Genomic DNA, 72,089 nt, shown 5'->3' with positions numbered 1-72,089 from the left:
GACCGTAATTAGGTATATCAGGAAGAATACGATACTGTGTTAGGGTTCAAGGCTTATAGTCAGCACGGGTTTATAAATTCTTAATTCATCTGTAAATTAACACCAGGAAGACTATTCAGTATCAGGTCATTTTCTAGGATGTGACCCTCAACCGTCGACAAACACCCGAACACCTATTTACTACTGTCATGAATTTGGGTCGAGGATATAGAAACACTCGCACCCAGGTACTTAATCCTAGGTGAACCGGAGCTGGGGCTCTAAGGTTTCTTGCCCATACATCTTCCCTGTGATTCTTATACACACTCTTGTTCGTTTCCCTGAGCACAAAGGAACTATACATGCTCTGCCAATCCTAGGCAACTTTTTATTTCATAAACATTTTGAACAAACTCACCAACCATTCCAGCACTGGATCTCCACCTGCTCTCAACATTCAGTCGTAATCCCAACCACACAGGATAGGTTTATATCATATTCCATCACACAGAATGAGGCCCTGTGTCATATTCCATCACACGGGATGAGATTCATGTCATACACCATCACACAGGATGGATGTCCTTTTATATTCCGTCACACGGGATGAGGTCTCTCATACTCCATCACACAGGATAGGTGCCATACATACGGTAATCAAATATGTTCGCTTTATCTGAGAGACTTAAGTAGGGAGGGCGATGAAGATATCAAGCGTCCGACTGTTCGTATATTCTAAGTTATTCTTTATATATATATATATATATATATATATATATATATATATATATATATATATATATATATATATATATATATATAAAACGTCGTGCCGAATAGGCAGAATTTGCGATCTTGGCTTAAATAGCAATACTCATCTTGCTATATAGGACAAGCGAAAATTTGTGTATGCAATAATTTCTCAAAAATCATTCTAAACCTAACGAAAAAAATATATTTCATTGTGTTTGCTTGGTATTAAATTGCTGTAAAAGTATTTAAAATATATTTAGTAGGATTAGGCTAAAATAAATTGCGCTTGTTATAATAAGGTTAGGTAAGTTTTCTAAGATTCTTTTGGTGCAAAATTAAAAATTTTTACATTAACATTAATGAAAAAATATATCTTTAATCGTATAAGAGAAAATTTCAGAAAGGACTTAATTTTAAATGAGTTCTTGCTAATTGACCGAATAGGTAAAACTTACCATTTTGGCTTAAATGGCAACGCTCTTCTTGCCGAATAAGGTAAGTGGAAAATTGTGTGTGCAGTAATTTCGTAAGCATCTCTGAAATTAACGAAAGAAATACATTTCATTGTGTTTGTATATTATTAAATTATTGTAAACTTATCTAAATTATATTGGATTAGGCTAAATTAAATTGCGCTTATTATAATAAGGTTAATTAAGTTTTCTAAGGTTCTTTTGGTACAAAATTATTAAGTTTTACATTAATGTAAAAATTAAGAATAGTGATAGTGTTGTAAAGTTCTGTGTTGTGGATCTGATGGTGAGTGAATGTAGATGACCTGTGGCTAGTGTTAGGGAACACTAATATTTATTGTCTACAGGTGGGCGTGGGAGAAGATGGGTGTGTGGGCTGAGTGGTGGTGGTGGTGTGCGAGGCCTGGTCGTCTGCCCCGAGCTGCACCTCTCTCTATTCTCCTGGCCACTGTCCTCGCCCTTATTTCCCTCCTCTTCCTCCTCAACGCTAAGGGTGAGTGGAAGAAGAAGAAGCAACAACTAAATGTTTAATCGTATAAACTCGGTTTAGGGAGATATCATAAGGCCCTGTTCCTCCCAAGCAGTGGTTCCCAAACTGGGGGTAAATTACCCCCTGGGGGTAATTTAACCATTTTTGGGGGGTAATGGAGGGGTGACAGAAAAAAAGTTATGAATTCTGAAAATCAAGAAAACAATGCGGTACCCGGTATGAGGATTATTGTTAACTTTGTCTTAGTATATAAAGTTGTAAAGTAAACCTATTATAAGTAAGTAATAAAGTTAAACCAAATAACAATAAACATCAAAAACTAATATACAGTATTAGAAAAGAAGAAATATATAGCTAAGTGTGTGGAAACCCAAAAGTATTTTGACAAGTATGCTTCAGGACAAAAGTCACCCAGTAGCCCAGATCGACCTGTCCAGTACGCGTCACTCACTTCCTGAGGCTGCCTCTATTTCACACTGTCAGTTTATCTGCGAGCATCAGCCGAGGTAGACATAAGCTGGTATGTATGTGTACTGCCCTGTGCAGTATATAGTTAGTATTTACCGACTGTTACTATGAATTTGTAGCTATTATTAATTTTATATATAATGTATGTGTGGTTCTTACATTTTCAATGGTTTTGCTAGGATTAGCAGAGTATGCGAGGCTGTATACGTTCACGTTTAGCCATATATATCAATAATAACAACATTTTGTGAAAGGGGTAACATGCTTTATGTGGCATGTTAAATTGGGTAACAAGCTGAAAAAGTTTGGGAACCACTGCTCCCAAGGATTCCATCCACAGCAGCCGACTAACATCTAGGTCAAGTTTTGCAGGGTTAGGGCCCAACTTTTACGTGTACATGGATTTCTGGTGTTGCAAGCATTCAATATGTATACTACTCTGTACCCTTCACGACCTTACACTTTGAGTTTTCGATTGTGGAAGACCTCTATCGTAGCCCTGTTGCAGTCGCACCAGTCACACTTACGGCTGTGGGAAAAGACACTAGGTACAGTTCAGAACATTTATTAGAGGAAACGTTTCGCCACGACTGAGGAAGCCACTCTTAGCGAAACGTTTCCTCCAATAAATGTCCTGAACTGTCCATAAGTATCTTTTTCCATAGCTTGTCAGTGTCACCATACCATTTTACACTTATGGTTACCTCATGGGGACGCCCAGCCTGCTCTGCTTTGTGAGGGATGAAGTCACATTTACTGTCCAGCATATTTTGAAAGGACCTGCTTTGTATGGGCCAGTAGGCCTTCTGCAGTGTTCCTCCATTCTTATGTTAGAAAGCTCTCTTTATTTGAGAAATCATACAAGTTTTAATTAGTAAATAAATGTTGTTCAGGAGTCTACAAACATTTTAGACAAAAATTGGTAAAATAATTCAGAGGACTCAGAGATGATTTAGGCGTACAACAACGTTATATTATGAAGATTTAACCAGTAGGGCATATTAGACATACCCCAAACGGGAAAACAGTAGTGGTTGTCGGATTTTTTCCTCTTAGGTTTTAGTTTATAACTTCAGAATGCTTGGTCCGATCGGCTTCTGTATCAGGGTATATGTTCATGTTGTTCCTCCAAGGTTACTGTGTAGTAACTTGAATAACTTTCAACTCTCAGCATTGGTGTATCTTAGAGGAAGGTTTGGATTTTTATTGAATTGTGTAGGTGAATTTTTTACAGGTTTACACATGATTCTTGGATCAGTCACCAACATCAAGGAGCTATCCTTCAGAGATAATAGAATGAGCAAATAAGCTGTTCTTGACATAAAATAATTTTTTTGTGAGATATTACCTATTGAGCTGGGGAAGCACTAAACCCGTAAGGGAACGGGAGTAAATCACGTTCTATCCAAGGAAGAGGACAGGTTCATTTCCCTAGATCAAGAGCCCCTCACTGGCACCAAACTTGGTCATCTGACCTGTCTCTCCCCAACTCCTATCGTATGCAGGTTAGGTTAGGTAAGGTTCGTCAGGAAACAGGACAAATGTTTCCTGACGCGGGTCTTAGTCAGATGATGACCCGCCTTTGGAGCTTTTGGTCATCTGACCGAGGCCTTCCGCTGCCTTACCGGTCCACCCCTTTAAAAATTATGGTCATGTAGAACCATTTTTGTTCTACTACCATGCTCTTATGCAGGTGGAAAGCGCACGATTATATAACAGACAGGCAGTGTTTGGTGCAGAAAAATGTCATATATCTAGCTAGACTCACGGCGTCATTGGTAGGCTATATAAAACATTTTGCACTATGTTATGACTCGAGTTAACACATGCGTATAATAATGTGAATTGATAAATTAGCTCTTAAGAAGATATGACTAAAATTCTTTTCAATTGTGTCCTAGGATGGTGGGTAGTAGCATTTGTTTTTTTTTATATTAAGCTCAGCGTGATTGATTTGTGGTATATTTGTAAGGTGTCAAACACTTTTCCATAACAGTTAATAAAGTATCAGCCAGTTTTCTGTAGTTAATGTACTGCGTTAGTAATAATTTGTATATTGTGCTGGTGCAGCGCTGAGCCGGCATGCCAGCCCACGGCAAGTATTGGAACTAGAGGACCACGACCTAGAAGGAGCGCCTCAGCATCACCCAGACCTGGTCACCTACATCAGACAGCTCCATCTTGTGCACCCCGCCACCGCTCCTTACAACCTCAACAATCCCAATACCACAGACTTCTCACAGAATGGCCAAAGTAAGGTGGTAGCCAAGATCCTCAGAGGCAAGGTGAGTAAGGTGGTCCAGGGGTGAGTATATGCTAAAATGCTGATTATATATATATATATATATATATATATATATATATATATATATATATATATATATATATATATATATGCAAAACAACCACTCTGAAAGAATAGAGAAATTCCAAGCGCTTTCGTGACTACTCACATTGATAATGTGAGTAGTCACGAAAGCGCTTGGAATTTCTCTATTCTTTCAGAGTGGTTGTTTTGCATATTCTGAAATCACCTGTTTACTGTGATCTTATTGCATATATATATATATATATATATATATATATATTTCCAACAAGTCGGCCGTCTCCCACCGAGGCAGGATGACCCAAAAAAAAAAAAGAAAGAAAATCCCCAAAAAGAAAATACTTTCATCATTCAACACTTTCACCACACTCACACATTATCACTGTTTTTGCAGAGGTGCTCAGAATACAACAGTTTAGAAGCATACACATATAAAGATACACAACATGTCCCTCCAAACTGCCAATATCCCAAACCCCTCCTTTAAAGTACAGGCATTGTACTTCCCATTTCCAGGACTCAAGTCCGACTATATGAAAACCGGTTTCCCTGAATCCCTTCACTAAATATTAACCTGCTCACACTCCAACAGATCGTCAGGTCCCAAGTACCATTCGTCTCCATTCACTCCTAACACGCTCACGCACGCTTGCTGGAAGTCCAAGCCCCTTGCCCACAAAACCTCCTTTACCCCCTCTCTCTCCAACCCTTTCGAGGACGACCCCTACCCCTCCTTCCTTCCCCTATAGATTTATATGCTTTCCATGTCATTCTACTTTGATCCATTCTCTCTAAATGACCAAACCACCTCAACAACCCCTCTTCTGCCCTCTGACTAATACTTTTATTAACTCCACACCTTTTCCTAATTTCCACAATCCGAATTTTCTGCATAATATTTACACCACACATTGCCCTTAAACAGGACATCTCCACTGCCTCCAACCGTCTCCTCGCTGCTGCATTTACCACCCAAGCTTCACACCCATATAAGAGTGTTGGTACTACTATCTTTGCCTCCATAGATAACGTTTTTTGACTCCACATATACCTCAACGCACCACTCACCTTTTTTCCCTCATCAATTCTATGATTAACCTCATCCTTCATAAATCCATCCGCCGACACGTCAACTCCCAAGTATCTGAAAACATTCACTTCTTCCATACTCCTCCACAATTTGATATCCAATTTTTCTTTATCTAAATCATTTGATACCCTCATCACCTTACTCTTTTCTATGTTCACTTTCAACTTTCTACCTTTACACACATTCCCAAACTCATCCACTAACCTTTGCAATTTTTCTTTAGAGTCTCCCATAAGCACAGTATCATCAGCAAAAAGTAACTGTGTCAATTCCCATTTTGAATTTGATTCCCCAAAATTTAATCCCACCCCTCTCCCGAACACCCTAGCATTTACTTCCTTTACAACCCCATCTATAAATATATTAAACAACCATGGTGACATTACACATCCCTGTCTAAGACCTACTTTTACCGGGAAGTAGTCTCCCTCTCTTCTACACACCCTAACCTGAGCCTCACTATCCTCATAAAAACTCTTTACAGAATTTAATAACTTACCACCTATTCCATATACTTGCTACATCTGCCACATTGCTCCTCTATCCACTCTATCATATGCCTTTTCTAAATCCATAAATGCAATAAAAACTTCCCTACCTTTATCTAAATACTGTTCACATATATGCTTCAATGTAAACACTTGATCTACACATCCCCTACCCACTCTGAAACCTCCTTGCTCATCCGCAATCCTACATTCTGTCTTACCTCTAATTCTTTCAATTATAACCCTACCGTACACTTTTCCTGGTATACTTAGTAAACTTATTTCTCTATAATTGTTACAATCTCTTTTGTCCCCCTTCCCTTTATATAAAGGGACTATACATGCTCTCCGCCAATCCCTAATTATCTTCCCCTCTTTCATACATTTATTAAACAAAAGTACCAACCACTCCAACTCTATATCCCCCCCTGCTTTTAACATTTCTGTCATGATCCCACCAGTTCCAGCTGCTTTACCCCCTTTCATTCTACGTAATGCCTCACGTACCTCCACCACACTTACATTCTGGTCTTCTTCACTCCTAAAAGATGGTATACCTCCCTGACCAGTGCATGAAATTACTGCCTGTATATATATATATATATATATATATATATATATATATATATATATATATATATATATATATATATATATATATACATATATATATATATATATATATATATATATATATATATATATATATATATATATATATGTCGTGCCGAATAGGCAGAATTTGCGATCTTGGCTTAAATAGCAATACTCATCTTGCTATATAGGACAAGCGGAAATTTGTGTATGCAATAATTTAGCAAAACCCATTCTAAACCTAACGAAAAAATACATTTCATTGTGTTTGTTAATTACTAAATTACTGTAAACTTATGTAAAATATATTTAGTTCGATTCGGCTAAATTAAATTGCGTTTGTTATAATAAGGTTAGGTAAGTTTTCTAATTTTTTATGGTACAAAATTATTAACTTGTAAATTAACATAAAGAAGGAACAATGTTCCTTGATAATGTGAGTAGTCACGAAAGCGCTTGGAATTTCTATTCTTTCACAGTGGTTGTTTTGCATATATATATATATATATATATATATATATATATATATATATATATATATATATATATATATATATAATTCTCCACAATCCCTTTCTGAACAAATTCAGTTTTTATGTCAAGAAATACGAAAGTGAAGTTTTGTGCATATGATAGCAGGGATAATAGCTTTTACACAGCTTCACTATTATCGAAGCTTTTGCAAGTTCATCATGTATATTTCAGGTAGTTAGTAGCACAAGTCGATACCCCAGTTCATACCACGTATTGACCAACATATCTCGTGTGAGTTTTCCAGTGTCATCATTTATTCTAACATGGGGTGTTATGTCAACCTCTGGTACAGTATCTGGAAAGCACTCCTTCACGGACCCCCCAAAATTAAAAGGTTTAGAGAGTGTTCCTCTCGTCTGCAACTGTTTCCAAACAAGTACTTTGTAAATTTATCAAACTTGAATACCCTTTACAATTGTGTTCCACATGTGTACTTTAATTATACCTCCCTTCATTCTATATCTCTTAAGCAGTACAGTTTCCGGGCTCTCATTTTATATTCGTATCAAATATTCCTCATTCAGACAGCAAATTTTGTCATATGTTAGATGATTAATTGCGCTTCAAGCTTTTCGACTGCTCAAAGGATCATTAAGACTCCAATGCTACCTGTTCCCCTCCAGTTGATAAAATAATATTTTATGTATTAAAGTAATCTTAGCATTTATATACATTGACAAACATACACTAGTCTGTGTATATCCTATGCCTCCTCGGTATTTTAATATCTAATGCATTCACTCCATCCTGTAGTATAGGGACCAGAACTGCGCCGCATAATCTGAATGAGGCTTTACTAATGATTTGTAGAATAACATTTTCACTCTCTTGTTTAGTCCTTGATATAAATCCAGGCGGGTTCTTGACCCAAAGATTTCGACCTACTGTCCCCTTCCTTGGATCAAACTTGATTTCCACCCACTTCCAAGCTCTATATGACCCTTACGGGTTCAACGCTTCTCCGTGAAAATGACAATTTTTTGCTCTACAACAAAAGATCAGCCAGTAGTTTTTCTCCCATGAATTGTTGAGCTGTTTCAAATCTCAGCAGAGTCAAGCCTTTTCTCCACAGTCATATAGCTGGGTATGGAAGAAATCGCTGTAAAACGCGTGACTGCAAATAAACAGGGAATCTGAGAAGCTTTCATGTGTTTACACACGTACGTATCTTCAAAGGAGCAGGAAGGATATGCAAGAGACGCATTTTTAATGTTACTAAGTAGCTGGGTATATTGAACCCAGAGTTGTATACGGTATTGTTCAAGGATACATGCACTGCAAGATGCAAGTCTGTCAGGGTACATATGCTTTGAGTTTGTTTTAGTCTGTACTCTAGGGATTGAAGTATTCTTGACTGGTAGCGAACAGGCAGTGAGCAGCATTAATTACCCTCGTGTGTCGATAGGCCCTAAGCCCACTTAACCAATCAACGGTATTATTACTGTTATATTCATGGGAAAACGCTAAATCCCTGGGTGTCTTACAGAGCCTAGGAAATGGGAATTAATTAGGCTTCATCCAATAAAGGATAGGATAACTCCAGAAGCCTTTCATCAGCATCAAGGCACAGCCTCCCATCCCATCCTTCCCTTGAAGGAAAACAGGTGCATATATGAGTGTATATACACTTGAAGGAGGTGTATATCTGTATATAAGCTAATAGGTGTGTGTATATCTTTATGCACATAGATATACACACCTAAAACTGTATATCTCGGTGTGTGTGTGTATATATACACTTTAGTGTTTACTTTTATCTCTATTTTAGGTATTTAAAGTATTTACGCTAATGTACAGGTAAATCACAGCCATAATGACCTACCTAACCAACTACCTGTTGTAGCGAGGCGGGTTCTTCGTGGAGGCTGGAGCCTACAACGGTGAGGAGCTCAGCAACACACTGTACCTGGAGCGTGAACTAGGCTGGAAAGGCTTGCTGGTCGAGCCTGACCCATGGAATTTCTGGGCCCTCCGCAAGAGGAGCAGGAAAGCACACTCGATCCATGCCTGCCTCTCACCCAACCCATTCCCTAGAGAAGTGTCTTTCAAGTAAGTAGTATTAGTAACAATAATAGCATTGGTGTATATAGTAGTGATAATAGCAGCAGTAGTAGTTGTGGCAGTAAAAGTAGTAGTTAATATATCAGTTAACTTGGTACATTTCTTATATCTACTTTTCGTGTTTCAACTTTAACAGCTTTTCTTTCATGACTTGTTTTTATGCAGGCATTTCTAAATAGTGTCATATATATTTTTAAACAAGATTCTTTCTTTTTCTCATCATGTTGTGAGTATGAGTGACTTAATGTGGTACCTTTCCTCAGGCAGAGCGACACCATGGGTCACATCGTGAGTAGATCTGAGGAAGGAGGGCGACAGGGCATCTACGCTAGAGTCAAGTGCTTCCCTCTCTACTCACTCCTGCTTGCCCTCAACTCTACACACGTAGATTTCTTGTCCCTGGATGTAGAAGGAGCCGAGCTACAGGTGGGTGGTGCCCAGAGAGCTGTTCTAAGACTGAATGGAGAAGTGTGTATTGCAGCATGCGTGGTAATCATATAGCGTTGATATATGGTGACCATGATAAAACAGGGTGGTGTTATAGACATGCATGGTGACCAGGAGTGTGTCTATAACCACGCAGGTTAATCCTCGTATCTACTTCAGGTATTGAAGACTGTACCTTGGGAGAGCGTGAGCATCGATGTTTTGTGTGTGGAGCATCGCCACGTACCTGAGGGAAGCCAGGCTCTTGCCACCTTCCTGCAGGAGAAAGGCTACAAACTTTTCTCCACCCTTGGTGATGACTTTATCTTTGTCAAGACGAGCCTCTTGGAGCGCCCCAGTGAAGACCTCTTGTAGGGTTTTCTTACCCCCCCCCAACCTCTCTCTCTTTATATATATATATATATATATATATATATATATATATATATATATATATATATATATATATATATATATATATATATATATATATATATATATATATATATATATATTATATATATATATATATATATATATATATATATTATATATATATATATATATATATATATATATATATATATATATATATATATATATATATATATATATAATACATACATTGCCTGCTATAATTCTTCAGCAAAAGTCAAGGTTTGCAGGATGTTCTTATTAATATTCACTTTGTTGTTCTGTTTGATTTAAACTTTTACCTTTACATGAATGTTTCTTTGATCTATAAATCAAATTTTATTTTGATCCCTAAATAAATTAATATGCCTATCAATGAAGTTTTGTTTAAAAGCTGATATTGAAGTGAAAATACCGTATCAGTTTTTATCGACTGCTACAGCTACACGAAGCAATAATTGCTTCACGAAGCACTGACTTACAACTACATGAAGCACTGCTACAACTAAATAAAACACTGGCTTCTACTGCTACATGAAGGACTTTCTTTTACAGCTACATGAAGCATTGAGTGTTACAATTACATGGAGGACTGATTTCTACAACTTCATGGACTCGCTGCTACTGCTGCATGGTTTAACTGCTAGAACTACATGAAGCGCTAGCTGTTGCAACTACATGAAACACTGACCACTATTGCTACGTGGTTTGACTGCTACAACTACATGAAGCGCTGACTGTTACAACTACATGAGGCACTGACCGCTACACGAAGCACTGACCGCTACATGAAGCACTGACTGCTACACGAAGCACTGACCGCTACACGAAGCACTGACCGCTACATGAGGCACTGACGGCTACACGAAGCACTGACTGCTACATGAAGCACTGACTGCTACATGAAGCACTGACTGCTACATGAAGCACTGACTGCTACATGAAGCACTGACTGCTACATGAAGCACTGACTGCTACATGAAGCACTGACTGCTACATAAAGCACTGACTGCTACATGAAGCACTGACTGCTACAGATACATAAAGCACTCACTGCTACATAAACACCGCTACATGAAGCACTGACTGCTACAGCTACGTGAAGCGCTACCTGTTGCAGCTACATGAAGCGCTGCCTGCCACAGCTACATGAAGCGCTACCTGTTGCAGCTACATGAAGCGCTGCCTGCCACAGCTACATGAAGCGCTACCTGTTGCAGCTACATGAAGCGCTACCTGTTGCAGCTACATGAAGCGCTGCCTGCCACAGCTACATGAAGCGCTACCTGTTGCAGCTACATGAAGCGCTGCCTGCCACAGCTACATGAAGCGCTACCTGTTGCAGCTACATGAAGCGCTGCCTGCCGCAGCTACATGAAGCGCTGCCTGCCACAGCTACATGAAGCGCTACCTGTTGCAGCTACATGAAGCGCTGCCTGCAGCAGCTACATGAAGCGCTGCCTGTTGCAGCTACATGAAGCGCTACCTGTTGCAGCTACATGAAGCACTGCCTGTTGCAGCTACATGAAGCGCTGCCTGCTGCAGCTACATGAAGCGCTGCCTGCTGCAGCTACATGAAGCGCTGCCTGTTGCAGCTGCATGAAGCGCTGCCTGTTGCAGCTACATGAAGCGCTGCCTGCTGCAGCTACATGAAGCGCTACCTGTTGCAGCTACATAAAGCACTACCTGCCGCAGCTACATGAAGCATTTTATGGGTTTAGCCCTTATAATACATGAAGCACTGACTGCTGCCGCTACAAGAAGCATTGCTACAGCTACATGATGCATTGTCTGCTGCAGCTACATGAAGCAGTGACGACTGCTACAACTTTAAGTATTTAGTAGGACTACTGCGCTATCAAAGTTAGAAGTATCAGATGTTGCGGAAAAAAATGGGTAGAAATGTCAGGCAACTCAGACGCTGTAAACAGAGGAATAAACACTTTACGTGAATGAATTCCCCTCAATATAGATTCCTTGATGCTGGTGAGGGACTCTTGATCTAGTGTGACTATGAATATTTGACTTGTATAGTTGCCCAGGCGGGTCTCCGCTTTCTGTCGCTGTTCAAGTTTCTATGGACTTCAGGTATTATAGGAATTATTGTCGTCATAGTATGTCATATTTTGCTTGTAAACGAGCCTTGCCTAACGGCAATAACATATCGATAAATTTACTTAAAATTGTATGAGAGAAATCGACGTTTGCATTAGGAAGACGGGTCGAGTCAGGCTAAAACAGCTTACCAGATAGGCATGTCTAGAAAGCTTATTAGATAGATGTGTCTAGGGCAACTTATCAAATATTCTTGCATAGGGTAATTTATCAGATAGACTTGTCGAGTAGCTTATATCACTGATATGTTTATAAATTCATTATAATGCATAGCTGTATAGCCCTTGTGGCTTAGCGCTTCTTTTTGATTATAATAATAATAATAATTAAAACGCATAGTACAAGCTAGTAATATATTATTTCAGAAAAAGTCCTGTGATCTTTATTACTTTTATATATAATAAATGTTTCATACTATTTCTTATGTATCTCATTACACTCCAATAGGATTGGATAGAATCTTGATGACTGTTCTGCATTCCTTCCTCACTAGTCCTCCCTTCAGTGGGTGATGGAGGGAGGGGATTCCTTGATACATATACCTAATTTTAATTTTTCAAGGGGTGGGGCGGTAAACCAGCGGAAGGCCTTGGTCAGATGTCGAAAAGCTCTAGTGGCGGGTCATCATATGACTAGGACCCACGTCAGGAAACACTTGTCCTGTTTCCTGAAGAATCTTAACTAACTCGGCCTTGATGCTGGTGAAGGGCTCTTGGTCCTAGGAATTGTAAGTACCCTCCTTTTCCTCGGATCAAACCTGATTACATTTTATTCCAGGTGCTGTATGATTCCTACGGGTTTAGCAAATAATAATACACTTTAACACTACACCCTTCAAGGGGGCGCCTTGATGCCGGTAAAGGGCTCTTGACCCACTGAATTGGAGTCACCCTTCACATCCTTGAGTCAAACTTGATTGCCTCCCATTCCCATTTTCCCAGGGATGTATGACCGTACTCCTCAAGAGAGATCCCTTGATGCCGAACATGAATACCTTCTACTGCCCCAGACATTATATAATCCTACGAGTTTAGCGCTCTATGAATGTAATATATGATCCCTAGGAATTTAGCGCTTACCGTGAGTACATTAATAATAAAAACAGTAGATGTGAACACGTAGTGTACTCTGTATAAAACAAACATTATATAAAATGTTTTATTGTTAGGATAACAAGGCCATAATTTACAACTAACAACAAATAAATAGTCGCAAGAAATCAATAAATAAACTCCTGGAAAGGATAACAATATAAATAACATGATAACTTGTCAACACATAGGCTTACACACACACCCAGGTCGACAAGGCTTGGTAGCGACCGTTTGTACAGTTCTGGGGGGGGGAGGGGGGGTCTGCTCTCGGAGGTGAACACGCACAACCCCAGCAAGAACATTACACCACAATCATTATGTGCTCATTCTTGTGAAGGCGGTTCATTATCTAAACAGATCCCCAACAAATATATATTTACAAATGTGCAGATTGTTAAAAGTATTCCCAGGACAAACACTGTGCTGTCACGCACCTCTCTGCCTCTATTTTGATTAACCCGAACTTAGACTGAGAGGGGAAGCACCTGAAGCTTATTATTTATGTCTTAGCGAAACTTCATGTGAGTATATTTAGGGTGACTATTCAGTATCCCTGACACTGAATACACTGAGGGGACACTGACTTTACCGACAGTTAATAACGTGTGTCAGGTACGTTCTTGCGAAGAGATAACACAAATATACATAATAAGAGTTGGTTACACATCGACCAAGAAGGTATATCACGCCAGTTTTATATATTACTGATATGTTAGTCAAGGGATTGGCTAAAGGTATTCGGGAAGAGATCCTGCAGTTAAAAAACTCCCTAGGTAAAGTTCTATGAAGTCCTCTCCCGGTAGAGCAAAGTAACACAAGGATGAGTCTTGTTGCCCAATCTTGCAGGGCAAGAGACTTCCTACAGAGGGTTCTCTCATTCATTTCATAACGGTGGCTAGGACAGCAGCGCCTAATACAGAGGTTCTAGAGATGAGGGAGGCCCCTGGAATAAGACTTCTGCAGAGTGCTGTCTTCTCTACTTGCGGGAGCCCAGGGCTACGTCGTTGACGATCTCCAGAGCCTTGGGTCCATCACATCTGCCAAGGAACAGGAAACATTACTACCCGGGTACATGTAGAGGAAAATGGAATCTCGCAAGGAAATTGTGGATAGAAAAACAATATATTACCCTCCCTTTACTTGGATCAAACCTCGGTGTATATATCCAAAAGTTATATACACCGAGAGGTATATGTCTCAGAAGTTCCTTGATGGTGAGAGGCTCCGGATCTAAAGAATTGGACTTGTCCTCCCTTTCCCGAAATCGAATCTGATTGCCTCTTATTATCCCAGGCGCTGGGGAAATAAGAATTAACCGTGCACTTAATACACGCAGATTATTACTATTTTAATCTAACCGAATTATATCATGCTCGAAATATCAAATAACTCCTACTCATTTAAATATAAAATATTATACCTTATTTAGCTAAACTTACACTATTTGAACGTAGACGCCAATCATGACCTCATTAACCCCTCAAGGAAGGTGCTTTGATGCCAATGATGGACTTGATCCAAGGATCTGGACTTACGCTCCTCTTTGGATCGAAACTGAATTCCTCCCATTGCCTAGATACTAACCCCACTGGGTTTAGCGCGGCCTTGTGATTACAATAGATAAATATTAATCTTAATTCACGGAAGTTACCCTGTCCTTCCCTTCCTTGGATCGAGTTTGATTGCCTCCCATTCCCCATGAGCTGTATGACCCATACGGGTTTAGCACTTTCCCCATGACTATAAGGTAGGTAAGTATTAGGTTTGTCAGGAAACAGGTTAAGTGTTTCCTGTCGCGGGTCTTTGTCATGTGATGTCCCACAGCTGGAGCTTTTGGTCATCTAACCAAAGTCTTTAGCTGGCTTACAGGTTCCCCATGACTAACAGAAATAATAATAAAAGTACCATTATTTAGTTAATTTTAAAATAATATTAATGTAGTACTGACTTAGGGAACATGACGTCACACTGGAGGGTCTCCCAGGCGGTGAGGGAGCGCCATATCTCACCGATGGTATCCATCTGACGGTTCTCACGTTCAATCAGCACCTTCAGACCCACGCTGCAACAATACAAACACATGAAGTTAGTTACAGTGAAGAGCAATCATGAAGAGAATGGTGTTGACTACAAGCCGTCCTCACACCTTGTATAAGTAACATGTTCTTTCTTACGTGTCTAGTTTAAAAAGACATGAGCAAACACGTTTAGAGCCCAGGACCTTGATCACTTCTCACACACAAGGGTGAAGAATGACAGTATATACAGACAAGAGTGAGGTGTGAGATATAGAGTATAAAACGCTTGTCTACCTAGCCGTCACAACTTACTGTAATGTTCATGTAATTTGCATCTCCTGATGCCGGTGAGGAACTCTTGAAGCAAAGAATTTGACATGACCTCTCCTCTGGATCGAACCTGAATGCCTCCCATTCCCCAAGAACTTTATGACACCCACAAATTTATCGCTTCGCCGATTAAAATAAATACAAATTTGCTTAGGCTAGGTTAGGTAAGGTTTCTCAGGAAACAGGAACAACAAATTTGCTTCATACGCAAGTAAGTCTCTGCACTCTGTTAAATGTTAACACCAAGACATTATGGAAGATGATGGTAGGTAGGTATAATGTTTGTCAGTACACAGGATAAAAATGTTTCCTGACGCGGGTCTCAGTCATGATGACTCACAGCTGGGGCTTTTGGTCATTTGATCGAGGCCTTCCGCTGGTTTACCGGTCCACCCCTTAAAAAATTATGGTTAATATTATAACCATTTTTAACTGAAAGGTGATGAGCATTTGCACTAATACTTCAATATTAGACGAGTTAAGTAAACTTTTATAAATACGTAGTTTATGTAATGTTTCACATTTTTACTCTAACAATCTAAGAAAGCAGGAGCCAAGGCCGGGTCACCACTACTTGGAAAAAACCCGGGCAGGGAGAGTACCGGCGAATAAGAAAAAAAAATTATTACTTCATAATGTAACTGAATAAGGTATTTTAAAGTGAGTAGTCTACAAAAAGCACTTTTATTTATACTCATCCAGTTTTGATCTCTTCGATCTAGATAGATTTCTTAATAGATGTTGGCTCTTCAAATTCCTCCCATTTGTATAATTTTTTTAATATTTATTTTTTATAGTGAAATTTATTTCTTACAAACTATTATATTACTTTTATAAAAGCCTATTTAACGCTAGTTCAATGTTAAAATATTAGTAAAAAACGTTCATCATCTTTCATAATGACCTGGTGTTCATATTTAACGGAGAGTGTACAAGAGAAATGTTGACTTGCTTTATGTGCACTGATTCGACACCATGCCTAACCCTTCTAGGGTAGGGTAGGTGCCTGAGTCCGAGCCTTTAGCTCATAAGACTGTCATTCCCATTTGCCCCCTTGAGGCGGGGATGAGCAGACCAGAGAGGCCTAGCTTGTGGCTAGGCCTGGGGACAGTTGGTCCCAAAGATGAGGAGGTACTTGTGCCTCCTCCCATGGGAGACTTAGGTCTCAGACACTCCCTAAAGAGGGAGCCAAGGCCGGGCCACCACTTGGAAAAGGCCCGGGCCGGGAGAATACCGGCTAATCTTTAATAATAATAATAATAATAATAATAATAATAATATGCACTGATGAGTATATTGAATGTATGTAAGGAGTATTGAGGTAATGGCTCGAGTTGGGGGTGGAGGTTAACAGACTCAATAACTTGTGGTTGTGACTGTCAGTGGTGCCTGGGTGGATGTTATCTATGTTACATTAATAGGGAAACCTAAACCCATAAGGTCATGCAGTGCCTAGGAATAGGGGTAATCAAAGTTTTGGTCAATCAATGTTACTTCCTTCATCTCGTTATCTAGTATGATCCTCTTCTCTATTGGTATTGTTCCATCTCTTACTGTTTTTCTTTTCTTCCCTGTTATTTTCTTTCGCTCTTTTAACTCCGCTTTTTTACCTTTATACACCTCAGTTTCCCTTTCGTGTCCTACTTTCCACTCCCTTTACCCTTTAAGTCTTACCCTGCTCTTTATCCTTCATGTCCTACCTCCACTCCTCTTATCCTTTATGTCCTACCTCATCTTTTTATCCTTCATGTCTTACCTCCACTTTATCCTTTATGTCCTACCTTCCACTATACTTCATGTCCTACCTTCCACTATACTTCATGTCCTACCTTCCACTATGCTTCATGTCCTACCTTCCACTATCCTTCATGTCCTACCTTCCACTATACTTCATGTCCTACCTTCCACTATACTTCATGTCCTACCTTCCACTATCCTTCATGTCCTACCTTCCGCTATGCTTCATGTCCTACCTTCCACTATGTTTCATGTCCTACCTCCCACTATCCTTCATGTCCTACCTTCCACTATGCTTCATGTCCTACCTTCCACTATCCTTCATGTCCTACCTTCCACTATGCTTCATGTCCTACCTTCCATGTCCTACCTGCTATCATGTCCTACCTTCCACTATGCTTCATGTCCTACCTTCCACTATGCTTCATGTCCTACCTTCCACTATGCTTCATGTCCTACCTTCCACTATCCTTCATGTCCTACCTTCCACTATGCTTCATGTCCTACCTTCCACTATGCTTCATGTCCTACCTTCCACTATCCTTCATGTCCTACCTTCCACTATGCTTCATGTCCTACCTTCCACTATACTTCATGTCCTACCTTCCACTATGCCTCATGTCCTACCTTCCACTATGCTTCATGTCCTACCTTCCACTATGCTTCATGTCCTACCTTCCACTATGCTTCATGTCCTACCTTCCATTATGCTTCATGTCCTACCTCCCACTATCCTTCATGTCCTACCTTCCACTATACTTCATGTCCTACCTTCCACTATACTTCATGTCCTACCTTCCACTATCCTTCATGTCCTACCTTCCACTATGCCTCATGTCCTACCTTCCACTATGCTTCATGTCCTACCTTCCACTATGCTTCATATCCTACCTTCCACTATGCTTCATGTCCTACCTCCCACTATCCTTCATGTCCTACCTTCCACTATACTTCATGTCCTACCTTCCACTATACTTCATGTCCTACCTTCCACTATCCTTCATGTCCTACCTTCCACTATACTTCTTGTCCTACCTTCCACTATGCTTCATGTCCTACCTCCCACTATCCTTCATGTCCTACCTTCCACTATGCTTCATGTCCTACCTCCCACTATCCTTCATGTCCTACCTTCCACTATGCTTCATGTCCTACCTTCCACTATACTTCTTGTCCTACCTTCCACTATGCTTCATGTCCTACCTCCCACTATCCTTCATGTCCTACCTTCCACTATGCTTCATATCTGTTACGCAGTGTGCTACAGCAAAATATTGTATAAGAAATAATGCTCCATAGTTCCGGGACTGAACTTAAACCGAACGCGTAATAACGTCCTACCTCCACTCCCTTTATCCTTCGTGTCTTGCTTTCCACTCTCTTTATCCTTCGTGTCCTACCTTCCACTCTAACCCCCATTTCCTGCCACTGTCTGTGTAATTATCAGAATAAATGGCGTAGTTAGGTAAATGGAGGCTGGTGACAGGGTCATTGCTCACTGCCTAGCCCCTTTCTCCGCCTTAACCAAGTTTCTTGCATATAATGATGGAAAGAGTACGGTATACCTAAATATTCTTTGATTTACTTCGCACCCTAATGCTGGTAAAATGCTTCATATTTATGTAATTCGAACTGTAAGTTGTGTTAAAATCTTCATTTGGTGAGAAGTGACATAATTTTAGTATTTTTTACGAGTATTTTGTTTCTATATTTATTTCTAGTTTGACAGTAAACATTACACAAAGGTTTGATATAACGTATACCAGATACTTATATGTTGAAGGGTTGGTGACAAAGATTTGATATATCTAGTACGTACATTCTTTAACCCCGGATGGATTATGTGACAATTCCCTTTACCCTTCAACCAAGGGCTGAAGGTTAACTAAAGCGATACAGAAGTATTTAATGACATTTTTAGTAAGCTATTAACCTAACTTAACCTTGCTAAAATCTGCGAGATGTAAAATAGTTCAGATTATTAGAATACAACCTAAGGAGTGTCACCAGTGGGAAAGTCTAATTCATCAGTGCGACCGTAGACATCTAAAAATAGTAATTATCATATAATTTGGTTTTACTGCAGACTAACAGTGTTGCAATAGGCTTGTTAATTAACGGCTCAGACTTCGATCCAACCTAACATCTCCACATTCTGTGCCATTCAACGGGGCTGGGAGGGGAGGGTACTGGAGAAGGGCTCTTATTCCAAGGAGTTCCCCTTCCTCGGATCAAACCTGATTACCTCCTACTCTCCAAGTTCTCGACGACTTTTATGGGGTAAGCGTTTCTTCCTCCCCCCCAAAAAAAAATTCTCCCTCGTACCACGGGCAGGTTGGGCAGTAACTTAGCGCTAAGACGTACGACCCATATGGGTTCAGCGCTTGTTTTTAAATATATTAATAATAATAATAATAATAATAATAAATCATCGTCATCATCTTAGGCTTAGATGATGATGATGATGAAATAATATTTCACCGTCATCATCATCTAAGTATTACCCCAAAACAAATTTGTATACAGCGAAATTACCCACTAGAGTGACTAGACTAAAAATCATTTGTTTGAAAAAATATAACTTTCATAATTTGCCTCGCCTATTAAATCATTTTTTGTGCAGTTTTATTAATATGTTTATGAGCCTTCATCATCCCCGAGATTTTCATTTTTACCCCATTTGGGGTAATTTACACCGGTTCTCGACCTTTTAATTTCTAAGCGCTAAATGCCAGTCTAGACTTGTGGGAGAATAGACCATATATGGCACAAGCCGTTGTAGACCTGCTTACTCGGACCGTAAGACTGAGGCAAGTCATGTTTTTTTTTGGGGGGGGGGAGGAGGGGAGGTTAAACAGTTATAACGTTGTGCAGCTGACACACAGTTTTATTTTTTAAGACTGCAGTTGTTTTGACTAAAGCATTTTACAGTTTTTAGTGAAATTTGTATAATACATATACGAAACCGTTAGTGCAAGCACGAAGTTTGTTTGTTACTTAATTTATATACGTGTTTCCTGTTTATGTGATAATGAACTTGTGACTGGTTTTTATTAAGTGCTATCAGGATCGTTATAATAATAATGGAAAACAGGAATAAATCAAGGGGGTATAAATAATATACTGAAACTATCTAACTATGGTCTGACTTCCATCAATGAATTCAAGCTGGATAAATTTAGATTTAGAGAGCCTATCGGGAAGTATTGATTTGGTAAAAGAGATAAGTGAAACAAAATGCCAAACAGCTTCACTGTGGCGAGAACTTTAGGTAACTATAAATATAGGGGATTACCAATAGACCCCTGGCTGTCTTCAAGAAGGCTCTGGACATGCATCTAAAGTCAGTACCTGATCAGCCAGGCTGCGGTTCGTACGTCGTTTTTCTTACTGCCAACAGTAACAACCTGGTTGATCAGGCCCTGATCCACCATGAGGCCTGATCACAGACCGGGCCGCGGGGACGTTGACCCCCCGAAACCCTCTCCAAGTATAGGTTGGACGGGACCCGTCCCACGGGTACATTGAATGGGTGGGGTTTGGACCTGCCTAGCATGGGTTAGTAGGCCTGCTGCAATGTTCTTCCGTTCTTGTATGTTTTGTCAGAAGGCCAGCGGTGTTCATTCACTTTTATGTTCTTAACTCTGAGGTTGAAGTGCATAATCAAGCCTGACTGCTTCCCATTCTCAAGGCGCTATATGACCCCTGTGGGCTTAACGCTCCTTCATGTTGATAAGGTGTAATGCATAGGTCTGCTTAAATCTAGAGCAACATATTCTGTGCTCTCCATCCTAGTCGACCAGACCATCAGCAGGAAGACCTGGTCAAGAGTAGAAAAACTCGACACAGGTCACGGGTAAATCACAGGTAGGAGTAATAATAACCGTGTTTTACAAGGGAGCAAGGCTCGGGCCAGGAAGAGATGGCAGAGAGAAACCAGGGCAGACGAGGCCCCCAGGACCACAGCTACAGTTACTGGTGCCCCCAAGTCTCGCGGACTGTTAGCCTAGCTTGGCTGGGCGTACACTAGATGACACACTGGCGGGGAAGACACTGTAACAACGATAAATTGACCTTGGCAGGATTAGGCTCATCTAGGGAAAGTTTTCTTTCAGAGGTCAGTTGTATTAAGCTAGGACATGATTATACTCAACCGGGACACGGTTTCATACTCTAGCTGGTTTAAGGTTATACTCTACCGGGCTAAGGTTATGTTTAGTCCGGTAATCTGAGGCGCACAGTGTCATAATATACTGTAGCAGTACATTATGCAGACATTTGACAAACAAACCATCAGTCCATCACCTAACCTTATATTAGACTGCTGGACTATGCAGCAGGAACAGACCTTAAGCAAGGCCTTGTGGATGTCTTATGAGAGTGAGTACACATTCTTGTTGGTTGGTAGGGGCACAGATGCTTTCCGATGGCTTACGGCTCAAACCAGTACAAACATTAAATGATGAATATCACATTATACGTTTTGATGATTGCTTTTTCACCCTATATTTAAAAAAAGTATCACCACATAGGGTAAGTCTCCCTATACCTTCTTACCCAGTTCATGAAGCAGTACAAAGGTAACTTTTCGTTAGCCAAGAGTTGTAGTGGAATCCTAGGAAAAGGCGGCTAGTGAACCTTAGGTAGAACCAGACTTTGAAATGAACATAGGTAGAATGACAGCTCGTTGCCTTTAAATTCAATTGAAAAATTAATCATCAGCTGAAGATATGCTTCCTCTCCCAAGAAAAACAAATAACTGGTTATGCGTTTTTTTTATTTGCCATTTGAATTTTGTACCCTAAGTGATATCAGCAACCTAACTTAAAAATGCTGAAATTTACGCAACATAAAACAACTTAATTTACTTACGTTAGAAAGTGAATAACTTATTCATCTTATTTCCTTGGAAAGGGCGATTCTTCAGTGACCCAAACGGGTCTAGCGCTTGTCTCGCTAAATAATAATAATAATACGGTGTAATACTAATATAATAATTCGATAACCCATAATGTAAAACAAAAAAAAATAAAAACAGTGATGTAATGAGAGCTATATATCGTAGACAAAGATCGACATTTATTTAGGAATGCGCCATCTACCTTCAGATATTTGAGTTATACATGCTAAGTGAAATATTAACTGAAACGTTTTAATACCTAATCTGTTATTAATTTTTTAATTAGTTAAGTAATTTATTAGTACGATATTAAATCTTTGGGTACACTCACTTGCACCTTAGATCCAGCCACAATATTTGTTACTCAACCTCGTAAGAAATATTTTACGCTGAAAGTGACTGTGATCTTATAATAAGTTTATTTTTTTCAAGTTTTCTCCATAAATTTCTGTTCGCTCATCAAAATCTGACCTCGTCAAATATGACTATTATTATTGTTAACGAATATAATTATCAGTTAAATTTGACCTTAACATAACTTAAAGTAACATATTTGGAGAAATAAGTGTCCGGGGCCCAAGACTGTTCAACAGCCTCCCACCATGCATAAGGGGAATTACCAATAGACCCCTGGTTGCCTTCGAAAGGGAGCTGGACAAATAATTGAAATCGGTGCCGGATCAACCGGGCTGTGGTTCGTAAGTTGGACTACGTGCAGCCAGTAGTAACAGCCTTGTTGATCAGGCCCTGATCCACCGAGAGGCTTGGTCGTGGACCGGATCGCGAGGGCGTTGATCCCCGGAATACCCTTCAGGTAGAAAGCATCGTTGGAGTTGGGAAAACAAGTCATTTATTTTTGACCTTAATTTGGGCGATCGTCATGTTGGGAACTTCAGCATATGGTTCGACATGTGGAGCCGGGGAAGCTACTTAGCAGTAACATGTTCACTACATTATGTTAACAGTAAAGGCAGCGGTCCGTCTGTAGGTCACTTGATGTCGCTGTTGTGTTCATCTTTTGATTTTTAAATTGGATGGAAAACCTTCCCACACAGCTTATGATGTGTTATTTAATAAATCACGGAATGGGTGGGATTTGAACCCATAGCAAATGACACTCGCCAGGGGTTCAAACCCCGCCCGTTTCGTGGTTTGTTTGGAACCGTGTTATTACGATTTCGTGAGTGTTATTTAATATTTTCGGGAGTGGGGATGGGAGATGGAGGGAGGCAACGGTAAGCCAGAGAAAGTATTGGCCAAATGACCAGAAGTTCTACTGAGCGGGTCTTTTGGCTGAAACTGATGTCAGGAGAAAATTTACTCGCAATCTGACAAAAATACCTCTACTCAGCAACATCAGAATTCCTTAGATGCGTATACCGTATACCGAGGTGGTGAAGACGAATTGGGTTGTCAATTGCTTCAAAAATAATGCACGAATCCGTTACACAACACGGTCTCGTCTCCCTGCAATCGAACATGTTGAGAAATGCAAGCGAAATAACAATATTAAAAAAAACATTTCTAGTATTTACACACTAAATATGTACTTAGCTGATTGTAATGTTTAATTGTTAGGAATATATAGTGCTTGCATATAAGTTCCGATTTATGTCTGCTGAAACATGTTTTTTGACTGAACGTATGCCAACTATTTCATAAATGTGCGCTTCCTTAATTTATGGGTCCAATTACATACAAGCATGCGGAATATAACAACTGTAACAGAGCGGAAGAAGATTGGTGAAGCTAATGATAAGCAGCAGCACGAGCGGAACAGTAAACAAGGGTGAAGTGATGAGGCTATACATATGCCGTGCTCAACACCAGCTCACCCAACACCTGCTTCCATACTGTGAACTCTATTTCCTTGTAAGACTTCCGCGTGATTTCGACTGACGTTATTTTGTAAATTTAAGAGGTTTATGTATAGTTGTTGGATTCAAAAGAGTTATGATAATTTTTGATAATCCACTTTTTAATTTTATGGCAAAACTTAATCTGTTACCCTAAATCTTGTAAAATTTACGAAATGTGAAATACCTCACTTTGCATAAGCTATGAATTTGCAGACCTTTAGTACACTGTTTTCCTTGAGGGAGAGAAGTGGGGTGAATCTTCAGGTGAACAATAGATACAGACCCACCAATTGATCTCTCTCTGCTATGTTGGTGATTTGTCAATATACATGTGTAAGTGAGCTTATGCTTTACGTAAACGAAAAATTAGCTTATACCCAGATACCGGTTTATTGCCAGATGAACAGGGATAACATGTGTAAGGAAACATGCTTAATGTCTTTACCTGCCCGATGATCGAACTTGGGTCCTTCGTTTGTGAACCAAAAACGCTACCACTGAACCACGAGCCACAGTTTTTGTGATTCGATGTTGCATGTGTACACTACACATGTACACACGATAGACAAGTGATATATCTTTCTTCTAGCTGCAGTGGTCATGACAATGCCTGCCATTAGCACCAGTGTAGGAACCACTAACAAAAATCTGGTCACTGAAAACAGAAACCTTAACAGTCATCCAAGACTATGTACGAGATACGAGTATGTCAGACCTGTCAGAGAATGTGGTTTCAGCCTAGGCCTACACCTGATCAAACATGTACATAAACTATAGAAAGTTCGGATGTTTGTAATGATACTGGCTCTGAAGCTGAAAAGGCTTACTTACGATAAACTTAAATAAATGAAGTTGGAAATCTAAAGGATAAAACAAGAGGAGACATAATATGCAAGATACTCACAGGACTTGATAAGAAACAGGGACTGTCTGAAAGGTGAGGTTCGGAGGACAAGGGTTCACATACGGAAGTTAAAAAAAAATCACACTGGGTAATATTTCCTCAGCCTGAAGGTAGTCTGGCAATGTAGTAATCTATACCAGGAAATAAAGGAACCAGACACCATACACAGTTGTAGAATAACTTAGCTACGATAGGTGCACGAGGCAGGGAGTTTGTAAACCGTTCACATTTGGTTTAGGAGCCTACTGTAGACTCGACTCTTGCAACCAGAACTAAGTGAGAAAACACGCAATTACAAAATAAAGTCTGAGCAAATGGAGCGTTCTAACTTTCATCATATGCAACAGTTAGGTATCTTTATTTCGAAATAAAGATACCTAACTGTTGCATATGTGTCTTTCCTAACAATCTGTCGGTATTTCATACCATTTTAATGTTCAACTTTCATCATGATTTGTGTGCATAAATAAACTGATACTCACAAACAGGTACGTTTTCTATTTTTAAACCTTACGATTTTACACAAATAACCCGCACATAAAAGAGAGAAGCTTACGACGACGTTTCGGTCCGACTTGGACCATTGACTTTGTCAATGTGCCTTTTTATGTTACGATTTTTTTCGTTTATCTCTCTGAAAGGGGTAAACATGACTAGTTTAAGCTTCAGACAATTAAGGAAACTTGAGACTGGTAGTCTGGGAACCCAACTTAAGTTACGTTCTAACACTCCGTTCGGTGAGTTGTTTATAGTCATCTCGTTACCATTTTGCCAATGAAAACGAAGAGATGAAAACAACGGGTTAACGATTTTTCACAACCGTTAACTGCCTTTAGTGTAATTGTTCATTAGCCTTTAAAACGTGCAAAAATGAACGGTATTCTTCCTCCTATTGAAGGATTTGTAAATTTATTCCTACGCCCATGTCTGTAACTATGAATGCAGTGAGTACACTTTTCACTACGCACATAAAAGGAGAGATCTTGATTCATGTGAAGGGCTCTTGATTCAAGAAATGTGATCTACCATCCACTTATTTGGATGAAAAAATATTACCTCATATTTCCCAGGGGTTCTGTCATATTTACGTATATCAGGAATTCACTCACTGAGTATTTTGTATGTTTTAAGTCTCCTCGAAGGTTTCTTTTTTTTTTTAGTGTTGGTGAGACATCTCCGGACCTCGAATTATCTACACTGTTTAAGATATGGATGTCTTCCTATAAGATATGCATGCCTTCCTATAAATTGGCTCGAAATTCTAAGGTTTACAGTAGACCGGGTATATATTATATGTATTTATTATAGGTAACCACTACGGTAAATTAACAACAAAGCATCACTTAACCACTACACCACACGTCATATTACTACACCCGACAGTACTTCAACCATATATCCAACACTAGTACACCTTGCTACTACTATTAAAATAGAAAGTATAATCTCATACTATGATAAAAATACATACTGTAGAGAAAAAAAAAGAGCAGCGGGATTTAAACGGAGCGGGTTCACTCCCACACTGCCCTTCTTTCAGTCATCACTGTACAGTAACCACAGGAGACAGTAACGCCTCTTGTAACGGTGCTACACCTGGCCGGCGTCCGGCTAAGAGGGTAGTGTTAGGTGGAATCACACCAGTTCGCGGCGTTATCGAGCATAACGTGACGACCAAGGAGACGTATCGGGACCAGTCACCTGTCAAACCTGTATCTAAGTAACCGTATCTCCTAACCCGAAAGTCACTCAGTACCGCATCTCCTAACCCAAAAAGTCATCCAGTACCGTATCCCTTAACCCGGCAAGTGGACCCGGTTTCAACAGCAATCAGGTGTGATGGTTTATGTGTGGGAAGTGTTAGATTACCGTGAATATCGGTGACAATGGCATGAGAGACGATGATGGTGAATCTATCAGCTTCTCCGTGAGAAGTTAAGCGAGGTTGGTGGACCAGTAAGAGAGAGATAATGATATGCAGAAGAGAAATCATGCGAGAGAACTACCAGGTTGTGTAGCGGGCCTTCAAAACGTTAGTTTTTTTTTTTTAATGATTGATCATTTTGGGAAGAATCAAACATAAGGTACACCGTGACCCATTATTGCTTGAAACGAAGTACAAAGGAGATATTTGCGGTGTCACTATAAAAATAATTTATTTCAGCATTTGTAGTAACTCCCACAAAATGGAACTGAAAACTAGACAACATTGCTAGTTTATTTTTATATTGACTGGGATAAGGAATATAAGAGAAAAACACCAAAAAAGGGTTTTGGGAGGGCGAAAGGAAGGGTAACGGAGGATAAAGGAAGGGCGAGACGGAGAGGGTTATAAAAGAAGGACGAGAGGGTTAATTAATAAAGGATGGCGAAAGGGAAAGCGACAGGCAGTGGAAATGAAAGGCTGGAAAGTGTCGGTAAAGGAAAGGCAGACATTTAGGAAGAGCAAAAACGAGGTGGGTAAGGAAGAATACAGATAAGAGGGGGTAAAATATAAATATGTTTATCATGTATTGATAAAAATAAACGCGTCATCTTGTCCACGACTTGTGGCAATTGTTCAGAAATTAAAAAAAAAAAAACAAGTGCAAAAGATTGTGTCCCAAGGATTACCCGCAGCAAACTGTAAGATTGAATGCCGCTCTGATAACTTAAAAAATGAAGACGGTCACAGAAATAAACTGAGAAAAAAAATAAAGCATGACCGTAACATGGAAAAAATAAATGTTACTCTTTCGGTGCGTGACAAGGAGCTCAAAGAGTCGAGTAATGAATAAAGAGTTGGGAAGAAAGAGAAATGAGAGGCCCTGCCATTGAAACATCGGCTTCCCAACCTTCAGGTGTGCTTAGACAATAAAACTGGGAGAGGTAGGTATGAATTCTTCGAAATCTTCATCTAATGTTTGCTACTCTTCAACTCTTGTGTGGTTGTGGTTTGTCTCCTAACATAAAACAATCAGGTCAGTACATAAAATAGGACGTAAACATCACACAGCGTCCACCCGAAGAATGTTTTTAACAAACTGTGTAAGGAGTACTGAGAACCCAGCATCTTTGTAACTTTTTATCCCAGCTCTTTCAATACCGTTATTCCACTCATCACACTACCTCTCCCCACACCCAGTACCATCCCTGAGGAGCTTTGGAGTGACTACGATTGCAGTGACCTTCCCATACACCAGATGGTTTATTTGGAAAATCGTAATCGTGTGGTTGCTCTTATGGCAAAATTGATACCAATAGCACTGATAGCGGTTGGCTTACTAGCAGCAGAGGTTGGCCTACATAGGGTAATTTGTCATAATTCGCAGTGTTTTGTCTCCACAGTAGTCGACTCTACCTTTGACCCAATTGCTCTGTTTGTGGGGCAGTGCTTGAAGACATGTCAGTTGTGATGATTTGCGAATGGCTTACGAATTACTAGGTTCATCCAAGTAATTCTGAGTGCGACTGGTATTGGCAAGGTGTGGGGGATCATCTGAAAATTACTTACTCCCCCATCTCAAGATTACCGAGGTTGGTCTAAAGTCTATCATCAACTGCACGTTGGTTATCACGATTACTTTAATACCTAAAATAAATTATAATCAAAGAAAGTGCTAAAACCTAAAATTAAGAAAATGTATACTCAATGTTTAATACACTTAGAGAAGTATGCAGTTTCCGGTATATATATCGCGTGCTCCCCCTTCCCTAAGGTAAAGTTATGAAAATTTATAATGTGCCAGTTTGAGATTTTACATCGCAACTAGCATAGCCTTGCTAATATTTACGTAATATAGCCTAATTTATCTATCTTCGTTAAGAATTAGCCGTGACACACGTCGATGTGTCATGCCTAACCGGTTGCCCAACACTGCTACAGAACTTGCCGCGGCTCGCGATCAAGTCTGTTAAAAAAAAAGAGGAATACAGATGTCGCATAGGGTATTTTTAGATCCCAGTGAGTAGATATTTATAACTGATTACAGGTTACATCATAACATGGATAACAATTTCTTTGTATAATACAATTCAAGTTTTCACGAATCTGGTTATTAATAATGCAGTGACACGCAATTTCATGCATTTACACTCGTAGTTCAAGTACGAGGTATATCAACAGACACACTGCAGAATAAGTGCACGACTGACTGGGATGAAGACATGTGTTTAATAACACGTGTAACATTTTAAGAGACTTTTCGTCCACTGGGGTTTTATCAATCCAAAACACAGCATGTGAATATACAGAATAGATAAGAGACACACAAATAACCCGCACATAAAAGAGAGGAGGTTACGACGACTTTGACTTGACTTAGTAAATGGTCCAAGTCGGACCGAAACGTCGTCGTAAGCTCCTCTCTTCTATGTGCGGGTTATTTGTGTATCGTTCCAGTCACGGTATTGTGCCTTTTTTTTTTTTTTAGATAAGAGACAAGAGGTCAGGTTAATTTATGCGAGGTCTTAGCCAGAGAAGTTAGGGGCTAGTACATACCACCTACTCGCAGAGTTCTATGCCTTAGTGTTGGACACTTTGATCAGTACTGCTTCTAGGCACCGTCGCTTCTGCAAATCATTCTTTCATAACTAACCTGGTCTCTTGTTTTGATTCGTCAAGTGCCTTGTGAATTACCCTGTATCACACAAATGTTTTTCAAGTTGCTTGTGCACGCATACTGAGTTCTCTCACATAATGGGCAAGTTAGGAATTACTAATAGCAAATATAATTGAAGGTCACTTTGATGAAAACATTGGTCAACTTTGATCATTATTTGAGCAGATACACGAGTGGGGATAGCTGAGGTGCGAGTAAAAGTTGCCTGCCATGGGGCACTCGGGCTATTACCAACAATAGATCCTCACTTCAAGAAGACCACATACACTTTACAAATACCAGCAACACTCACCCCACTACCAACGCCACTACCGCTCACTCCACCATCATCACACCTATAACCACCGACACATTACCATCACCACCACTACAACCATTACCGCACCAACACACCTTTAATAACCACCACACAACCGTAAACAAGTGGACACTTATCTCCTGGATTAACAACCGAAGCTCTACTGACCTTCACAGTTGCACTCACCAACAATAATTACTTGCAGTTACTCCCTCTTACAAATACCGTTCACTGCTGTGAGTGGGAACTTGTGTGAGTGGGATGTGGTGAATGGGTAGTGCGAGTACTATAATTTTACAAAAGTGTGTTTGGGAAGTGGTGTGAGTTGAGTAGTGCGAGTGTGGAGTGCGTGTGTGGGAAGGAGTGTAAGTAGGAAACAGTGGGAGTGAAAAGTAGTGCGCGAGAAATACTGTGAGCAGGGAACGTGAGAAGTTGAATGAGTGGAAAGTAGAGTGAATGGAAAATAGCGCTGAATGGAACATTGCGTGAAAGAGGGAAGGCCGATGTGTCTATAAAATTAATTGGAAACACTGAACACAAACGAGTTGAAGAAGTACTACAGCAAGCTTATACTGCACGACAATGGCTGAAGTACAGTAAGGATATACTGCACGACAATGGTTAAGTTCAGTAAGGATATACTGCACAATTGTTGAAGGACAATGGCTGGGCATTATCATAACCAGTTTACAGTTCAAGTGCTTTCAACCTCAACATGTTCGCTAATGAGGTAATACTCTTTCAAGATCTCTTTCGATACAACCCTTCATGTGTGCAGAATAACCCCTTCTGTTACAGGACGGAAAGCTCCGTAAAGGGAATTGGAATGATAAGTTTAAGAGGTCTCCATACTGACAAATCCCTCATCCCATCGCTCGCCGGCAACCCTCTTCCAATTCTTCAGCCTATCGTGCTACTTAACCTTTTACTGACAAATAACTGACGGTTGGATCAGTGCTTTAATTAGTTCCGCATCAGAAGTGACAAGGTCCAGTTAACATCACAATCTCGGTTGTGTTCGAAGGTCAGGAGGTAAACTTAAGATGATGCTGACCTGGCCGACTATGAGCCTACAATAATTATAAATCTGTCTGTAAGACAGATTTATAATTTGGAACTAGTCATAATTCTCACCTCTTTATTTTGGCTGCCATGCCATCCATTCCACGTTTCTTGGTGTTGGCATTAAGGTCTTTGCAGAAAAGCAGCATCATGCAGTCCAACGCGTACCGCTTCTTCAGATAAACGCGACCGAACTTAAACAACACCTTGATCGCGAATTCCATAAACTTCACACGCTGCTCAGAACTGAACATTCCGAGTGGATCCCACATGCGTCCCTCTACCACGTCATGGGAGGAAGAAGTATCTGTGTCCTCGACCTTCTCCACCTCTGGAAGACTCTCGAGAAGATCCTCTACCATTGTAATTGCGTGAGAGAGTTCTGGAAAGCTTCTGTCTGAAGCCTGAGACACTTCATTGACTGTTGCTTTCATGAAGTTTTGTGTCAGCACACGGTCCTTGTTTTGTCTTAAACGCTCCAGTCGTAGCTCTAGCAATTGGAGGTCTTCTTTGGATAGGGTACCGACTTTCTCAATAAGGAACTCCCAGAAATCCAAAAATGTCCAGGTAATGAGCGATAGCTCAAAAGGGTTCAGAGCTCGAAGTTTCTCAGAGTCAAGAAGCATGAGGCGCTCATTCCTGCCAGGTCTGTTGTCAAACATATCGGGCAACACATCGGCGCTTGTTGTGTCTGCTTCTTTGAACACTTTATTGTAATCTTCCAGTAATTCCACCTCATTTTGCATGTATTCTTTTCTAGATTCATTGAACCGGCTGTCAATTTTTGCTGGGAAGCTTAATAACGTAGATGCTAACCTCTGAGAATATTCATATATGTCATACAGAGGGCCCAACAAAGGTCTGTGATTCGTGGAAGCTTTGTGATCAGGCCTTGCAGTTGTCTGTAGTGGAGGTCGATTATTTTGATCAACCCAAAGACTTCGATTTGGAATTTGCACTGGGGGCCGTTCAGCGTCTAGACGTGAAGGCAAGGGGCGGTTGCCTTGCCCATTGGGTAAAAGACCTCGAATTTTGGGTCGAGCACCACCACTGTTAGGCTGAAAGGCACTAATACGAGGTCGTTGCCTTCTTGGTGGAGGCGATCTCCAACTTTGTGTCGAAGCTTCTTCAGGAACAGGTCCTCTGTCGTCATGCTCGGCTGGTGGTTTACCGTTATGATGATATGCATCCCAGAAATACTGAAATACTGGGTCTGATGTGCTGCGTTCCGTGGCATGAACTCTGTCACTATAACCAACCACGGGTGGGCCAGAGTATCCAGGGTCCTCCTGTGTCAGGCCCTTTCTTTGGCTGTACTGCGACTCTTCGGGAGTAGATGAATGTTCAGATATATTTGTCGCTTTTCTTTCATGTTTGTTGTAATAATACATCATATCTTCGAAATAACCCGCTGAGCCTAGCCTTACACGATCTAATTTTTCTCCTTCAGAATTTCGCAGGTTCTCCAGGTTTTCGGGGACGGTGACTCCTTCCGGTAACGTCATCCCTGTTGGTATCTTAAAACCTGCTGGTATTGTAACACCTGTTGGCACTATAATACCTTCAGGAATCTTGATACCTGGTGGCATCGTGAATCCCTGCGATATTTGCTCACCTCGTTTTGCATTGTATTTTTGAGAGTTGTCATTATCTGACATACCGGGAAAAGCCTCCGATATCTCAGTTGGTGCTTCGCGGAGAGTTAAGGGTTGGTATGATAGACGACTGCCTTGTAATGATGGTTCGTAGTAGTGCTCGTAGGTTTGCTGTGGTACTTCGTGACTCTGTTGATATGGTTGGTCATGGTCATCAGTCGTTTGTTCACTGTAATCGTAACGTTCTGGAGGATCGTGGGCAGGTTGATCGCTGTAATCGTCGGGTTGTGGTGGGTCGTAGACTGCGTGGTATGTATACGGTGGGCGCGAGTTGAGAGGTGGTAAGGAATGCTGTCGACGAAGGGTTTCTGTCGGTGAATGTTGCAAGTCTACATAATGATGGAGGTTGCTGGGTCTCCTGGACATGGGGGTGGTAGAGGATGGGAGTGCCAATGTCGTAGAGAGGGATGGTGGGTATGGAAATGGTAGCCCCATGTCGAGCAGTGCCGGATCAATGTCCCGAGGAATGTTATCGGGAAGACCTCCCTGCAGTGGATATTTAGGAATATTGTCTTCTGGGAAGTCATCCACTCTTCTGTTGCTGTTGTGTGCGAACTCAGATGCCCCCTCTCTGTACTCGCTATAACGATCTGAGGGAAAAGGGACCACCACAGGTTCGCTCTCAGAGTGCTCAACAATACTGTCACTCTCATGAGTGATGTCTATGGGCCGCCAGAAATCAGGTGGGGTATCTGCGACAGGTGTGGTTCCCTCTGAGTCTTTATCTCTTAGTTCCAGCAGTCCATCGAAGAGTCCAAAGGTTGGGTCTGGACTAGGATTGTGAGACGGAGCTGTAAGATCCCTGCTTGGCGTCACGGCCTGGAAATGACCCACAGCCTCGTTAACATGATCATCATCAGAGTGCGATATAGGTATCTGTTCCGCGATAGGAAGATCTTCAAGTATAACACTCGGGGCGTTGAAGTCTATAGTAGAGGGTGTTGATAGAGGATTCTCTGTATCTTTGCTCCCTTGGGCTTGCGCTGTTGCATTGACATTATTGTCGAATGGCTCCGCCTTCTCTTCTGCGTAGGCACTGACCAGCATCCAGACACCCAGTCCGACAATAGCGACGAGAAGCAGGATGACGGCGGTGACGACGGAGCAGAGGACTTTGATGCCTCGCACCCGGTACACTATGCCCCTATACATGACATTGACCTTCATACTGCTGCCACTGGCGGAGGCAGCAGATTCGCTCGGTTCACTCTTCTCATTCATGCTGGACACGGGCACGAACTCAAGTCTAGGGGAGGTAGCTCAAGATGGCTTTGTATACTGCCTCGCACTCCCCTTCACGTCACGCAACAGATAATAACATGCTGACACGAAGCTGTGTAATCATAGCAGTCCTAAACGTGCACCAGTGCCTCTGGCCTCTCACATGACGTTGTTTTAGCAGAGTCAGCTTCACTGTAGTTTACTAGTAGTCTCTTAGTTCCTTGCCTTAAACAATTCAGCCGCGACAGTCAACGGTTCCAACAATGCCTGTGAGGAACAGTATTGTCAATACGTATGTAGCACGCACTCAACACGTGTTAAAGGCCGTAGAATGTACTGTCAATACGTGGTAAGAACCGTAACATGTACTGTCAACACGAACTATCAGCACTTGACAAGGCCCGTATCACGTACTGTCAAGACCACAACACGTACTACTGTCAACTCTTGACAAGGTCTGTAATACGTATTATCAACGTCAAGCACTGCAAGCACAGTTGTACGAAAAGTAACCTGTTGGTTTAGAAGTCAGTCCAGTTCTAATGTCCACTTGGTAATGAAGGTCAATTGTAACTTGCTATTTAAGGTACGTTGATTTATGTCACAAATATATAATATAGTTTATGTACTTTTATCAAAGTGAAGCTTCAATACAGTATTAACTTAAATCTATTGTTGCCTAGGTCGTTTGAATGATTCCTAATATCAGTCCCGTAGAAATGCTGCTTCTAAGAATGTTTCCAAAAATGGATCTACTACTTATTTATATTTTTCTGAATAAGTTATAAATCTTCGGAAGCGTTTAGCATCTGCGAAAACTGTACGGTTCTTAGTATATCTTGATAAAAATTAAAATCGCCTGAGCTACGTGTCACATCCACACGCTGGCTAGCGCGCGACTGGCCAACTTGGTCTCTTGTGTCTGCAGTATCTTGAGTTACCGGTTCGGTCGCTCCCTGGCGGCCGTTCACCCAACTAACAATTTAGAATGAGGTAGCGACCGTTAGTTAGCTTGTTAGGTTTAAAGCCCATCGATTGTAAGTGGGTCACTGAGGTTGCAATTCACATGTATACTGCCACTCAAGACCACTTCAATCCATAAAATAGTGATTAAAATAAACTTCACCTGGAAGATTCTGGAGTGATTGGCTCCAATTCTGCACACCGAAATCACTATATATAAAAACAAAAGGCTTGCCAGACAGTGCAAGATACCTCCGATGAAAATCATGGTAGCGATGAATACGCCGAGAGAGAACTCAACAAGTGCAAAGGGACCAAGACTCTTCAACACTCTCCCTTCATGTTTATGGAGGATTATCAACAAACTCCTAACTGTCTTTAAGAGGGAACTCGACAAATTCCCTCAGTTCATTTCTTGATTAGCCAGGCTATGGTGTATATATTGGACTGCGGGCGGCAAGCACCAGTAGTTTAATCGATCAGGCCAGCAACCAGGAGGTCTTGACCGAGACTGGGTCGCGGAGACTGTAACCTCCAGAAGCAACTGCAGGTAACCTACAAGTATGGGTGTAAATACATTGGAATGTACATCTTTTGGTTAACTCGTATATACGGTGAGAGATACAAACTTCGGCGTGGTCATGGACCGGGCCGCAGGGGCGTTGATGCCCGGAACACTCTCTCGGTGGATATAAATTGAGATACACAACTCTTAAGTGTAAACACAATGCGATTAAAGAAAACCTTATCCATGTGTTTAAACCGAGATGCACTTTTCTCCGATATACACAGTATTGTGACCATACCTGGAGTTTACCTGGAGAGAGTTCCGGGGGTCAACGCCCCCGCGGCCCGGTCTGTGATCAGGCCTCCTGGTGGATCAGAGCCTGATCAACCAGGCTGTTACTGCTGGCTGCACGCAAACCAACGTACGAGCCACAGCCCGGCTGGTCAGGTACCGACTTTAGGTGCTTGTCCAGTGCCAGCTTGAAGACTGCCAGGGGTCTGTTGGTAATCCCCCTTATGTATGCTGGGAGGCAGTTGAACAGTCTCGGGCCCCTGACACTTATTGTATTGTCTCTTAACGTGTTAGTGACACCCCTGCTTTTCATTGGGGGGATGTTGCATCGTCTGCCAAGTCTTTTGCCTTCGTTGTGAGTGAAGCCACCTTCTCTGTAGAATTTTCTAGAGTCAACACAGAGAGTAATTGCTGCGGCTAATATAAATATAAATGTTATAAAGTTTCTTGTTAATTTATGGACACTGTATAGCTGATCATATTTTTTATTTCGTTATTAAAAACAATTTCCTTTTAACGTGAAAACTACTAGGCTGTGTTAAAAATGAAATTATCTTAGTAACGCCTGAAGAACTAAGCTTTTAGACTCGCAGCAATGTATCATTTCATAACAGAGCACACCACGGGGTAAGATTAACACAGTGTAATGAAAATATGGTAAGACAGGGCTTGGATCAGAGTTTCCAACAGTGTTGAAAAAAGACACAAAATGCAAACACTATGACATTTTATTGGAAACCTTCGAGCCTGGGACCTTAGTCACTTCTCATGCATAAGATCCCTGAAACGAAACGTTTCCAGTGTCCCAGTTTTTGCATTTTGTGGGCATTTTTCCAACAACCTATCGGTATGACATACCCTTTTTACCATTTTAATATCTATAATTTAACGAGACACGTAAAACTGTAAATTCAGAGGCGTAAATAAAAACTAAACGATCTCTGAATTACGATCTATGTCACAGACTCGCTCTTCTGACTGCAAGACCAGGCAGAACTGGACATTTCTATAACCGCATCAAAGGTGTTCATAGGGATATGAGACCAGTGGTGTCCCCAGCACCTGGTATTGAGATCAGTAGCTGTCCCCAGCACTTTGTAGTGAGATCAGTGGCGTCCCCAGCACGTTTGTTTCCTGTAGTAAACCAGTTATATATGCGTGAAGGTACGGAGATATGCTCCCACTCGAGGTTCTTCGTAACTACACAGTATTGTTTTTTCCCCTCTCACATACCCACAGATGATCTCTCCCTGAAAACTCAGTCTGTCAGCTTGTCTCCAGGCGTATCAAGCCTTATATCAAATTTCCTCAAAATTAATTTAAGTAACTTGTCCATGCCCCGTCTCTTCCTTCTTATGGTTCATGCAAAATTTCTTCAGACTAATCCGCCTCGTACCTTTAAATATATTCAGGCTTCCGTGGAGGCAGGGGGAAAGGGAAGGTGCATCCAGGTATTAGGTGTAAGTGCTGAGGTTTGGGAGTTCTAGAAGAGTGAAGAAGCTTTGAGGTCTGAGAGTGTTGGGAGTGAGGAAGAAACTGCAGTACCTAGGAAGTCATTGTGAATAGGGTGTCGTGGGAGGAGTGACATTGATGGGTGTCGTGGGTGCTTCAGTGATGGGAAACAGAGCTAGCGCCAAAATACATGTACTCCCATTTTATTTGGCAAAATGATCATTGCCTTAAAAGCCATGGTCACAAATTCTGGCGACAAACCACATTTGTTGAGGACATCGTAGAATACAAACAGTCCATTACTTTACCTACGATCGTGAAAGTCAATGAGAAAGTCGATCACACATACCTGTAAGCGAAAAGAAAAATATATGAATTTACATTTTCCATGGAAATTATGCGCTCAACGAATTTCAATAGACAGAGTTTAATATGTGAAAATAATAGGCTGTAATTGTACTGGCAGGATAGCCAGCAATGTACTTGTAATAAAAGCAGTAGTACTTGTAATAAAAGTAGTGGTTGTGGTACTAATATGGTAGAAGTGGTAGTGTGGAAAATACTGTATATTTTCCGGAAATACAGTAATTTATGGGTAAATAGATGGCCTATATTGTATTTAATAAAAATTATGTTATCGAAAATGGAAAACCCTGCGCCTGCGCAGACAAGACTCGCCATTTTGTTTGAATTGAGTAACAGACGTTAGTGAATAATGAGAAGAATTTTCATACTCTAGAGGTTAAAATTGGGCTGACACCTCTCAAATAGGAGACGAAATTGTTGGATGTGTATTCCTGCATAACTTGAGATATCAGACGACTGGACAAGACAGCTCCAGGAACCTCAGATAATTCTGTTATGTTTGTAGCTCTGGCCAGTGTTATTTTCATGTATAGACAGTGAGGTTTTCTGAGTATGATACACCTTGATCTCCAGTCAAATTGGTGAGTGAGTTTAAGATATTCCCCTTCTGTTATGTATATGTGTATATATATAATCCTTTTTTAATTTTAATATACAGTCCACAAATTTATATATTTACCAGCATTCCTGGTGATACATATTTCATTTGTAATTAATAGGTCCAGAGCAAGTTGTGGATATGACAGTTGTAGGTATCGATGGGGGACATTTTTTGCGACCTAGGTGTCCCAAATTCCTACTTGTCTAACTGATAAATAATAATTATCTTTGTTCATTTACTGTTATGTACGTAATGATACATTCAGATAAATGTAATTTTCCACAGGTAGAGCTGTTGTTGTCACTGCTGTTAGTAGTAACTGTAGTGGCACTGATAACAAAGCAATATTACTGTTGCTCTAAATAATAAGAATAATAATAATAATAATCATAAAAAGAAGAAGAAATAGAAAACGAAGATGACGAAACAGGAAAAAAATACCAGAGAAATGACGGTGAAAATTCCTACGGGTAATCACTTAACTGCTATCATGGTCTGGAGGGTTTATAAAAATAAATCTTTCAGTGGCGGCCCTTGGCTTCACACAACACTTAACTGAGACAACGAAGTGACACTGAGAGCTCCACCAACATGATAGCTCCCATCTGTACCAGTCATTGTGGACAAATGTTCTTGTAGTTTTGTGACTTTTATATGCCTTTCTATTTTGGGATGGATGACTAGGTCTTGGTTTAGCAAAGGGTTGTGTATGTGTATGTTATGTCTGTGTGTCTGCCTACTTGTGTAGATAATAGGAATTTTCCCCACGCTGTGTAGCTATTTGAGTGTGTTGATTGTAAAAGTTTTTCTTCACTTTGTCACTATTTGATTGTAAGAGTTTTTTTTTCATCCTGTATAGTTATTTGATTGTGTTGATTGTAAGATTTTTTCCTCGCTCTCTGGCCAGCCTAGTGTCCATGTCGATCGAAAGATTTTCCCTGTTTCTGCTTGTCTGTTATAAGTTTGATATTCACTATGTGTGTGTCTTAAATGTCTCTCTCTGGCTGGTTAACTGTTGTGGCCTCACCTAGCAGCCTCGGTCAGATGACCAAAAGCTCCAACAGCTGGTAATCATCCAAGACCCGCGTCAGGAAACACTTGCCCTGTTTCCTGACAAACCTTACGCAAGCTAACTTAACCTAGCAGGAGCTAATGCAGCAAAGATTACAATTTTATTAAATATATCATCTAGAGCAACTGTTCTGCTCAATGTCGCGTTATAAATAAACCTGCGATATATATATATATATATATATATATATATATATATATATATATATATATATATATATATATATATATATATATATATCACATGACGCAATCCTACAAGAATCACGCACCCAGCAGAGCTAGGTGTTTTATCGTGATCCGAGGACATACCACTCAATCCTACAATGATATATATACTGTTCGTGGAGCCTAGTACACCAAAAGGGAAGTAGAATGAAATGAGCTCAGAGGCACCCACACCACCGTATGGCCTCGGATCACGGTGGGTGATTTTTGTAGTGTTGAGTGGTCCTGTGGGTTAGAGCGTCAAGTGATTTTCGCTCACCACGAGGCGGGCCAAAACGACATGGGTTCGAGTTCTCGGCTAGTTGCAGTGTTGTTAATGATTATATACCACTCGTTCGTGGTTACACCTCTAGTGTAAATTGTGGGACCTATAGCCTCGGAGAAGTGGATAAAAAGGTTTCAAGTAAGATTATTTGGATTTCTTACTGAAGCCGTTTGAATATTCCACTTCCCCTACCAACCCATCTTTTCATTATTTTTTTACCATTAGGTATATTTCATTACATAATATGGTACAGAAGATATAAGAGATACATTGTTGATACAAAGATGGCACATACAGTACATGAGGTGTGAGAAATATATGTCTAGTACATATTATTACGTGTTTGTCACTGATTATAATGAGAAAATTTCATCCAGCTCCTCAGAGCTGGGTCGCATGCCCAAAATACAGCAGGCATTACCCCTCTGAACAGCCGTACTGAGTCACTGGAAGGGAAAACTAGCTGCCCTTGGATCCCTAGTTACACACATTATATATATATATATATATATATATATATATATATATATATATATATATATATATATATATATATATATATATATATATATATATATGTAGACAGCCTGTACTGTCTGCACAAACAGCCCATGCTGTCTGCCAGCTTAGTTCATATTTTGCGCCACTCAGGTGCTGCCCTCTGTAGCCAGGCCTCTCGGTGGGCACGCCAGCCTGCCGGCCCTTGCCACGCCCTCACTCAAACAGCAGCCTAGCAGCAAGACACAAGTACTCCCAGCTCTCTCTCGTGGGATGGCCCTGCGCAGGCCATGGGCACAAACACACAAGCCTGTGTACCCACCACGACTTAACAATAAAGTAAGAAGCCTCCGAAGACGTATCATTTACTCCCCACTACCATACTACCAAACAAACCCGTTATAAATAGTGGAAAGCGGTGGTCGCAGCAGTTGTGTTTGCCCTGAGAGAGGAAGGAAGAGGTATGAAGTCACCTTCACTTCATCATCCCATACAACAAGCATCCATCTCTCAACGAGTTATCCTGATGTCGTGTCTGCACGTTTGAGCATCCAGACACAGGTACAAGCAGGATCCAGCCGAAATTTGCGGAAATTCTCCGAGAATTGTAAGTGACCCCACGCTACAGTGTCCCACGCTGTTTCTCAAGTCACGTGTTCAGCATCACTTGTATGTTGCTGTTGTTGTTCAGCTCAGCACAGCTGTTTCAGCAAGCCAGAGGTGAGTTTCGTGGCGATTTCTGCGTCCAGTGTGAGTTCTCCACGTGGTTGTGGGAGGAGGAAGAGGCCGCTCCTTGCCTCGCCCTGCTGTACTCTCACACCTCACCAGCCTACCATACACCACTCACCACTGCTCACTCCCTCTGCTGTGTTTTCTGCTGTTTTCCATGTGAATTCATTGCAAGAGCTGTGTATCCGAGTGCCCGAGGCCACTCGAAGCTACGTAGATCAGCATGACACGTAGATCAGCAAGCCACGTAGATCAGCATGCCACGTAGATCACGATGCCATGTGGATCACGACGCCACGTGGGTGTGGGCGATGTCACGTGGATCTACCAGCCACGTGAGTTACCAGATGTCCTAGGCCTCATGCTGTGGTCTGCTGCCCGCATCACATTGACGTCACCCACGATGCTGCCCAACTTCATGACGTCATGATGTCTGCCTGACGTCACCTCGAGATGTCTGCTGACATCACAGTGCTGCTGATGTCACCTCGCGTCATCACGCCTGACATCACATGATGTCACCATCGAGTGTTTCAGTAATTATTTCAGTATTGTCGAGAAGATTGAGAGAAGATATATGTCGTGTGTTAATTAATTCCTCTCAGTCAGTGTTCTCACATGTTAGTGTACCGTATGTACCGCGGTGTGTTTAAAGTTTCCGTGTGTCCAGTGAGGTCTGAGCCAGACCTGAGTAGCACCACTGTGCTAAGTCACCCATGTGACCAGTGTGTTTGACAGCTATCAGACAGCCCCGAGTGACCGAGCCCTCTTGTACAGAAAGCTTTTATGCTCGTCGCTCGTGATGTTCTGCAGAATCGTACCTGCTACGATTCCCATCGAGATTTGTTTCACTTCACCTCCAGACCGTCAGAGTGCAGTTATATGTAGAAAAACAAGTCTGGGGACGCTTAGACTAACCTCTGCTATAACTCCAACTGTCGAGAGAATGACACACTGTGTCAGCCTCGTGTCACAAGCTTCAGTGAGCAGCCTGCACAAAGATGTCACTTTGACTGCTAGCTCACTCACTGCAGTCTGGTGTATGATGTTACGACTCCCAGATGTTTCGCCCAGTCGTCTCTTGCCACGACTCACTCCACAACTCGCTCCACGCTCGCTGGCAGTGACAGCCCAGCGACAGTACCAGTCGAGAAGTGTCCTCCTGAGTCGCTTGCCAGAAGTCCTGCCCAGTTGCCGAGTTTTGTCGACGCCTCACTCGAGGGCACCAGCATGTCGTGCCCCAGGCTGAGTGAAACCTGCAGCGACTCCTACGATGACTGCTTCACCTTTCCAGAGGAGACCGTAACCTGTTACGTCACAGCTCAGCCGCAGCGATGTCTCCTGTGTTGCAGTATCTGTCCAGATGCAGGAAGGCGTGCAGTGATGCCCTTCGATGCTCACTGCCTATGACCACAATGTTCAGCACACCCCACATGTTTTTTTCTTCCCTCCCTGTAGGAAGTCTTTTTTCCATGTTCATATGTATATATATATATGTTTTTATTTTGTGTTCTGTGCCTTGTTCTTACGAGAGAGAGACCGAGTTCCTTTTACCACCAGTATCGTCGCGTCGGGACGACGCGCGGTAGGTGGCCGAGCATATGTAGACAGCCTGTACTGTCTGCACAAACAGCCCATGCTGTCTGCCAACTTAGTTCATATTTCGCGCCACTCAGGTGCTGCCCTCTGTAGCCAGGACTCTCGGTGGGCACGCCAGCCTGCCGGCCCTTGCCACGCCCTCACTCACACAGTGGCCTAGCAGCAAGACACAAGTACTCCCAGCTCTCTCTCGTGGGATGGCCCTGCCCAGGCCATGGGCACAAACACACAAGCCTGTGTACCCACCACGACATAACAATAAAGTAAGAAGCCTCCGAAGACGTATCATTTACTCCCCACTACCATACTACCAATCAAACCCATTATATATATATATATATATATATATATATATATATATATATGCAAACAATCGCAGGCGGGGGTAACCGTGGCCAGTGACACCTATGCTACTCTGAGACCTCTTTCCCTGCTTTGGTTGCTCCCTTGCAAATTGCACAGCTCCTGATGATGCACTGAGAAGTGTGAAAGTACTTGAGCTAAAGATTTCCACCCCACCCGTGGCTTGTCCTATATATATATATATATATATATATATATATATATATATATATATATATATATATATATATATATATAAATATATATATATAAATATATATATATATATATATATATATATATATATATATATATATATATATATATATATATATGTCGTGCCGAATAGGCAGAACTTGCGATCTTGGCTTAAATAGCAACGCTCATCTTGCCATATAGGACAAGTGAAAATTTGTGTATGCAATAATTTCGCCAAAATCATTCTGAACCTAAAGAAAAAATATATTTCACTGTGCTTGTTTAGTATTAAATTATTGTAAACAAATCTAAAATATATTTATTTGGGTTAGGCTAAAATAAATTGTTCTTGTTGTAATAAGGTTAGGTAAGTTTCCTAAGTTCCTTTTGGTGCAAAATCATAAATTTTTACATCAACATTAATGGAAAAATATATCTTTAAACGTATAAGAGAAAATTTTAGAAAGGACTTAATTTTAAATGAGTTCTTGCTAATTGACCAGTTTTACATATTCGGCACGACATATATATATATATATATATATATATATATATATATATATATATATATATATATATATATATATATATATATATATATATATCTATAAATATATATATATATATATATATCGTGTGTGGGGGATTACTCTGATACTCTATCAAATTAAAGAAACGTGCGATCACCGATTCACTTACTGGTCAGACCTGTATGTGCTTAAACTGTGAATAAAACAACTGCGTCCTCTTTACTTAACCTTGTTGACTAAGGTGCACTGCGTTACCTCAGTGCAAATATTAATATTTTTCCAGCTTCTCTGAAGATGGAACTTGGAACTCTTGATTATATGCTCTCGACCAAGCAAACTAGTTTTTCAGGTAGAGCTTTTTGTTCTGACCCGACAGTGTCGTCTTGACCACCAGATCTCCTGGGGTCTTGACGACCAGATCTCGTGGGGTCTTGACGACCAGATCTCGTGGGGTCTTGACGACCAGATCTCCTGGGGTCTTGACGACCAGATCTGATGTGGTCTTGTCAACCAGACCTTATGTGTTATTGTTGACCATATCTGGTGTAGTTTGATGGTCAGATCGGATGAGAAAATGCTAATTTGTTCTGATGAGGTTTTGACGGCCAGGTCTGATGTGGCCTTGACGATCAGATTTTATGCGGTCTTGAGAACCTGGTCTTTGTGATGTTAGGAACTAGGTATGAAGTGTCCTTGACGATTGGGTATGATGCGATACTGACGACAAATACTGTGGTATACCTAAAGGATACCTTGTCTCTCCACCTCTACCTTTCCTTTTCTGGGAAGAGAGGAACAGTTCCATATTAAACCCGTCTTCCCTCCCTAACACTCCTTCCACACACTGGGACCGGTGTCGATTATTTATTCTAGTCTCATCTCATTGCTACGAGTTCTTTCTTTGTTAGATATTTTCAGCTCTATTTATAGTCCCTTTTTTTCGTTCATATTGTCTATTTGTGTGCTAGTAAAGGCCTGGCATAAGTACACGAGCATCACATACATCATGTATATGACACATTCAGTGGGTGCAGGTATTGCTAGAATAACCTTGACATATTCACAGTGTGCAGGTAAGGTTAGAAAACACATTGAATAGCCTGAATTGGTGTGCCTAAGGTACCGTATTTCAGGAATGGTTTGATGAAACATTTATTAATAATAATTTGGGTTAAGTTACAAAAACTACACAGGTCAGAAAATAATCTCAGGGTCTAGTTTATTTCTTGAAATAGTCCAGGACTGTTTTTTAAAAAGTTTGTGTCAGACGCAATTAGAAGAAATAACCTGATTGACTTAGTTCTGGTAAACAAGGAATCTGATAATTAAACGATCTTGAAGTTAATGAAAGTGATTACAAATCGCTTAGTTTCATTATCTCATGAAAATACCTCAGTAACGATAACAAAGTCAAGCTCCCCAATTTTCGCGCTGCAGATTAGATGGAGCTGAGGGATTACCTGAGTGGTGTAGACTCAGGTAACCTGATTAGGGATTATGATGAGGAAGGCCAGATGATAGACAGTGATGATGGATGTCAGTATGCCTTTTCCAAAGCTTTGTACAAGCAACTCTAGCTAAATATATTCCAAGTAGAGAAATTAGATGAAATGTAAATGACCTTAAATAGATGAATAATAGACTAAAACATCTCTTAGGTGAAAAAGAGGCAGCTACACGAATCAAAAGAGGAGAAAGTTACCTTAGTGACCAATATGCAGTATTTATTTTAAGAAGTAAAAGAAAAAAAAGAAAAAAAAAGAAAGAAAACATCTTAGAGAATGTGAAATTAAAGTTACGAGGGAATCAAAGACTAACCCAAAAGGTTTCTTTTATGTATATGGGCATAAGAGTAGAGAGAAGATAGGTCCACTTAAATGTAACACTGGTCAACTTACTGTTATTGACAAAGATGTGCACCATTTTTAACACTATTTTTTTCATCTTTGCCTTTTACACAAGATGATACAGATGTAATCCTAGTTACCAATAATTATACTGGTGAGGATGAAAATAAATTATTCAAGATCAAAGTCACTAGTGACAGAGTCCTCGGACAACTTAATACAGTGAAATCAAATAAGGCACCAAGCCCTGAGTAGCTAGTCTCTTCTGATATCACATCACCACTAATGGGTATCGTACAGGATAACTGAAAGAGGAAATATGTGATACCCATTTACAAGACGAAATATAGGTTGCTGAAGAGTTGATGAAATTAATAATTGAAGAAGACATCGTGGAAGATAGATATAATTTGATAAATGAATCTCAGCAAGGTTTCACGAAGGGGGTTCTTACCTTACGAATTTTCTAACCTTTTTTCCAGTAAAGTATTTAATACTATATATGTGGACTTCAGTAAGGCCTTTGATAGAGTCCTCTGCACAGAAGAGGTATAGGAGAAATTATCTTCTCTGTTGAATCATATTTGACCTATAGCTAACAGTTTGCATGTTTTTTTATTAACATATCGGCCGTTTCCCACCAAGGCAGGGTGGTCCGAAGAAGAAAAACTTTCATCATTATTCACACCATCACTGTCTTGCTAGAGGAGCGCTGACACTATTGTTATAAAACTGCAACATTAACACCTCTCCTTCAGAGTGCAGGCACTGTATTTCCCATCTCCAGGACTCAAGTCCGGCCAGCCGGTTTCCCTGCATCCCTTCATAAATGTTACCTTGTTCCAACTCCAACAGCACATCAAGTCCTAAAAACTATTTGTCTCCATTCGCTCCTAACACGCTCACGCATGTTTGTTGGCAGTCCAACCCCTCGCACACAAAACATCCTCTACCCCCTCCCTCCAACCTTTCCTAGGCCGACTCCCTACCACGTCTTCCCTCCACTACAGATTTTTACACTCATAGTCATTTTCTTGTTACATTCTCTCTACATGTTCGAACCACCTCAACAATCCCTTCTCAGCTCTCCGGATAATAGTTTTGGTAATCCTGCACCTCCTCCTAAGTTCCAAACTACGGATTCTCTGCATTATATTCACAACACGCATTGCCCTCAAACATGACATCTCCACTGCCTGCAGCCTTCTCCTTGTTGCAGCATTTACCACCGATGCTTCGCACCCATGTAAGAGCGTTGTTATAACTATATTCTCATACATTTCCCTCATTACTTCCATGGATAATGTTCATTGTCTCCATAGACTCCTCAGTGTACCACTCAATTATTTCCCTTCGCCAATTCTATAATTGATCTCATCCTTCATAGACTCATCTGCTGACACGTCCACTCCCAATTATCTGAATACATTCACCTCCTCCATACCTCCTCCAATCTGATATCCAATCTTTCATTAACTAATTTTTTTGTTTTCCTCATCATCTTACTCTTTCCTATATTCACTTTTAATTTCCTTCTTTTTACATACCCTACCAAACTCATCCACCAACCTCTGCAACTTCTCTTCAGCATCTCCTAAAAGCACAGTGTCATCAGCAAAGAGCAACTGTGACAACTCCCACTTTGTCTTAGATTCTTTATTTTCTAACCCCACACCTCTTGTTAACACCCGAGCATTTACTTCTCTTACAACCCTATCTATAAATATATTGAACAACCTTGGTGCATGTATGGAAAAAAAAACTGGAATGGGGACCCATTTTAAGTGGTGTGCCATACCGGTCTGTATTAGGACCCTTGTTGTTCACAGTTTTCATAAACGATATGGATTAAGGAAAAAATAGCGACGTATAGGCCGTCACATAATTTCTGATGATCTGGATAGGTTGATGTTGTGGGCTGAGAAGTAGCCGATATAGTTCAGTGCAGACAAATGTAAGGTTGTAAACCTAGGAAGAGAAAATAACTATGGCACTTATAAGGTAAATAATGCAGAGCCTAGGCTGTGGTTGGAGGCTGCGCTGGCATGGGGGAAGGCGGTCTCCTCTGCATGAGAACTCGCCGGGATTTAGTGGCTAGGATTCCCATGTCGGTGGGAAGCGAAGTATAGGCAATAATTGATTTTGGATCTGTAATAACCCCTACAGTTATATAATGTTCAAGGTATCACACCATCGGTTCTAACTGAACCTAAACTTACTTTACAGGTCAATAAACTTGCCTTTAAAAACGGCTATGAGTGTTATAATATATATATATATATATATATATATATATATATATATATATATATATATATATATATATATATATATATATATATATATATATACATGTATATATATATAATGTTGGTTAAATATACGTAAATATATTTTAAGATATACTAACCTTTCTTAACGTACACGCTGTGAAGTTGGACACTCTACTGCTGTAAACACCTCAGGGGAGGTTCGCTGATGCCAGTGAAGGGGGCTCTTGACTCAAATTACATCTGTCTTACCTTGGATCAAACCTGATTGCTTCCCATTCCCTATGTACTGTATGACCACTACAGATTTAGAGCTTCCTTCCAAATATGCTACTACTGCTAGTACCACTACTGCTATTATTTATACCACTACTGTTACTTAGGCCTGGTCACAGACCGGGCCGCGGGGGCGTTGACCCCCGGAACTCTCTCCAGGTAAACTCCAGGTATGCCACTACTACTACTACCACTACTACTACTACTTACACCACTACTACTACTGCTTATACCACTACTATTATTACTGCTGCCACCACTACCACTGCAACTACTACTACTAGTACCATTACTACCAGTACCATTACTACGACTACCATTACTACTACCACTACTACTATTACTGCCACCACTACTACTGCCAATACTACTGCTACTAGTTCCACCACTATTATTATTACTACTACTATTACTACTACTACTACTATCACCAGTAACAATAACAACAACAACAACAACAACAACAACAACAACAACAACAACAATAATACATTTACAAGTGCAGGCGTAAAATTCTGTAAGTATATTAGCTCAAAGGTAAAACCTAGTCTTGAGAATATGCTCTTGCAAAGTCCCAGTTTATAGCAAAATTGCTCCCACTGTACAATCTTGGCAATTGAAAATCCCATCTCAGTCGACAGACTGATCATGATTGATGACTCAAATTTGGCCCTATCTGGTCCGGGAGTATTTTTCGATTTTACCGCGTTGAGAGTCCTGTGGTAGGAATCTAGAATAAAATCCAGTTATGTAGCGTTTGAGGAACTTTTCTTTAGACGTTTCGCTCCTAAATAGAAGTTTTCCATACGTTGTATGTATGTCTTCATGCCTTTGTCAGTACTGGTTACCCTGTGGAATTTACACATATGTTAAGAAGCTGTTGGTACAAGTTACCTTATGTGATGTACACTATAGTAGGAGTCTGTTGGTACTAGTCACCTAATGTGATGTACACTATGGAAGTCTGTTGGTGCTAGTTACTTTGTGTAATATAAATAAGTGGTAGGAGGCTGTTGGTACTAGTTACTGTGTGTAATTTACGAGGGGTAGGAGTCTTTAACATGGCAGGGTGGGTTTGTATGTCATGGAGCCACGGTCAGCAGGAAACTTACAGTTAATTCACCTCAAGGCTACTCACCAGGCTACCTTGCTCTGTTGGCCGCTCTTGTTGACACCAACTCGTCCTCGCATTATACCGTTCATTCTTAGGCATTATCCATCGTCAGCTTCTAAACATTTTAATCTTGATGAGTAAATCTTTTTTATTTTAAGTATTCTAGAAGTCTTTAGATTTTCCCTTGAAGCCACTTTATTTACTTCTCCAAGACTAAGGATTCCAATATACTGCACCAGAGGCAGACCCCTTTACGTTAACGTGGGCACTGTGTTGCTCTTAACACACAGTTATAAAAATAGTGTAATCCTTCCACATAAACTTATCAATTTAAGATTTAGAGATTTTTGCCACCGAAGGGGCTAGTTTATTGTACACCCCATATCCATCCTGTGGAATGTAGCCTAAGAGCATACGGATACGCAAAAGGCCTTGGAAGTAGGCCCCAAAAGGGTTAACAGGAATACATTTGGATTACTATCTACAGTTCACTTATCTGTTATAAGCAAATTTAGGAAATTTGCTTAATATATCTGGTATCTTATTTTCATTAATAAGATATCTTGACATTTCACATAGGTTAATTTACTATATATTCCTCAATAAGTGGACAGTTAAGCACATAGTGTTCAAGATAAGGCTGGCCACATGCTTTGTATTTGGTTTGATCATCATGAGTCGAAGACGCTACCACTTAAGCCACAAGCCATCATTCAGTAACCATAGATAAAACGATATAGAGTAAGGCTGTTAAATTTTAACAACCAATATAAGATGTGTTGTTCTGTAGCTGCCATATTAACTTAACCTTGTAGATGTAACGGAGCTCCGTTACCTAGGAGCACTTAGAAAACGGAGGAGGGGATAAGAAGAAAACGGCCATGACAGTAGGATTTAAAGAAAATGTAGCTTCGTTTAGGGAAACTTAACAAGTAAGGAGATTTGTTTGCCTCGCTTCGGAATTAAACCCAGTAATTTTACTTTAACGCCCCACAGCGTGAATATTGATGCCTGTTACCTATTAATATCTACTCTCTCTAATTCAAACACTTTTTAATCATACCAAAATACTTCCTGTGCGTAAGCTTCCTGTTCTTGACAGGAGCATGGCCATTACACTAAGATTTTATTCGATTAACCCTGGAAAGTTTAATGATTATCCAAGAGTGTTAAGTTCTTCAGGATATGACCCACAACAGTCGATTATCTCCCAGGTATCTACGATTATTTACGGCTAGGTAACATGAAAGGATTAAGTAAGTTTATTCGGGTATTCACAAATACAATTACATATATTATCATACATAGCATATGTACAGAGAACGTAGGGTAATCCAAAAATGTCAAACAGAGTGACTTATGTCCATTGGGGTTAGAAGACTTGCCCATATCTGCTTCGCCTAGGGATTTGACTCGAGTACTTTCGGTTGTGAGCTGAGCGCTGTACTATTGTATTATAAGGTACCCAACACCAGTACCCCTGCTGTTGCTTAATCACTGAACGGGTCATCATCTGATAAAGACCCAGTAACATCAAGAGACATTTCTATTTTTCCTGACAAACAAATCACCAATTGGGACCAAAGGAATGCAAATCTTAAGATGTCTCAGAACTCGATTATCTCCCACTCCCTAAGAAAAAGAAAATACTACTACTACTACTACTACTACTACTATTATTATTATTATTACTACTACTACTACTACTACTACTACTACTACTACTACTACTACTACTACTACTACTACTACTACTACTACTACTACTACTACTACTACTAATAATAATAATAATAATAATAATAATAATAATAATAAATTTGAATAAGACTTGTCTTTTTTTTTTTAGCTATATCCGGGATTAGGAGCCAGAGTTACCAGACAGAGACAGACCTTTTGTCACGGTGGTCGAGACATATCTAGTTGCTGATAGAAAGTCGGAAAGCTCATTCAAGTGCCCTGTCATAAAGCTTGGCGACCTCTTTCCAGCAACACAATGGACAACTACAAAACTTGTCGTCAGGTAACAAGCTTAAGCCTCGTGGGTGATAGCGTCCTCAACTCTCACTGAGGGATCTGGAATCTCTCTGGCCTGGGTAAAACATTGGGCATGTTTCCTTACACCTACTGCCCCTGTTCCACACTTTGATCTTAGCTCAAGAGAGCCGAAAAGCGATGCCCCTGTTCGCTTACCAGTAAGTACCAGGGTGTTAGCTGACTTGTGCGTGGCATCTTGAGGAAGATTAAGGTCCCCTGTGGTATTACGACACAGTCCCCAATGACGCACGGACTCTATTGTATTATTTTGGGTTAATAATCCAAACATAATATTATCTTTTCTTTAAATCAGGTAGTAACTTGCTTCGTTACCTTAAAGAAACAGCAGAAAAAAAAACGAGTTGCAATGGTGGTATAATAGAAAGCGGATCCTCTTGGTGGGTAACTCAAGTATAAAAATGTTTTATCACCAGGTGTAGCCACAATGTGGGTTACTGGGTACACGCTTTCACCTATCCTAAACTAAATACTTTATAGTTATTTTTAGCATGAAATGTATGAAATCTATTATTTTTCTGTGTTTGGTAATTTTACAACCTATCAGCTACACTAAGTTCACATCAAGGCCGTAGTTTATCTAGTGACCCGGTGGCCTGGTGGCCTGGTGGCTAAAGCTCCCGCTTCACACACGGAGGGCCCGGGTTCGATTCCCGGCGGGTGGAAACATTTCGACACGTTTCCTTACACCTGTTGTCCTGTTCACCTAGCAGCAAATAGGTACCTGGGTGTTAGTCGACTGGTGTGGGTCGCATCCTGGGGGACAAGATTAAGGACCCCAATGGAAATAAGTTAGACAGTCCTCGATGACGCACTGACTTTCTTGGGTTATCCTGGGTGGCTAACCCTCCGGGGTTAAAAATCCGAACGAAATCTTATCTTATCTCTATGAGAGTAATTTAGCTCAACGAGTCAAGATGTATGTACAAGTAAACTTACACGTGCTGCAGTTATTTCCTTATTACTAAATAAATACCTAGATGTAAGTTCTAAGTTGCGGGTCGCATTCTGGGGAAGAAGTCATTGCTGAAGTGAAAGTAAGCCATATTATTTAGCATATTGTGGATTATAAATCCTTCCTGTTAATAACCTGAAAAACATCATGTGAACTCTAAAGTTAGAGACACCCAGCAGACAGTATGTAATGGTGAACTTGTCGATGGTGAAATTTGTGTACAAGACTATTGTTGTAATAGTTGAATTCATCATTTGTATTTCATTATTATTGGGTAGACGAAGACATTAGTGAACTTTTTTTTTTCAAGTAAAAACCTGTATTCCAAAAATAATTTATAACATAATCTTCGTCTGGGATTTATATTATAGCTTTTGCTTACGCTTTCTTTTTACAGCTTTTAGGGGTCTTGCATAAGAAACTGTCTTTAAAAATGAGGAAGACTTTTGGGATTATTAACCTCGGAGATTGATAATCCAAGAAAACCAATTATTGTAGTTTGTTTTCATTGTTGTCCTTTGGTTTGCTTCTCTAGGATGCCAGTCTTAGTTGTCAGCTATACCCAAAGGCTTGCCAATCTACGGTATATATTTTGTAATTACAAGTTATCTGTGCTTGTATTTTCAAGGGAATACCCTGCGTCTTCAGAAAGGTGTGCAGTGGAAAGTATGTCTAATATCAGCAACAACTAAAAGATAATTTGATGAACATTAACGCATATATTATTATTATTATTATCATTTGATAAATGGCATTAAGTATTTCCACCAACTCTGGAGTTTCCTTTTTACACTGGCATTTTGCCCAGGGTATGACTTCCGGCAACACTGGAATTTTCTAACAAATTTGCATAATATCTTTTTCCCTTGGATATGATTCACAGTGGTCAGAAGCTGCAGGGGCGCAGTAAAACCTTTTACAGGACCTGTGGTTTGGTTGGTAGTGCACTCCCCTCACATACTAAGTGTCCGTGGTTCAGTCCCCGACACGGGTGGAAACGTTAAGCATGTTTCCTTACACCTGCTGCCCATGTTCACCTGGCAGTAAGTAGGTGGTACTTGGGTGTTAGTCGACTGTTGTAGGCCACATCCTGGGGGACCAGACTGAAGGACCCTAGAGGAAATAAGACACACAGTCCCTCGATGACGCACTGACATTCTTGGGTTATCCTGGGTGTTTAACCTTCCTGGTTAAAATTCTGAACAAAATATTATCTTATATAAAATAAAAATTGATTGATTGATGTCGGTCCCTCCGAGCAGTCTTGCCACTGAGCAACAAAGTCACCCCTTACTGTATGAGTCACACTACACGTTTTCTTTAAATGAGACGACCCAGCGTTCCTAGTGGGTAATTCGTTTATTTTCAGAATAATTTTTATCTAGACACTTTAGTTTATTAAGTTTATTTAGGTACAGGTTCACATAAGTACAGTTATAATACATAGTAACATATGTGTAAATTACCTAGGATAACCCAAAAGTCAGTTACTTTTTAGTGGACTGTTTTACTAAAACAAATGAATAAATATCGAAAGAAAGCGAGCTAATAAACCAGCACAACGAGGCTGCTAAGATCCTCTCTGAGGTCTTGTATGTCAGTAGGTCACACGACCCAACCTGCTTTCCCTTGCTAATACTGCCCCTCGTCCATCGCTTTTACTCTCTCCACATTCCCATTAACCCTGTGAAGGTCTGAGAGCACACAGGATCGTAGTTCCCCTCTAACGGGAACATTATTGTAAAGCTTGGATACTGGTTCTCACGATAATTTCTCTTTCAGAATAACACACTTGGTTCATCAGGCTTAGAAAGTCAGGTTCTCACGATTTTTTTCTTATCGACAAAGAGCCGCACAGGTGTCGCGTTCCTTCCTGCCATTAATAATACATCATCAGAAAGCTTATTAAATTTAAATGTTTTCATTATATATATATTTTTAATATGAGGACACATTTTAATTCATTAAACGAGATTTATTTTTGTTATGAAAATAAAAATATTTCTCCTTTCATCCTTTAATAAATTGATTTAAACTTTTCCTCTCTCGCCTGACAACTTTGTAAGTCAATCATCATTTCCGCAGCCTCATTGTCTCACTATTTGCAATGTACACTATATGGCAATCTACTGTTGCAAAGGAAGTGATTATTGATGCTATCTTCATTGCCTTACTGAAGTCTTGCAACTCAGGCTGACAGGCTGATAGGTAATGTTTGTCAGGCAACAGGGCAAGTGTTTCCGAACGCGGTTTTTAGTCATATGATGACCCACACTGGAGCTTTTGGTCATCTGCCCTAGGCTTTCCACTGGCTTACCGGTTCACCCCTTTAAAAATTAAGATTATAACATTATCTGATGTACGAAACGGTGGTCCGTGGCCTGGTGGCAAAACTAAACACACTAAGAACAACAGACAGCCCCACTCCACAAAGGTGGTAGTAAAGCAATTGCAAAGAACTACAGACCGATAGTACTAACATCCCATATCATAAAAATCTTTGAGAGGGTTCTAAGAAGCAAGATCGTCAACCATCTAGATACCCATCAATTACACAACCCAGGGCGACACGGATTTAGAGCAGGTAGCTCCTGCCTGTCCCAGCTACTGGAGCACTATGACAAGGTCCCGGATGCTGTAGAGGATAAACAAAATACAGATGTAGTATACACAGACTTTGCAAAAACCTTCGACAAGTGTGACCATGGTGTAATAGCACACAAAATGCGTGATAAAGGAATAACAGGAAAAGTTGATAGATGGATCTACAACTTCCTGACAAATAGAACACAAAGAGTAATAGTACACAGAGTAAAGTCCCAGGCAGCCACGGTAAAAAGCTCTGTTCCACAAGGCACAGTACTCGCTCCCATTCTATTCCTCATCCTCATTTCTGATATAGACAGAGATGTAAGCCATAGCTCCGTGTCTTCCTTTGCGGATGACGCCCGGATTACCATGGCAGTGACCTCCATCGAAGACACCGCAAGACTCCAAGGGGACATCAACCAAATCTTCGAATGGGCCACTCAAAACAATATGACGTTCAACGAGGAGAAATTTCAGCTACTCAGATATGGGAAACTTAGGAAATTAAAAATGTATCAGGGTATACAGCAAATTCTAACCATACAATAGAGCGAAAAAGTAATGTGAAGGACCTGGGAGTGATAATGTCATAGGATCTCGCCTTCAAAGACCACAACAATGTATCTACCTCATCTGCTAGGAAAATGATAGGATGGATAATGAGAACCTTCAAAACTAGGGACGTCAAGCCCATGATGATTCTCTTCAAATCGCTTGTGCTCTCTAGGCTGGAATACTGCTGTACACTAACGTCCCCCTTCAAGGCTGGCGACATTGCAGACCTGGAGAGCGTACAAAGAACTTTCACGGCACACATAAGTACGATAAGGCACTTAAAATACTGGGAGCGGTTGAAGGTCCTTGATCTGTATTCCCTGGAATGCAGGCGAGAGAGATACATGATTATATACACTTGAAAGGCCCTGGAGGGATTGGTACCAAACCTGCACACGAAAATCACTCCCTGTGAAAGCGAAAGACTCGGCAGGAAATGCAACATTCCCCCGATGAAAGCAGGGGCGTCATGAGTACACTGAGAGACAGCACAATAAGTGTCCGGGGCCCAAGACTGTTCAATTGCCTCCCAGCATACATAAGGGGGATTACCAATAGACCCCTGGCTGTCTTTAAGAAGGCACTGAACAGGTACCTGACCAACCTGACCAAACGTCAGCTTGCGTGCGGCCAGCAGTAATAGCCTGGTTGATCAGACCCTGATCCACCATGAGGCCTGGTCTCAGACTGGTCCGCGGGAACGTTGACCCCCGAAACTCTCTCCAGGTAAACTCCAGGCTCACCCGGCGAGGGTTGAAACATTGGGCGTTTCTTTACACCGGTTGTCTATGTTCACTCATCAGTATAAAATGAGTACCTGGGTGTTAGTCGACTAGTGTGGGTTGCATCCTGGGACAAAACTAACCTAATTTGCCCGAAATGCTCTGCATAACAAGCGGCTTTCTATATCATTGATGTCAGCAAGGCCTGTATACCTTGTACATGTACTTGTAGAAATAAAATTATTATTATTATTATTATTATTATTATTATTATTATTATTATTATTATTATTATTGTTATTATTATTCTTATTATTCTTATTTGTGATGAAATACGACAGGGAAACTTGGGTAACATTTGTTCCTCTGTAACTGTTATATAGAGGTGGGTAGCAGCACCTTGCTGATGTACCCAGTTGTGCTGTCTTTAAGAAAATTTATTAATGGAAAAAAAACACAATAATCTACATGTATCAAACAGAATAACTATTATCAAGAAATATATGAAGAAGACACAAGTGCAGTTTATGGGAACTTTCATGTAGATGTTTCGCTCACCAGGAGCTTCCTCAGTCTGTGTGAACCTAAAAAATGTAGGCTTCATTGGCAGTCTTGATGCAAGTGTCATACAAAACACCATTGGTCATGTAATGAAATAGGATAAGACTAAATTTATCACTAAGGAGAAGGACCTATACAGGCGCCGTTGTCTGAAATCACTCATAATGATAGTATGTCTTAGTATTACAGTTATGCAAAATACCAGAGCTTCAGCATATCAAAAGTTGTGTCCAAGTTAATGTTACGAGACACTACCGCCAGGTGACTTGACATACAACATTACCCTGACCTTACTAAATATGATCCTTTATCAACTATATATTCTCTGATTCTAGATACTCTGATGGCCTGGGTTTCCGCCTACTTAGGACAAAACGTATCTTTAACTGTTTCAAGTATTGTTCATGTGTGTTTACTTCAATCTTTCGGTATTGTATCCCAAACTCTTTCGGTCAGCCATGTCTCTGTACAGTAAGACGCATGTGCAACAGTTAGGTATCTTCATTCTGAAACGTTTCGCCTACGAAGTAGGCTTCTTCATTCGAATACAGAGACAGCAGAAGCAGTGGAGATGTAAAACGAATGTAATCAGTCCATCAGCCTATCCAATCCTGGACAGAGACGTAGCCTTTATCCATGATACAATTTTTTTCTCAGATACCATGTACAGCCACCCTGTTCATCCGTTTCCCGTGTTTAACTCTATCAAAGGCCTTACTAAAATCCATATACACAGTGCCATATTTTTTTATTATAATCCGCAGCCTCAAATACCTTGGTAAAAAAAATTAGTAAATACCGTAAGGTAACAATACCCCCTCGTTAAAACCGTGCTAAGATTCATTAATCAGATTATGCCTTCCAGCGTGGCTCTGAATTGTATAAATTTTTCCAGAAATGAGATTAAGATGATTGGTCTGTAGTTTGAAGGTAATTACCTACATCCCACTTTGTCTAAATAAAGTGGTTATAATTATAACTTGAAATTTTTAAAGGGGTGGACCGGTAAGCCAGCGGAAGGCCAAAAGCTCTAGCTACGGGTCATCACATGAATAAGACCCTCACAGGAAACACTTTTCCTGTTTCCTGACAAACCTAACCTAATCTGTCCCACTTTGTCAATAGTTATCACATAAAACTGTTTCCAATTATCATATACGATACTTATTTGCAATGGTTTATTAAAGAGACTAGCTAATGGTTTACTAAGTTCCTCCTTATACTCCTTTAAACCATTGAAAATAACTTGTCTGGGCTATGCATTACTATTTTTAAGATCAGTCAGTTACTATTTATAAAGGTTACTATGTGTAACACATATTTAGTAAAATATAGAGTCCGTCTGCAGTCAAGTATTACGGAGAATATCAAGATGATATTGGTAGTCAACAGCCTCATCTCCCTGGCTCTCTCTTGCTCTACTCTGTTCATGACTTGAGTCCCCCCATACATCACTTTCTGTGTCAACTCTCTCCTACTCATCACTCCTTTGTATTCCAATAGCAATGTGACTCTCTCCAGTCAGGCCTGAGTGCTGTTTATAACTCTCTCAAGACATCTCTCAAGGCTTTCTTTTTTCCCCAGGTTTTGTGTACGCTTTCTGATTCTCAGAAGAATAGTTATAACTTAGATTTAAGCAGTGCTTTCTTGGTATATGTAGAGTTAAATATTTATTTGGTGTTAAAATGTCACACGAGTTAATTAGTTTCATTCGATTTGGGGACGATGAGGTTATGCAATGAATGCTATTAAATATTCTCATTCAGTTCACAGTTAAGTCTAAGAAGAGTAAATACAGAATGACTTGGATAAAAGATGGATCAAGACATATCACACACACACACAAATGATAATTAATATTCAGGCTGCCACTCCTCGCCGCTTTTTCCAACTTTTAAAAAAGATCGACAAGCCACTGGGCGCCCCGATACCACTCAGAAACCTCTCCCAACCTTTTCTTCCCCCTACCCCACTTTACCACAAGGGTCTTACCCCAAAATCTCTTGATCTTGGCCCCTTTCCCCTAGGGGAAGATGCTGTCCAGCTGGGCCCCTTTAAATACCTGTTTTCCCGCCAACAGAAAACCAGTTTATTCCATTTTCATAATTATATTTGCAAAAACTTTTTTATACGTTCGTGTTTTGGGCTTCCTCTCAGTTTTGTTCCCATTGTTTAAGCTAAGACTCACACAACGCTTAAATTTTTCCTTTTTGTTTTGGGATATGGATGGGAAAAAAACCCATTAATCCCTTTTACCCCAGAGAAACGAGGACAACCTTGGTAAAAAAAACTTTATATTAAAAACCCCCCAAAAGTCCTAAAAATGGAGACCTAACAACAAAACTAAAATTGGGGACTTAAGAAGGAAAAAAAAGGGCCGGGGGGACTCCGAAAAGGGCCTAAATGGGAAAATAAATAGCCCCTTGGGTTTCCCCTCCATTGCTTCCCGTTTTTTCCCTTTTCCTATTCCCTTTTCTTTCCCACCTGCTTCCAAATTTTTTTTATTTTCTCTCAAACCCAAAAATTTCCCCTTAAAACCCGTTTTTATTAAACATTCCCTAAATTTCTTTTCCTGCGTGAATTCCTTATCCCGTGTATCACCATTTGTGGTTTTTCAGGAACAAATCGTTTCCCACCCGGCCCCCATCGCTGGTCGACAAAGGGCCAATTTGCATTATCCTTTTGTGTGTGAACTTAGCATTTTGTGGAAAGTCTCACCTCCTGGTCCCCCCTCCTTTAAAAAAGAGGGAAAAAAATAGTTCCTTGTATCTTGAGACCTGTCCTACCTGTCTACAGGCACTGTGTTAACCCTGATCCAAGTCACACTGTGTTAACCCTGGTCCGGGCACCCGGGAAACCTGGTCCCGGTCTTTTTGGAAAAATCCCAAAGGGCACACTGTGTTAAACCCCCCTCCAGGTCCAAATGTTAACACTGGTCCAGATCATACTGTTAACCCTGCTCCAGGTTACACTGGGTTGATCACCACAGTTCCCCCTCATTAAATGGGGGTTTCCAACAAACCCCGGGTGTTTTAGGGGGAACTGGGTCAATTCCCCCCAAGTCAGTACCGGGCAAGCTGGAATGTGATTTGTGTTGGGTTTAAAAAACCCGAAAACAGCCTGGGTTAAGGGCCCTGATTTACCAGGCCGCAAAGGGGGGGGAACCCCTTCCCGGGGGTCCCCCCGGTTTGACCTGTCCCCACCGTCGACCTCTTAACCTAAAATTTTTTAGCTTTTTAAAATTTTACCCACGTGACGATGGTATCCCTTCCCCTCCGACCCCGGGTGGGCAAAATTTTCCCCCATGTGCCCAAACAAAAAGAAGTGCTGCAGTAAATTCCAGCGCGATCACCGCAACATACAAATTTTCTGTACACTTAGAGATCTCTTTCAGTGTATATACAATGAGAGATACCTTCCAATATATATACACACTGAGAGATACCACTCAGTGTATATACACTGAAAGATACCTTTCATTGTATATACACTGAGAGATACCATCCATTGTATATACATTGAGAAATACCTTATATTGTATGTACAGTGAGAGATACTATTCAGTGTATATACACTGAGAGATAGCATTCAGTGTATATACACAGAGATTTCATTAGTGTATATACACTGAGAGATACCATTCAGTGTACATACACTGAGAGATACCATTTAGTATATATACACTGAGAGATACAATTCAGTGTATATACATTGAGAGATACCATTCAGTGTATATACATTGAGAGATACCATTCAGTGTATATACATTGAGAGATACCATTCAGTGTATATACATTGAGAGATACCATGCAGTGTATATACATTGAGAGATACTATTCAGTGTATATACATTGAGAGATACCATTCAGTGTTTATACACTGAGAGATACACACACCTCTCAGTGTATATAACCTTACGAGTGTCGTGATTCAATCTCTTCCAAATAACACGTAAACGTTTTAGTTTTGAGTATGTGTGCAGACTGTATATGAGCCTGAGGCATCAGTTTATGTTAGTCAAGGATATGTTAACTAACAGTAGCGTTATAAATATGAGTTTTATTTCTGAGAGTGCTGAGCCATGTTGTAATTCCTAATAACGTTGGTATGTACACGTACTCTGGGGCTTGCTAGACGAGGCTCAGGCCTTGGTCTTGTTTGGTAGGAGATCTTGTTGATAGTGAGGGAGACTGTCTTGTTGATAGTGAGGGAGACTGTCTTGTTGATAGTGACGGAGACTGTCTTGTTGATAGTGAGGGAGACTGTCTTGTTGATAGTGACGGAGACTGTCTTGTTGATAGTGAGGGAGACTTGTTGAAAGTGACGGAGACTGTCTTGTTGATAGTGAGGGAGACTGTCTTGTTGATAGTGAAGGAGACTGTCTTGTTGATAGTGAGGGACACTGTCTTGTTGATAGTAAGAGAGACTGTCTTGTTGATAGTGAGGGAGACTGTCTTGTTGATAGTGAAGGAGACTGTCTTGTTGATAGTGAGGGAGACTGTCTTGTTGATAGTGAGGGAGACTGTCTTGTTGATAGTGAGGGAGACTGTCTTGTTGATAGTGAAGGAGACTGTCTTGTTGATAGTGAGGGAGACTGTCTTGTTGATAGTGAGGGAGACTGTCTTGTTGATAGTGAGGGAGACTGTCTTGTTGATAGTGAAGGAGACTGTCTTGTAGATAGTGAGGGAGACTGTCTTGTTGATAGTGAGGGAGACTGTCTTGTTGATAGTGAGGGAGACTGTCTTGTTGATAGTGAAGGAGACTGTCTTGTTGATAGCGAGGGAGACTGTCTTGTTGATAGTGAGGGAGACTGTCTTGTTGATAGTGAGAGAGACTGTCTTGTTGATAGTGACGGAGACTGTCTTGTTGATAGTGAGGGAGACTGTCTTGTTGATAGTGAGGGAGACTGTCTTGTTGATAGTGAGGGAGACTGTCTTGTTGATAGTGACGGAGACTGTCTTGTTGATAGTGAGGGAGACTGTCTTGTTGATAGTGAGGGAGACTGTCTTGTTGATAGTGAGAGAGACTGTCTTGTTGATAGTGACGGAGACGGTCTTGTTGATAGTGAGGGAAACTGTCTTGTTGATAGTGAGGGAGACTGTCTTGTTGATAGTGACGGAGACGGTCTTGTTGATAGTGAGGGAGACTGTCTTGTTGATAGTGAGGGAGACTGTCTTGTTGATAGTAAAGGAGACTGTCTTGTTGATAGTGAGGGAGACTGTCTTGTTGATAGTGAAGGAGACTGTCTTGTTGATAGTGAGGGAGACTGTCTTGTTGATAGTGACGGAGACGGTCTTGTTGATAGTGAGGGAAACTGTCTTGTTGATAGTGAAGGAGACTGTCTTGTTGATAGTGAAGGAGACGGTCTTGTTGATAGTGAGGGAGACTGTCTTGTTGATAGTGACGGAGACGGTCTTGTTGATAGTGAGGGAAGCTGTCTTGTTGATAGTGAAGGAGACTGTCTTGTTGATAGTGAAGGAGAGTGTCTTGTTGATAGTGAAGGAGACTGTCTTGTTGATAGTGAGGGAGACTGTCTTGTTGATAGTGAGGGAGACTGTCTTGTTGATAGTTGCCTTAATTAATACTGCCTCAGAGAGACCAGAAGGTAAGATCTGGAAGGAGACCCGTAGGCGTAGATCTACATATGAGAAAATATGATCAAAGATCTACGAGTGAGAGAACGAAGGCCGTAGATCTGCCAGCAAGAGATAAGATAAGATAAGATTTTCTTCGGATTTTTAACCCAGGAGGGTTAGTCACCCAGGATAACCCAAGAAAGTCAGTGTGTCATCGAGGACTGTCTAACTTATTTCCATTGTGGTCGTCAATCCTGTCCCCCAGGATGCGACCCACACCAGTTGACTAACACCCAGGTACCTATTTGCTGCTAGGTGAACATGACAAACAGGTGTTAGGAAACACGTCGAAATGTTTTCACCCCGCTGAAAATCGAACCCTGGCCCTCCGTGTGTGAAGCGAGAGTTTTAGCCACCAGGGCCATGGATCGGTTAATAAGAAAACTAGGACGATGGATAGATGAGTGGGAAAACTAGGGCCATAGATCTACTTTCTAAGAACACGACTGAAAAAGTCACGAAAGTAACACGAAAATCACATGAAAGTCACACGAAAGTCAATCGTACAATTACAAGTGCAACTTCAGCAGTGTTACAAGTTTCTGTGTGGAGAGGGTCATTCACTGGTGTGGCTCTCAGTAAAACGTTATAGTTCTTGTGAGGAATACATACCGAGAGGGAGATATTACTCGAGGTATTCCTTACATCGAAGTATTGCTCATACTCTGGCTTGTCAACATGTGCTGGATAAAAGAGATTTCAACACACCACGAAGACTTATCCTTCCCCACCTTTCCCATCCGCTTCTTCCTTTCCCCAAGTCAGTCTCTGCCTGTCTGTGTTAGTCTCTGTCTGTCTCTGTTCATCGCTCTCTCTCTCTCTCTCTCTCTCTCCCGGAGCCACCTTCCCCGTTTCTTTCCCAGCTTAGTAGCGGTCGGAAGCCACACATACATAGCAATTAAAGCTATTTTCTTTTTACGACCTGCTGCGTCCTTCTTACTAACCAGAACTCGAGACAATACCGCAAGCTGGGTTTATGTGTGCTCTTTAGTACGCCGAAAATATTAGTGTTATCCTGTTCTGTTGAATGTAGGTTATTCGAACACACACACACACACACACACACACACACACACACACACACACACACACACACACACACACACACACACACACACACACACACACACACACACACACACACAGTAATACCGCAAAAAAAATGCAAATTTGAATGTTACCTGGAACAAAGTGTTATTTATACGGAATGGTGTAACTGGCTGTGATGAGACCTCACCCCCCACCCGATGTAAGCACTTGTCAGTTCAGTTGAGGCAGAAGGAGGATGGGTGCCAGGCACAGAGACAACCACCAATGGTGGAGACGAATAGAGGACATGCTGGTGGTGAGAAGAGGCTGAAGGTGAAGTAGTGATGAGAAGGATGGGTTAACGATAGGAAGAAAGATGAGCTGATGGTGGGGAGAAAAAAGGAAGGATCATAGGGGAGTAGAGGGGAGGCGGAGTGGGGAGTAGTGAGAAGGTGAGGTGGATGGCCGTGCACAACAGCAGCTAAAACTTTCTCCCGTCAACCAGAGCGTCACTATGTGGGTTTCCAGGCCTGGCGCTACCTCAGGAAGATGACCCCGTTGCTGTGCTTCTGTTGACATTAGAAAGTAAGGACGGGCAGCGGGCGAGACACAGGAGAAGGGTAGAGGGAGAGTGAAGGACGAGGAGAGTGAGAGCTGCTGGCCACCACTTGTCTTAGACCCAACTTAGGCATTTAGTACAAGTACCAGGGAGGTAGTTAGGAAGGCTGGAAGGTAGTTCAAAGAGTAGGGATGTAAGAAGGTTGGAAAGAATGTTAAGTAGTTATAGACATAGATAAGAAGATGGGTAGTTAAGGACATAGGGAGAAGGAACATAATGAAAGTTATGTGGTAGGCAGAGATTTCGTGATAGATACTGACTAAGCGCTTAGGGAAGAAGGAAGTTTGGGAGGTGTAAGAATGTAGGGAAGAAAAATACTTAGACGACGGGAGAGAAAGAAATAAAGCAAAGGTTAGTGGAGGGGCCCTTCATTGTGTGGTGCTGCATTATAATATACACATAAAAGTTTAGTTTCTCCATCATAACGGTCACTCTCATCTATAGCTCATTCGTTTCTTAATGTGGTCTCCCTGCTGTTATTCTTCACCGTCACTGTAGTCATATTAACGTATCGCGACTGTTTGTGAATATATCCCCAGACTGGGTGACCGGTTCAGTAGCTAGCAGCTGAGGGTGATAATTGTGCAGATGTTAAAGCTGATATGGTGGTACCTACAAGTTGTAGGTGAAAGACCCGTATGTAGACCCTCATTCCCTCTATCCAGACTTCCCTCATAGATAGACCTTCACCTTCCTTGTTCCGCAACAGCCCATCCGTTATTGTGTAGATCAAATTTTTACATTCGTGAACAGATGAAACCCATAACGTCTGGTGAAATCAGTAAATTAGAGAGATAACGCCAAACTACATAATTTTATTTACGGGAGTTTTATATATATATATATATATATATATATATATATATATATATATATATATATATATATATATATATATATATATATATATATATATATATATATATATATATATATATATATATATATATATATATATATATATATATATATATATATATATATATATATATATATATATATATATATATATATATATATATATATATATATGTATATATATTCATATTCTAGTAAAAAAAAAACATACACCTGTCTTCATAAATGGAAGGTAAGGTAGACCAAGGGTTTCGTTGAGGTAGCAATGCCACCAACAGGTATAAATGAGTGACGTACCTGTTGATACGAGCCAGGAGACCGTACACGTCAGCGTACTTGGCCTGATGGTTGAGGTCTTGGCAGAACATGTACCAGAGGCACTCCATCACGTTGTCCTTCATGAGGTACTCTCGCATCATGTTCAGCAATGTGTTGAGAATCTCGCCGATGAATTCAATGGACACCTTGTTGACTTGAGGCTCCCATTTGTCTTTTTTATTGGAGTTGGAAACGTCGCTGGTGGCTGGAGCTTTTGTGGATGATGACCAGAACGTGGAGTCTACAAGCTCTACAGATTGGGCGTCGGAGAACTTGCGGGCCTCAACATTGTACTCAGCAATGGCGTTAACTTCGTTAATCATGAATTTACCGAAAGCAGCGTAGTTGGAGTAAGCGAGGAGACGGGAAGCCATAGAGAAAATTGATCGCTTGCTACGTGATTGTTGTTGTTCCCCAGATCCCATCAACTGACTGGTGTAGTCTCCCAGCCAGTGGAAGGTGTTACGCAGGTACTGCTCAGATGCACGCTCTGCCAAAGTTTCGAACAGGCCTTGACTGCTGATGTCAGATGCCATTTCATTTGTGAAGTTGAAAATATGATCAATGAAAGATTCGTGGAGAGAAGATTCCTGGCGAGGAGTGGTCTGCTGGGAGTTTTCCTTGGTCTGGTAACTGGCGGAGTAGACGGCGGCGGGTGCTTGCACCACTGACAGCTCATTCTTCACGTAGTGACCATTGTTGGGAGAGTTAGAAACATCTTCATTCCTTCCTCTCCTCATGAAGTTAGTGACGGTACCCTCTACTTTAGGTGGTTGAATCATCACACCCACGACTCCGTCAATTGAGATAGGTTGTCCCATTCTTTCCTCTCGTGCACGATCTTCAAATACTGTAGAGTGCGTCTGGGAGGTGGTCTTGTGTTCATTAGTATTGTGGTTGGTTGTGATAGGTGAATCTGTGGTGGTGTCTGCATCAGCAACAGCGTGGAGGAAGGCGTTTTCAGCTTGCTTCAGGTTAGCCATGGCGGCGTCTTCCTCAGAATGAGTGTCAACGGAGCTACCTTCCTTAAAGTCGATCTCTGCAAGGTGTTGAACCACGCGGCCCACTTTATTCTGCGACTCAGCGTTCTTCAAGTGAAGTGGCTCTCGAATTTCTCCTTCTACCACTTCGACTTCGAACTTCTCGCTGGTACCTACCTCCCTCAGGAGGTGATCGTTCTCCCTGACTCCAGCGACAAGTACCCAGCAGCCGATGCCTACAACTAGGCAGAGGATGATGGTGACCACAGCCACCATGATGGAGACAGCACGGAAGCTTCGCACCTTGTATGATAACTCTTTATACAGACTCGCCTCCATGTTTGTGTGCTCAAGACCAGTTGCTCTCCTCAGGAAGGTATTTATGCAAGTTGCTTGGCGAAGCAGGAAGCGCAGACAGGAAAAGCAGTATATAGCGCGCACTCGGCGGGGAGACTGAGAGGGGGAAGGTGGCGCACCGCGTTATATTGTGGCGGGTGGCGGGGCGGTGACACCAGCTTCCCCCCCCCTCTCTGCCTTTCCCCACCCATGATTCCTCAAACTCCAGCACTCTCTATGCATAGTGCCTGGCATCTCCATGCATGGTGCCTGGCACTTCCCATGCATGACGATTGGCACTCATGGAATCTGGTACTTTACATGATTAGTGCCTGGCACTGCATTCATGGTACCTGGCACTCTCCATGCATGGTACCTGACATTCTTTATGCATGGTGCCTGCCACTCTGCATTCATGGTACCTGGCACTTTCCATGCATGGTGCCTGGCACTCCACTCATGGCATCTGACACTCTCCATGCACGGTGCCTAGTATTCTTTATGTATGGTGCCTGGTACTCTTTATGCTTGGTAGTCTCCATGTTTATGCCTGGCACTGGGCACCATTGCTGTATACCCAGTTTTGCAATAAAAGTCAACAGAGGGCATCACTCACGTCGGGGTTACGAGTCTATAACAGTGACAGTCCTGAAAGTCTTGTGGACTTGTTAGGTAAGACATATATGCAACAGTTAGGTATCTTTATTTCGAAACGTTTCGCCTACACAGTAGGCTTCTTCAGTCGAGTACAGAAAGGTTGATAGAAGCAGAAGATACTTGAAGACGATGTAATCAGTCCATCACCCTTAAAGTTTTGAGGTGGTCAGTCCCTCAGTCTGGAGAAGAGCATTGTTCCGTTGTCTGACACTGCAACACAAGGGTATCTTGGTACAGACCATCAACTTCGACCTCTACTAGTGAGAACGGCTGGGTTTGAGAGGGACCTGCCCTCCCAAAGCAACCTACGTCTCACCTCCTGGCACTATATAAAGGCCCCATTCTGTCACTTCAACTTCATATTGTTTCAGACAACGGAACAATGCTCTTCTCCAGACTGAGGGACTGACCACCTCAAAACTTTAAGGGTGATGGACTGATTACATCGTCTTCAAGTATCTTCTGCTTCTATCAACCTTTCTGTACTCGACTGAAGAAGCCTACTGTGTAGGCGAAACGTTTCGAAATAAAGATACCTAACTGTTGCATATGTGTCTTACCTAACAATCTGTCGGTATTTTATACCATTTTAATGTTCATTCTTGTGGACTTCGTCAGAGGTACAGTGAAAGCTATCACAACTTTTGGTAAAAGCAAGTCGGACTACCTTTAAGAACGTAAGAAAGGGGGGACACTGCAGCAAGCCTGTTAGCCCATACCGGGCAGGTCCTTCACAAATCCATCCCACTAACAGAATATTTGCCCAACCCGTTTTCAACGTTACCCAGGCAATAAGCTTTGATAAATTCAGTTACTCATGTGCAAGTCCCACTCAAATCCAACCCCTCTTATTCATATTGTTTCAGACTTCGGAACAATGCTCTTCTCCAGACTGAGGGACTGACCACCTCAAAACTTTAAGGGTGATGGACTGATTACATCGTCTTCAAGTCTCTTCTGCTTCTATCAACTTTTCTGTACTCGACTGAAGAAGCCTACTGTGTAGGCGAAACGTTTCAAAAATAAAGATACCTAACCGTTGCATATGTGTCTTACCTAACAACCTGTCGGTATTTTATACCATTTTAATGTGCAATCTGTCAGACACTGCAACACAAGGGTATCTTGGTACAGACCTGAAATCTACTTCGACAACTTCTACTAGTGAGAACGGCTGGATTTGAGAGGGACCTGACCTCCCAAAGTGACCTACGTCTCACCTCCTGGCGCTATATAAGGCTCCATCCTGTCCATTCAACTTCATATTGTTTCAGACTTCGGAACACTGCTCTTCTCCAGACTGAGGGACTGACCACCTCAAAACTTTAAGGGTGATGGACTGATTACATCGTCTTCAAGTCTCTTCTGCTTCTATCAACTTTTCTGTACTCGACTGAAGAAGCCTACTGTGTAGGCGAAACGTTTCAAAAATAAAGATACCTAACCGTTGCATATGTGTCTTACCTAACAACCTGTCGGTATTTTATACCATTTTAATGTGCAATCTGTCAGACACTGCAACACAAGGGTATCTTGGTACAGACCTGAAATCTACTTCGACAACTTCTACTAGTGAGAACGGCTGGATTTGAGAGGGACCTGACCTCCCAAAGTGACCTACGTCTCACCTCCTGGCGCTATATAAGGCTCCATCCTGTCCATTCAACTTCATATTGTTTCAGACTTCGGAACACTGCTCTTCTCCAGACTGAGGGACTGACCACCTCAAAACTTTAAGGGTGATGGACTGATTACATCGTCTTCAAGTCTCTTCTGCTTCTATCAACTTTTCTGTACTCGACTGAAGAAGCCTACTGTGTAGGCGAAACGTTTCAAAAATAAAGATACCTATCCGTTGCATATGTGTCTTACCTAACACCCTCTTATTCATGTATTTGTCCAACCTAAATTTGAAACTACCCAATGTTTTAGCTTCAATACCCCTACTAGACAGACTGTTCCACTTATCAACTACCCTATTTCCGAACCAATACTTTTCCACATAGTTGCTAAATCTAAACTTATCTAATCTGAATCTATTCTGCTTTAGTGTTGAGCAGCAGAGGTGAACATCACTTTGACAAACTTTGTTGGAGATTTTGCCTCTATCACGGCTGACAAAGTCCAGGAATATTTGAAAGATAAGAAGCATGAAAACATGCAAAATGACTGACAAATATGAGTTACTTCTTGCACTTGAGCGTCGACTAGTCGTTCAACCTAGGCGCATTCAACCCAGACTTAGCAAAAAAAAAAAAAAATCTCAAAAGGCTTATATGCCTCTAGAAGCAGATAAACACATCTAAATGGGTTGTGAAAACATGCAACTATATTAAGTTTTATAGCCTGCACCAACTGTATCTTTGTAGACAACAAGAGTATTTCACCCCTCCTTGGAAGTTGTATTCATTTAGTATCACATCTTAAAGCCCTTTACTAAAAACTCATCACTTGTAATCCTTTCTTTCAATCACTTGCCAAGGCAGCTGATCAAGCAGACATTTCTTGCTTTCTTGTTTAATCATATATCACAAATTATATACACTGATGGATTTAAGTTCTAGTTTACTGGCAGGGCTGCATCTGCTCTTGCTGCCACCTTCCTAGATAAGAAATATAGCAACCATAGTATAAGCCTTGGTAATTAATACCGACAAGTGGTTGAAGATGACACCTGAGCAAGCACTTGGACGTAGTGGAAAACGTTTCGGTGATGGAACCCTGATCACTTCTAAATCCAGTTGGAAGAGATCAAAGTCCCACGACCGAAACGTTTTTAATAAATATGCCCTAGTGTTTGCTCATGTGTCTTTCTAAAAGATGACAACCATGTTGAATTAGCCATAAGAATTATCATCTTGGCGTCTATATTGCAAATTTCATCTTGTCGGTATTGTATACCATTCTTGCACAACCTGTCAGACACTGCATCATCATGGAATCTTGATTCTGAGGACATGTGCATAATCTTCACGACTACGACAACTACTACTACAACTAACCCATCTCTTTGGGTAGGACCTACTTCCACTGGGGAATCCCGCCTACCAGTGACTATGCCCTCGTCTGCTACCCGTCCCATTTCCACCTGACGTTACTATATAAGCATCAGGCGCCTTGCTTCTGCTTCAGAATTTCCACGACTACGGTGCTCTTCGCTCCTACTGCTAGGTTAAGGGACTGATTACCTCATCTTCTCCTGTCTTCAAGTTATGTCCTGGAATTTGTATTGATAAAGCCACTGGATGGCGAAACGTCTACAATAAAGATACCCAGATGTTGCACATGTGTCTCAATTTCATCATTGCAAATTGAATTGTTTACCATTCTAATGACGCAAAAATTAACTTATGACACTAAGCTTGACTGTTTGATTATTACTAATTCTGTCATCACCGAAGGTTCTTGGCTCACATGACTCTAACATGCTCGTTGGAGAAACCAGATGTAGATACTAAAAATTTAGAGAAAATAGAATTAATGTACAACTCTCATGGATTCCATAACACAATGAATTGCTCCTTCGTGATAAAGTTTATAAATTAGCCATAAAAAGTACACCAAAGGAAATTGTAGAGCATAACTTTGGTATGTCGTTATCTAGCATTAGGAATAATATTATGAGAGAAGTAAATAATGAAAGTGAATGTTATAGGAATGAAGTATGAAGCCTGAGCAGATCTGTAACTATCATAAAAAACGAACATACGAATATTTACGGAGCAACTTGAAATACAAGTACTTCTGGCGGATTCGCATATGATCAGACTAAATATAAAGTTTGTGGTCAGCCTTGTGGTCAGTTTCTTGAACACTGTGTACTCGATGTCCACTTATTGAGGAATATAGACAGTATAATAACTTATGTCATATGTCAATATATCTAATTAATGAAAATAAGATACCAGAAGTACATATTAAGCAAATATGTACTTCTAGTCTGATCTGATTTCTAAGAGTTCTCTGGTCATGTACATATCCCATGCACGGGATTATCGATAAGTCCTTGTCTGGATAATTACTTCATGTCACAGATTGATTGCCTAACTCTACTACTGGGAATTATGAAAGTTAAGACACATTTGCAACATCTGGATATCTTTATTGTAGACGTTTCGCCATCCAGTGGCTTTATCAATACAGATTCTAGGACATAATAGGAAGACAGTAGAACTATATACAGTTCTACTGTCTGTATATAGTTCTACTGTCTTCCTATTATGTCCTAGAATCTGTATTGATAAAGCCACTGGATGGCGAAACGTCTACAATAAAGATATCCAGATGTTGCACATGTGTCTTAACTTTCATATTGTCGGTATTTTATACCTTTCTTGCACTACTGGGAATTATGTAAAGTAAAAGGACATAAGTGCAACTAATGTGACATGTTATTGTGGCAACGTTGCCACAATAACATGTCACATTAGATGCACTTGTGTCCTTTTACTTTACATATTGTCGGTAATTCTACCAATTTTATTACAGGGAATTATGTTTTCCCAGTAAACTCTTGTGTCGTAACAACAGCTGTGTATATACTGTATAATAGTATATACACAACAATTAAATTACTTTTTCCTTTACACATAAAGGAAAATGTAATTTTATTCCTCTATTTTAATTAAGATATAGTTCATAGATATATGAAGATCCTATGTAAGTTTTATTGTTATTAAAGACACGGATTTTACTTGAGTTTTGGCCATCCTACAGAAAGAAGGTTAACAAAGAAAGCCTTTTAAAAAAGGCGATATTTACATCACTAAAACCTTGTTGTTATGAAGTTCCCCCAAGACAATGGTCAACCTACCAACTGATACACCATCAAGGATCAGTAACCCGATGTTATACACTCCATATCGCAGCTGGCAACAGATAAGACAAATTGTTGGTTTAGAAAGACACGTAAGCCAACACTATGACATATTTATTAGAAAACGTTTCGGTCCTGGGACCTTGATCACTTCTAACATACAGAGGTAGAAAGACATTGTATATATAGGCGGAGAGTGAGGTGTGAGTGACGCATGATGACCTGAAGAATGTCATGTTGGGTTGAGGACGGGTAGACGATGAGATCATGACTCCTGTGTTGTGGGGTTGGTGGTGCTTAAGTATCATGTATGCCAAGACAAATTGTAGATATAAATACAGATGTAATTCGATTAACATTTTTTT

General features: G+C 40.8%; 2 protein-coding genes across 5 annotated transcripts in view; one reads left to right on the top strand and one right to left on the bottom strand.

Moving 5' to 3' along the window:
• Positions 1–10,103, top strand: part of LOC128695372 (protein Star-like) — a 20,401-nt gene extending 10,298 nt beyond the window's left edge. For 3 of the 4 annotated variants that reach the window (XM_053785911.2, XM_070084837.1, XM_070084839.1), the window contains 5 exons: positions 1,553–1,698; positions 4,234–4,448; positions 9,039–9,244; positions 9,520–9,682; positions 9,863–10,103. In XM_053785911.2, coding sequence (XP_053641886.2) covers positions 1,569–1,698; positions 4,234–4,448; positions 9,039–9,244; positions 9,520–9,682; positions 9,863–10,057 — 909 coding nt within the window. In that variant the 5' untranslated portion in view covers positions 1,553–1,568 and the 3' untranslated portion in view covers positions 10,058–10,103. The remainder of the gene's footprint in view (positions 1–1,552; positions 1,699–4,233; positions 4,449–9,038; positions 9,245–9,519; positions 9,683–9,862) is intronic. The other variant, XM_070084838.1, reaches the window with a different exon arrangement.
• Positions 10,104–13,355: 3,252 nt separating this feature from the next.
• Positions 13,356–34,782, bottom strand: LOC128695379 (uncharacterized). Its single transcript, XM_053785923.2, has 3 exons — positions 31,087–34,782; positions 15,254–15,367; positions 13,356–14,342 (listed from the first exon to the last, which is right to left on the bottom strand). The coding sequence occupies exons 1-3, from the start codon at positions 33,888–33,890 to the stop codon at positions 14,282–14,284; spliced, it is 2,979 nt and encodes a 992-aa protein (XP_053641898.2). The 5' UTR covers positions 33,891–34,782; the 3' UTR covers positions 13,356–14,281.
• Between the last annotated feature and the right edge of the window lie 37,307 nt (positions 34,783–72,089).

The sequence above is a fragment of the Cherax quadricarinatus genome, chromosome 14 (assembly GCF_038502225.1).
Source record: "Cherax quadricarinatus isolate ZL_2023a chromosome 14, ASM3850222v1, whole genome shotgun sequence".
NCBI lineage: Eukaryota > Metazoa > Arthropoda > Malacostraca > Decapoda > Parastacidae > Cherax > Cherax quadricarinatus.
This window is presented reverse-complemented; position numbering and strand designations above follow the sequence as displayed.

What these genes read in the sequence shown, in the direction of transcription:
- LOC128695379 (XM_053785923.2), bottom strand. Translation starts at nt 33,890, where the DNA reads ATGAATGAGAAGAGTGAACCGAGCGAATCTGCTGCCTCCGCCAGTGGC. An exon ending in ATGGCAGCCAAAATAAAGAG is followed by an intron (nt 15,368 to 31,086) that starts GTGAGAATTATG and finishes GTATTGTTGCAG; the next exon opens with CGTGGGTCTGAAGGTGCTGA. An exon ending in TGTGACGTCATGTTCCCTAA is followed by an intron (nt 14,343 to 15,253) that starts GTCAGTACTACA and finishes GTTCCTTGGCAG; the next exon opens with ATGTGATGGACCCAAGGCTC.